Below are 72089 nucleotides of genomic sequence, written 5' to 3' on the forward strand. Positions count from 1 at the left end.
AGAACAATGGCCCATCTGGTTCCAGCTGCTATCTCTAATTGCAGGCCCTTGTAGTCATTTCAAAGCAAAGCAAGAAATGCTTCATAACTGATAAGCTGGACAAAGCGTATATAGCCTGCTGAACTGAATTCACTGATAGTTAAATGTCTTCTGAGATGCATATGGGTTTGTTTCTCTTCTGCAGCTTTACTCTTTCAACAAGAACTTTCACAGATTAGAAACTGGTTCAGATTTCTTTTCATGTGTTATATCTTTGCCTCTCGATTTTCTTTCAGTGCTCCCATTGTTTTTACACTATGAGAAAAGACAGATAAGAATCCTCCTCCTCCAGATATTTTGTACGGCTTTATAATTCATTTATGTAGTTCTCCCTAGCCAGACATCCGCTCAGCAAAGAAACAGCAGGAAAGCTGAAAGTCAAACCTGAGGAGAAATCCATTTCAAAGAGATGGATTTAGTACGCTTGAAACTCTACTAAAACACACCCTACAAAAGGACAGTTGGGAGGAAGGTTTCCAAAACCAATGTAGAGACACTGCTTATAGAGACACTGCTTATTAGGCACAGAAAACAAATTCTCCTTATAGACAAAACAAAACAAACAACAAACCACCTCAAAACAAACAGGTCAAGGAGAACTGCTTTTGCCTTAAGGTATGACCAGTGTGTGCTTGTAAAGACAAGGTAGGTCAACGTCATTAGCTGCAAATGGCTAAGAGTTCTGGACTGTCATGTTCTTACTTTAAGAAAGAGCCAGCGATTCAAAGTGACAAAGGGAATGTCATCTGCTCTGCAGTAAGTGTCCCTACACAACAAGATTTCTTGGTGGCTGTGAAGACATGACCAAGCTCAAATTTGCCTATACTGCAGAACTATTCTCGACAATGGCTACATTCAACTACTCCAAAAGTCCAGAGACTCCTAATAGAATCTAGAAATTACATTTAAACAAAGCTATCTGGATATTTGCAAAAGAATCAGCTACATTTGCTACATTTTGCACTTGCAGTTCTTTATTGTTATTAATTTAATACATTTATATTTGCCACATTGCGTCAGGTAAGGTCTAAAAGCTCCTGTTTCAAAAGAAATGAATTTATGGATTGCTAAAGCTGCAATTAATAGCTCAATTCGCATCTCCAGTAACTTTACTCTGTCAGTAACTCTGAAACAGTAATTATTTGAAATAACTGTGGCCAAACTTTGCATTCCTATCAACAGCGACAGCCTGATTACCTTCTGTCTTGTGATTTACATTGTTTTATAAACTAAGCAAAATGGAAGTACTATACTGCAGATGGAGCAGAAATTCTGGTTTGAGCTATCCCACGAGACTACACTTTGGCTACATAAATCTTGGCATAGTTTGTAGGAGTTATGCTTTCCTGGCAGCGCTTCATGTCAATGATCAGTATTTGGAAATCTGCTTAATAAGACTGAAGTACCACAACAGCAGGACAGTCAGATCTTCTCAGATCTGTCAGGACACAATGGTGATATTAGAGATACTTCATGAAGAAAAAAAGAAAGAAAAAAAAAAAGGAACATCTATTCAATCTTTGGACAAAATAAGTACTTCTGGCTCTTAACATTTTGTTCCACTTCCATAATGTATGACCTACATACATTACTAGAAAAAATATTTTTAAAAGGTACTTTATTTCCCCCAGAGCTTTACTGATAGTCTGACTACCCAGAAACTCATAGAACTAGGCCAGGGAACTATATTTGCTCTTGAATGAGAATTTGCCCACCAATTTACAGGTAAGAAAATAATTATGTTAATTGTATAAGCACTTAAAGATATTTACAGAACAGGTTTGTTAAATTGCAGCACAGGATCATCTGCAGCAAATGGCTTCATCATTGTGATGTACCACTGAAACCATTAGAATTTTGTTATCACATACTCACAGACTATTTGGGAGGAAAGAAAGGAGAAATGCTGTATTTCAGAGCAGAATTTTCCCTCCTGCCCACCTACAATTGCATTCCTGCACAGAATAAATCAGAACAATCTGTGATTAAAGAATGATAAAAAATGATAAACTCACCAGAATAAGAAAGGATTGAGATCACTGATGTAAAGCTCAGTGTTGCACGGATGGTAGATTGATAATAATTGCTTCCTAAGTAAAGATACTCTATTTTACTTCGATCTTTTTACCTCCTGTTCTGTTTATGGTAATACAAGCTTTACATCCAGTAACATCTTTGACCAACTGAAGTTATTTGGTAATTTTTTTCCTTCTGTTTTTAATTTCCATTGCCATCTTGGTAGAAATTGCACAGTGCTGAGGGGGACTCACATGATGTAAGAGACAAAACTTCCATGAACTCCTTTGAAGCCAGATTTTTACCAAGTTGGCCTAACATTCACTGACAGTCTGGCACTGAAACATCCCTCTTATCCCTTTGATACCCATGTTCTTCTGCCATTAGTATAATTAATGCAAACGGATGTGACATCAAGATCTAAAAGACAAGACACAATTTACCAGCAAAATTCTAGGGAGTTTCTAATGCAACTCGATTTCCCACATAGCTCTAGAGCAATACATGGGCATGATCCAACGCCCTTTGCAAACAAAAGAAAGTCTCCAGTAAATTCCAGGACTTTGGACCATGCCCTGTAAAATTACCAATATCATTAGTTTTAAGTATCTGTGTGGAGACAGAATAGAGAAAGAAAGCAGAGTGCTAATATCTATACTAATGAATGACCAAGCACAAGCCCACAGCAGTGTCAGGTCATCGCAACCTCCATACAGTTTCTGTATGAAGGTGTAGGTCAGTTTTCAGTGCCTTGGTGCAAAAGGAAGCATATGGCCCCAGGAACAGACAGAAAAACATTTGTGACACTTTAAGTGCAGTTAATTATTTGTAGGTGAATCATACTGCTATCAGCACTGCCTTGCTGCATTTGAAACTGAAACAGTCACAGCAGCAATGACTTCTTTCAGCATCACTGCAGTTCAGTTACCTGACTATGTATAGGAGAAGAGAAGCACAGAGCAGTTCTTCCCCATTGGGGCTGCCTTTCCATCATAGCCAAGGGGAGGCAGCTCTGGGCCAGCATGCTGTGCAGCCACTCTGTTGGTATGCAGCTCCTTTAGGTTTCATCCACTCACATTGTTTTTCCACCTCCTACCTTTTTCCTTTAAATACATTCAGCATTCACGAAAAGAAAAGGAGTATTATATGTGTGGAAAGATTTCACAAGGTAGGTAGCATCATTCTCACTTTACAGATGGTACAAATGAAGAAAATGAATGTGTGTGCTCACTGCACATCTCTTCAAGGGAGCAAGGGAAATAATGTGATTTCCAATGACCTTTGTGGGGTTCATATCTATCACCAGAGCATGTGAGAGAAGAAAACTGCTGCTCCTAACCAATGGTATTTACTTTTCCAGGAGAAGAGGCAGGAAGCAAGAAGGCTGGAGGAGGAAATATGCAACTTCCAGTCACCAGGAAGGAGAACTTGTGATTAAAGGGATGGCAGAGATTATTTCTTCCTTAAGTGTCACGTAGGGAAGAGAAGATCTTGTAACTGAAAATCTCAGCACTTTTTCTATTATTCGCTACTGTCTATGCAGATCCACTTGCCTGGTTTGGTCAAAGTATGCTTTGCTCATGTTTAGCAGCAAGATAGCCAGGTACTAAGAGGGCATCCTGTCTCTTTATCATTCTTCCTACCTCTTTTCACACTTTTTCTCTCATAATTTATCTAGCAAGTCTAAGAGTGCAAATGGTAAATCTGGTTATGAAATCATCCACCACACATGGGTATAACTGCTCAGCAGACAGCCCTTAGCCTTCACACAGAAGAATACGTGGTAAATTTATGGACCTTTTAGAGCAGTGAAAAATTTTCTACTACAAAAGTTACCAAAGCAAGGAAACAAAATCCTCTCATTATGAGAAAATGATTAATCTGGATACAAGTATGAATATGCTATTGAAGTCCATCTGCCATAGCAGACACAGCATATAATGGTGTAGCCCTTGACTGCAGCCAAGTGCTGTTGGTCTGCTGGGGCAATCCAGGAAGACACTGCAATGCGTCTGGGCAATAACACCAAGCAATGGAAATATCAAAGGCTGTATCTGTTGTCTGTATCTGTGAGATCTGTAGCATTAACAGCTTTTTAATACCTTAGACATGCTCTTGAGTTCTGGGCTGGAGATACATCCAAAACATCTTGGCCAGTTTTGTAAGTTATTTATACTCAGCAGGTTAACTAAATTCCAGGAAAGGAAAAGTATCCTCAATTAAGGATTTTTTTTTCATTAGACTTAGACCACATTTTTTCTTTAAGATAAATTGTTATTGAAAGCAATGGGGTTATTTTTTTGAATAAGGATTATTGGTAAGAACTGAAAAAGCTAACTTTCATTATCCATTTATGGCAAGCATAAGTTTGGGTAAGACAGACTTGAGAATACTCTGAACATCAAGAAAGATTAATCAAAAAGGACAGCAGAGAAATCCTTTAAAGATAACACAGAAGATGGAAAGCTTTACTACAGGAAGATGGAAGAAGAGACAGCTCACTTCTAACAGCATGGAAGCCAAAAAGGACGTGTGCCTTTTCCTGGAAGACCTGATCAGAATTTCACCCATTCAGCCTCACAAAAACATGCCAGGATTTTTCACGAAACTGACTTCAAAGCACTTATGGAATGTTGGAAATCTGAATTTTGTTTTTTCCACCTCTGATGCACCCTGGAAGATATGTGCAAAGATTCAGTCGCCTCCTCGGAGTTGAGTTTAATGAGGTAGCAGGATGTCTAGAAGTTATTACAGCAATGCTGATTTTCTCCTGTGGAGCTAGCTTCTATACTACTGCAGAATGAGATGTTTTCATTCAGCTAGTATGTACAGAAGAAATCCAGTAGCAGACAATCTTCAGCTTCTTAGGTATTATGCATTAATTATACCATGGCATAAGAGCTATCAGAGTTAGCTCTGTAACCACTCACTATTCCTTAGCTTAAGCACACTTCAAGCAAATACACCCATATGCAAGATCAATGTGACTTGAAGAGCAGTTCAGTCACTTCTGTAACACGTGCAATCCAAACTTATGAACCATCAGGCAGAAATTAGTTTCCCAAGTAACCTGACATGGCAGCTCTGTTGCGTGCTTCTAGAAATGGAAATGCTAGGCTGTAAAAATTAAAACTGCACAATGCAAGACTATCAGTTATGTCTGTACTGGTAAACTGTAGAATGTCAGTGCTAAGCAGAACTTCATCATTTAAATACTGTTAGAATGACCTTGGTATACCTTTTACAGAAGCCAGTTAGCACTCCTCCAAGCCATGATCTTGTCACAGGCAGTCAGCAGTCAGTTAGCATGCACCAAAGCAAAGTGCTTTGCAGGCTAAGAGGATTTAATTTTGTCAGTGTAGGTTGATCAAACCAGAAAAAGCCTTGGCACTGTACACAACGCACTAGCTCCAGCTCAGTTTTTATTTTGCCAGACATGAGATTACTGCATGCAGCCATTGCTTCTCCAGCATGCTCTAAAATAGGGCTTATTAGCACAGGAGCAGTGCTGAACGCGAGACTGGACCTTTCTTTCTGAAGTCTTGTGCCCAAAGTCCTTAGGAGCAACCTGTTGGCTCTCAACAGCCACACCAAATTTGGCAAGGTCTACACTGGGCCAAAGCTAACGAGACCAGTTGTGAACAAGCTGCTTCCATACAGAACTCTCTGCCCTCTCCTCAGCATCTGTGCCAAAAACATGTCTTATTAGCTCATTCAATAGGACCCAATTCGCAGGACCCAATCTCTGTGTGTGCTGGTACAAGTCTTAGAAGCTTCCTGCTGCCCAGGGCACCAGTGACTGCCTTGAAATACCTTAGTGATTCTGAGGGAGTCAGCCCTGGTTCACTAGTTTCAGTGCTGAAACATATTTAGCAGCAGTTCTGAACAGATGATGCTTTTGACCTGGTAAATCAAACAGATTAACATAAAATATGAATAGACTGTGAGTGCTTACATAGATGTGTATTCGTATATACATATATATGAAGATTCACAGCTCATATGTATAAAATTAAATATTAGTTATACAATAAAATAATAAAAATTCTTTTAAGTTATAAAAAGAACAACTTAAATACCCACCTCATACGGAACAAAAACATTTTGTGGCTTTCAGCATAAATTTGACAGCAGAAATGAAATTGCACAATAGAATTTCAGACCACAATCTGGTCTGGTATTTCACTGTCCAGAATTCTAATGAATGTAATATCTATATTACAATCCTCTTAACTTACGTAGTTCTTACCAGTCTTTCTTGCAGTCAGAGGAACACTACTCTGCTTGATAATGGCTAGGCCGATTCCAATGTATTTATACTTATCACTATGTTATTGATGCATCACAAATGAAGTACAGAAACATACTGGATGTTTGTCTACAGTAATAACATGTCGTTAAAAAACAGAACACCGCAATTTCTAAATAATTTTGTTGTTATTGTTAAAGAGGAGTGGGGGAAAAAAGCCACAGAAAGCAATTCCCCAAGATCCAACACCCTTTTTGATAAGTGTCACATGAACACCCCTGCAGAACAGTCACACATCTTGTCTGAGCCCAGTTAGTGCTCATTTTCATGACGTATTGTGTAAATGTTCCTGCTATTTACGATGATCTTGTCCTCCGCTTCCTCAGAACAGAACAATCATTAAAAAAGAAAAAAGAAACTTTGCTCCTTGGAAGACAGTAGGGACTACGGTTTATGATGAATCCACTTAGCTGAGCAGCATTATCCTTGAAGAGGAAAACAGTTCTGTAACTCAGTCTATTTGGTTGCATTTTTTTTGTTTCCCTTGGGTTTTGAAAGTCATTTGCTGCAACACACAGAGACAGGAGATAAACAGCTAACTCAGCCATTCTTCATGGTACTCTGCTTCTGCTTGGTGTCTCTGTCACATACTCTATTTACTTCTTGGGTTCAAAGTTTTCCTCTCTTTAATTTTCATTTACTTATTTATCTTTGAATCATGCATCACTTGGCTCACTCCTTGCACCTCCACAGCTTTTGTTGTTTTCAGTCTTTAATGATGTTCTTTTAGTTAAGAGCTCACCAAAGTGTAGATCATGCTGAGTGAAAAGAAAGACACAATATGAAAGTATCCTTTTGAAACATAAAGAGCGCTTTGATTTTTATAACCCTTTACTGTCCCCAAGGTCTGACTGTAATGGCCAGTGCCTTCCTTGGCATTCTGTCTCTCTAAACTATCTTAATTATGATGGATTCAAGATGGATATCAAAAAGAACTCAAGAAATAGCAAATTCATTAGTGATATCCTACTGTACCACAAGCTGTGTTTGAGCTTATTAAAATGTGCTCTCATGTCTGAATTTGAACAGTGAAGAAACAAAACCATTTTGCTTTCACACGTTTGATATTTACAACTTCAACCAGCAACCCTCAGTGTGGCAGGCAAGGTTTACCACGAAACTACATGTTTTCTTTCCTTCAGAGAAAAATCCATACAGTAGAAGAAAAATGAAATACAGACAACCAGCTAGCACCATTCCATACATATTAAGTACAACTCTAAAAAATGAGGAAATTGCAGTATATTACCACAGCCCCATTTTACTGCAATACTAGCTCTTGCAATAAAAGCACAGCAAAAGTGGATATAGTACTGTTTTATTAAGGACCAGGCAGCAGACCTTGGCTTATGGCCACATTTTAGAATGAAGGAAAGCAGGGCTCAGCACAACAGTTTAGTTCCAGCAGAAATGCTCAGACAAATGCTTGATATTCTACATGTAATGAAGTGTCCGCAGAGTTCAGCGCACGCTGCTGCAAGTAGGTATGCTTCCCTGAATCAAGATCAGAAGCAGTTCTGTAAGGCTAAGGAAGCATGCACATTCGTTCCAGTTATTCCTAAATGCAATTTCACATGTTAAATGAAAAGCAGCTACTATTTCCTCAATAAAATTACCAGACTTACCAGTAAAGATAGTAGAAGAAAGAAAGGAGATAGAAAGCTAGCTTACACCAGGCCTCTTTCTGACAGTAACTCAAGGTATCAGCATTCATGACTGCAGGTGGATCATAAGCGAGTTCTGAACTATCTGCTGGGCAGCGAAAATACCTGAAAGAGAAGGAGAACTCTAGAACAACTGTAACATGCCGTATTAGATACGTGCTGACACATACTGTCCTGATCATCACCTCGAAAGAAAACAGTCTTCCATCGTGTAGGAGAAATTTACTTCTCTCTATCAAGCCTTTATCGAGCCTTCTGGACATGGTTAAGTCAGAATGCTAGTCTAGATATATTGCAGAACCAAGCAATTCACGGATGTGAAATTTCTGTGCTCTATTAAATCGTTAGACTGCAACATTCCCCCTGCTTATATAGTTCTTTCTGGCTTACTCGCTAATAACTTGTATACTGTGTGTTACAATACGTGGTCTGTGATCACAGCATGGAAGAAGAATTACTGGGCTTTAACTGCATCCACACAACTAATTTCAGATATGATGAGAGGTGACAGTCTCAACCAGTTGATAGCTCAGTTTCTTCTACTCTGAAAAGGAAAAATTCAATACGGTATAACAAGAGAGTTGGCTGACTAGTGTTTTCTGCACATAGCACTGCTCAGAAATTCATTATCTAAATAATTTTTTTCAGAAAATGTTTTTCTTATTATTTTCACCAGAGACTGGGTATTTGAAAAAGCTATAATGAAAGATGTTTTTGGCAAAGGAACTTTAGTCTCAGTTACTTTGCAGCTTCATTGGAATGATAACACACAATTATCTTCCCATGGTTTTATGCAGAAATTTTTACAATGAACCCAAGAGCAGCAAACAACCCGAGTAATTATGACAATACATACGGAGAACCACAGAAACATATCCTAAGTTTGGCATCGTTATTTCATGTATGACCATTTCCACTTTGTATTTTTTGCTACTTTTCACACTTGAGTCGTTATCCTTTGAAAGACAGCATCGTAAAACACCATGATCTTTATTATACCCAACAAAAGAGCTCTCATGGCTTCATCTGATTAAACTTTGAGAACTATGCTGTCATTCTAACTTCTGGATAATATAAATCTACTACAAGATGTTGCATTATTACCAAGTTTTGCAGAAAATAGAGTTTAAAAGCTACTATTTTTTAATTCATAGCTGAGGCACAAGCAGTGCCTTCTTTGCAGAGTTGTTCTTCAAACTACTTCACAACAGAAGCTCCCTGCTACCATATGTATCTCTGTAACACAGAAAGAACCTGACAGACAAAAATTGTCTGTGCTTTTCCAAATACAGTAGGAATGCAAAACTAGTAGAAGACTGTAGACTGATAGACAGAAAAATGAATGCCTCATGGCTATCTTCAGAGGTGCCAGATCCTTTACTAGAATCCAGTGGAAGCTGTATTGCCAGCAGCTTCAGTCCAGAACACATTAAAGCTGCTACACAGCAGCTCCCACACAGTCAACTAAGGAAGCCCTTGGGTGAGCACAAACATGTAGCAGAGATCCAAAGCTGAAGACAGCTGGAGAATCCAGCTGCTTGGAGAGGTGAGGGAGTCACCATCCAAGGAGGTGTTCAAGTACCATGGAGATGTGGCACTGAGGGGTGTGATATGTGGCAAGGTGGGGGTGGGTTGGTGGTTGGACACAATCTTAGTGGTCTTTTCCAACCTTAATGATTCTGTGATATTAACTCCCTGACAGCTCCCAGCCTGTACAGCTCTTAGTGCTTCACCTTCAGACTCCAGGTCACTTCTAGTTCTCATTTGGGTGTGGTGATTCCATCTCACACTTGGAATATTCAAAGTGATTATTTAAACGTGGCTACCTAAATTAGACTATTTGAAGCCACATTTATGTATTACAGGTTTTCTTCCCCCATCCTGAACGTTCCACAAAATATACTTTCTCTCTCCAAACTTGTGTCTTAGCTGTCTTTGGGCCTTTTTCCTGTTGCTGAGCTGCATACAATCTGCATGGCTGATGAGCTGGCACATATGGCTAACAAGCAGTCAAAATATAAAAGATGGGCTTACCTCCAGAAGTGATAAAAAAGCAGAGGAACATTTAAGCCCAGCGTGAGCCATTCCTGAGCACACAAAAACATTATGCAGAAAAGGCTATGGATGGAGTACTCCGGCAACACCAGCTGAAAGGAACAGAAATAACAGATCAGTAAAACATCCCTGTGACTTCCGTCACTGGTTTTGCAGAAGGCAAACCTGCATCCATCCCCAGACATACCTCCAGAGAGGGATAGTAAAGCAGAGAGCAATGAGCACAAGGCATGGAGCCATCCTGGTTCTGATCCTGGCTGTACACTGTGGGCTTTTTTATAAGTTACATTCATCCTGAAGATATCAAATTCATTACTAAGTTAGCTTTTCGAGCTAAAAACCACTAAGAAGGAAAACTCACACCCCTGGTAAATCCATGGCTTCTCATGCTGCTTGTTGCAGACCAACATGATCCTTTCTATTAAAAGAGAGAGTGAGTGGGCAGCTAGCAGAAACAGAAGTTTATGTGATGTTGATTCAGAGTGATTACTTCTAAAGGCTCTTTTTCACCTCCCTTTCTTAGCTGGTCTTCTCTTGTTTTCTTATGCCTTTTCTCAGAAATTCAATTCTTATCTTTATTCAAGCAATAAAAGAATTTTATTCCAGTACCTTCTATTTCTCAAAGCCAGACAATTCCACACACAGATCATCTGTATCTCTTGCTGTGTCTCCAAATCACATCAAAGTTAAAAACAAACAAACAAAAAAACCATACAACACACATACAAAAAAAAAACCAAAAAAACATTTGAGGGACTTCTTCTGATGTCAGTTCGTCCTCACCAGTCAAATAGTTCAAGTGAGTCTTGTTTCTGAAAACAGCGAGAAGCCCACTACAGCTACTCCCAACTTCTACCTACTCCCATACAGTTGTGCTGCAACAAATTCCATAGTTTTAGGACTTCTTCCACTTCACAAGGAACGTATTTTTTCACTTTCATATCTCTAAGTCTATGCAGCCAGTCTAAGCATCCTCAAAAGCTTATCTTATGTGGATGACAACTCATGGTACAATTGCATAGCACAGATTCCAGATGGCAGTTATTTGTCACTGCTGGATTTTTTTTTTTTCTTTTCATTTTTAGAATGTGATTTAGAACATGACTATAACCTTTACCAAGAGAATGATTCATCCTCGCCATAAATTACAGACAAGAAAGGTCTTAATGATGAATGGCTTCCGACTAAGCATCACGGCACTTTCAAGTATATTACATTCATTATCACATATTTGATTTCTGCTTCTAACACAGTTCACAAAGTTAGCAAAAACACAATGCTTGATCAGTGGGCTGGCTGGTAATAGCTGAGAAGGAAACCCAAGGTGGAAATTTATAAAGGAGATTTAAAAAAAATAAATAATCATCTGTGAATCTAGAGAAGAAACATGGGAAGCAGTAGAGAACAGATTCACTCTCCAGTCACAGTTTCTAGTGTATACTAGATCTACCTCTGCTTTTAATAGAATAACAGATGGGTCATCTTGTCTCTTCATCTTTTTCTTGGAACAATATTTTTGCACCAGCATAAATAAATACAGGATCAATTCTGATCACAGTTTCCAAAGAAAATTCATGGAAAGAAGCAAACAAACACCAGCCTGTAAAGCAGCTGCAGTTAACATTCAAATGATTTAGCCAAGGGACTAAATCTAAAAGTAAATGAGGAAAGTAAAAACATAAGGGAGTAACAGAGACGCTTGTGAAGAAAAGTAAACTAGAAAAACAAAACGTAACACTGCCTCTGTTCCTGGCTGGAACAGTCACCTTGCAGTCCTCTGAAACCAATGGAGATTCCAGTGCACATCAGCAAATACAGGATTTGGTTCCTGGAGGGAAGAAAGCCAGTTCAGGAACCAGCAACTGTCAATCCTTGTCATTGCTGCCAAGCTAGTCCACTGCAATGGTAACTTCTGAGATACGGAGAGTTGTGCTGCAGGAGTTGTGCTAGGATCTTTAATTCATTTCTGGGACAGTGTATAAAGCTGTCAGATGGCAATCATTTTAGGATATAAACAGTATGCTTCTATTTTGAACCAGGAACACTCTGATTCAGATAATGAACTCTGCTTTCTGACACAGCTCAGGATGAAGTCTGGGGATGGTTACAGAACACAGAGCTGGAGGAGAAGCTGGCAAAGAAGCACAGCTCTTGAGAGCTGAAACGTGGTCACTTGGAGTTCCAAACTAATGAACAGCATTGCAAATATACTGTTAGAAATTCTGTTGGCTGATGTTTACCCATGGAAAAACCACAAAAAAGCCTGAAAAGGAAATCAAAGTTTCTAGATCAAAGCGATGCTAGTCATAAACATCTCTTGCTATAATGTAAGCATAGGAAAGAAACTACTATACCTTCGTATGTATGCTCTGATATGTACATTTAATATACGTATCAGCAAAAAATTCAAAATCTTTTTATCACAAGCCATTTGCATTTCAAACGTAAAATCTTTGCTAGAGATCAAATCATTATCATCCCATAATAAATATTCAGTACACTCTCATACAAGATAGTATACACATGCATACAGGTAGATAGTTTCATCCTTATAGTTCCAAAGCAAATAAGGCAGCCTTTGCTATGTGCAGACAGCAAGGTTTGGCTGAACTGAAGCTAACTAAGAACCTGCCAGCAGCTTCTCTCCACTTACTGGAGTACAAAGTCATCTGAAGATATCAGCTGCATCTCTCACAAAGCTCAGTCCTTTATTCAGTCACTTTTAATCAGTTTCCTCTTCCCTAATTGTGTTCTGTTGTTCTTTTACAAACAACAATCCCATCTTTTCCTGTCAGTAGTCTTCCTCCTTACTGTGCTTATTACACATTACTACCTTCTTCTCAAATGTAATTTTGCTCTTCCAGAACATTCTGTTGTTTTTAAACGGAATGACTCTCACAGCTGGGCTCACCAGTGAATATGCACAAGAAATACCTCTCTGAAACCCAAATTGGGAAGATAGAACATGGGAAGATAGAACACAGTGAACAGTGATCTCCCTTCATCAGTGCTATTAAATTCTCTTACTTAGAAAAAAAAATGTAACAAGTGAATCAAACTGCTTTCCCAGTCACTACTAAGTCACTAAAATGCCCAGAACTCATGCCTCTGTCACGTACCTTGTTTATGTCCAATACTCCTGAGTATTAGACAATAATAGTAATTCTTACAGAATCACTGTTTTTCTCCCCCATGAAGTCTCCTTGCACATAGCCCAGACCCCCTCCTTTAACCACCAATGTGCTACTCTACCCATAGGTAGGCAACTACCAGACACAGCAGTGCTACTTTAGCACAGCAGTGAACGCTGCTGCACCTGCTGCTGGCAAAGGATGGCTGCAGCTTGTTTCTAAGGTGCTCACTTTGCTGCTTTTTCCGTAATAGCCCTTACTAAAGCTGACACACAGGGAAAGAGTGGAGGGAGTCAGACCCACGGTGTTCAGGACACAAGAGTTATTTTAATTACACTTTGAAGTCCATCCTAGTAGAGCCTGCCAGAGCTAACCCAGCTTACTGAGGAGTATCAGCTGCTGAATTTAAGACATTAGGAGCTCCTTTGGAGCTGATTATTTAGCATCTCTGAAATCCTGCTAATTGAACAATGAAAAAAATCAGAAGTGTAGCATAAGCAAGTGAAAAAGAGAAAGGACAAGCACACAAAAAAAAACTGCAGCAGCATTTCAATTTATTCAAAGTCACGTAATTCAAACTGCTACAAGCATTCAGCAGTTTGCTATGTCGTATATAACTAGCTGAAAAGAAAATGGCTGGAAAATAGATTTCTGATCATCTAAAGAACACTTGCAGTTGAACCTAACAAATTCAAATCTATATATTTTATCAGGGGACAGCAACGTTGCATGCACACAATACTCACTGTTACGGATCAAATGCACAGCACAAATAAAAAAGGATTTAACAGCTGTGCTTTCAGCTCTCCCCTTTTCTGGACCACAATGACATGAAGCAGAGCAAAACACACGTTTGGGAAGGAAATGTCCTTAATTTTAATGCTCTACTGGAATCTGTTTAAACAGAACAGAATTCAATCCACAGCACAAACAGCAGACAGGGAAACGAGTAACACAAAGAACCTGATTACCATACTCACAAAGCACTCCATATCCCTCTGCAACACAATACAGAAAATCAGGTATTCTAATAGTGGATCTCCACTCTCTTTCCATTTCGGGTACTGAACACACCTCTATTTAGGCCCATCATTTTAATACTCATCGTCTCATTTCTATCTTCTGTGACATAGAGGTAATTATATTTTAAGTCTAACATTCTAATGGAGCCAGTTTATGACTGGCATATTTAAACTTTGTCATATTACAAATAATAACTTCAACAACAGTGGCAGAGGAAGATCACATCTTTATGGGTCATTTATCAAGAATATCAATAAGATTTCTGTTCTGCAGAGCCTACAAGAGGTCATAAAATAATAATATTAATAAAAAGCTTCTCCACTGAGCACAGCCTGCAGGGCATCAGCACTGTTCAAAAAGCACCTCATCCTTGGGTGGTACCTCATTAAGGCAGCAGTGCTGTGATCTGAGAAGTGATGATATCTTCATAACCTTTTTTATTTATTTATTTTCTAAATGTTAATTCAGAACCAGTAACAGAAGCTGAGTTTGCATCCCTGGAGCACGAACATCTAATTTTCCTCCACACTAATATGGAATAGGGTAACAAATACCCTCTTGCCCTACTTCTCTATTGTGTTTCAGACATAACCAGAGATGAGCAGAACTGGTAAAGGTGATCCCTGTCCTGCTATTCTAAAAAGTTTTTGGAAACTTCAGCATCTGAACGCAAGGTAGAACATTTAACTCCCACCAGAAACCATTCCCATTCATACAACAGATACAATGTGAAATAATTCCACTCTATTTTTAGGGATTGTGTTGTTTTTTGTAATTGCACAGAGGCTGTGTATGATCCAATCCTGACTGAAATCCACAATGAAAATTCTGCTAAACATAACAGCAACATTTGATTTAACCCCAGTTCCTTTAGTTTCATTAAAATGCAAATATATATTTTATTGCATACCAAATTAAAGCAAATACAGTCCATTAGCAAGTCAAATTTTGCCAATATCTTCAACACAGCTCTGAGGAGCAGATGCATAAATTACATTACCCCAAGCAACTGAGAATTCTCATCTCAGGAGCGCATTAGAGACAACAGTTATTCATACATATATTTTTTGCTGCATCTCCAGGCTTATTCACTGCTTCTTGCAGTGCTCTGAGAACAAGGCCGTATCCTCCAGAACAGTACTGGAGGCAAGCTGAATTGTAATGCAGAAGGTTGTCTTACAGGGTGATACTTTGCCATTTTGATTATTGAATAAACATTTAAAAGATGACATTAACAGCAAAATACAGTTGGTTAAACTGATATAGCTTTATATGTAAATATTTTTATGAGTAATAATATTATTTATAATAAATAATAAACATGTATGATCTCCCTTCTCTCAATTTCCATCAAGCATTGTACTGGCAAATCTTCTTTCCTCCCTGGAGTTAAAAATGGGGTAAAGACCAAACTGTGACTGACTCACAAACTTGAACATTTTAGGTTTGCAATAATTTCACAGCTTTTCTTATCTTTCACTGCTGCTTCAAACACCTGTGCAGACACAGCAAGATACAGCTTTCCATGAAGCAAACAGATGTCCTTAGGTAATAATTCCTAAAAATAACAATTATTATGTTCTAACTTTTGAAAATGCTGAACTCAGGAACTTGTGAATTCGACTAAAAATAGCAGTGGCACAATGCACATAATAAAAGTGCATAAAACAAACGAATGTTAGCAGTGAGTGGATTGCCTGACAGAAATTCTATACTTCCTCTAAGTTCTTAAGTGCTATACATTCTCCTTTCCCAATTATCACTCTGTATTCTAATCCTTTAAGATGCCATAATAAGCACATTAACCAAGGCTGCAGCAAATAAGTTTAGCTTATTCATCAGCCTACCTGAGAAAACACAAACAAAAAGCACAAATTTCAGCAGTGGTATTGTATGTTGACTGGTCTTCATAGAATAGAAAAAACAACCCAGAGGACAATTGTTTGATCTATAATCAAATAGACAGAATCTATTATCTCAGACAGGAACAAGTGACATCCTTTAGTGCTTTAAGTTTTCATAACTTCCTATCTCTGGTGGTTCCTTTAGAGTAACAGCCTGTTACTGTTTCCAAAATTAATTGAGAGAAAGTGCAACATGAATCTGTTGAGTTAACGGGAGTTTTCATTTAAATCAATGAGTTTTTTAGACTAAAGTCAACTTCTGAAAGAAATATTTATTGAAGGAAACTTGCCCTACAACATTTGTTGCACAGATATGGAGTCTGATTTACTATAACTCTGAGCAAAGACATCTGAAAGGAGGAAGATAATCCAGACGCACTATTACAAAATTGCCTGGGAAACCTTTTGATTTAGTTCTAGTACACATTTGTGCAGTGTTTTCTAAATTTGGTGGGTTTTCTTATTCCTCAAGATTTTAAGAAAAGATTAACATAAGCACATCTCCTTTGATTCAAAGAGAAATTAGAAATTTGCTTCACATATTCAGCAGATTATAAGAAGGTTGAGAACAGGTAATTAGAAATTGATTGAACAGAACCCAAAAGGCAGGATGCCTTACTGTTATTTACATTCAACTCTGATTTCTGCAGTCATTTTTTCGACATGTAATGCAATCTTCATTTGGGCCTGCTTTTAAATTCATTTTCAGACTTGGGAAATGTGTTTTGCTTTAAATCATAAGAGAGTACTGATGCTGTTCTAGGGCACAGGACTGTAAGAGAAACCCTCTTCAGGTCCCTTCAAATCTTTTTTTTTTTTTAATAATTATTACGTGGTATATACAAGTAAACCTCAAACCAAACAGTCTAGTAAAACAGAGAAAAGAAAGACCAAAAGACTGAGAATACCTTTAAGTAACTACAAGTCTAAGCACAGAGTTTCTATAAGCACATCAATTCCTTACTTGGAAATGAAGATAATCAGAAAACACAATTACTGAAAGGGAGTTATATGCAAAGAAATGACAAAAGGGATTGTGGTCAGTACTTCTATTGCAAAAGCAATTCCTTTTGAGTAATTATGAAACTGAGATATTCACAATAAAATAAAAAGTATGAGGAGATGCCCTGTCTCTAGCCAAGCAATACTTACGACACTGTCTTTGCATAAAGTAAAAGCACTGCCAGCTGTCTGGTCCCAATTCTATCATCATTTTTGCAAAATAACTACTGTAGTGTCAATAACAGATCCCGCATTTAAACTTCTAAAGAAAGCAAGATTACTGAACTCTTCCATATTCATGTATCAGGTCAGTTAATAGAAGGTTTAAACCTTAATAAAACTAGAGATGAAATGGAGATAGATCAAAAGGCATCCTTGCTTCTTGGAAACATGAACCACTCACCTCCCTCTGTGAGTCCTCTCTCAGTAGTGTCCAAACCCAAAGGGAAGAAAAGGATGATTTTCTGATGAGTAAAATATTATTAGCACAAGTGAAGTGCTACAAAGGCACCTGTTGAATTGTCTAATTAAAATCTGTATTTCTCTCCCTTGTTTTATTCGGTTTAACCTTTATGGTCTCTTTTGAATTTCACCAAGAACTCCCACAGAAATGTATACAAATTTGGCTGTAACTGCCAACAATACAATACGGAGTTTTTATCCAAATGGTGCTTAAATTAGGAGAACTTCAAATCCAAAACTATGTCCAGGGCCTATTCTACACAGCTTTATGTTTGAGTATCAACAATATTCTCATCTCAGAGCAATAAACAGACTTTGTTCCATGCTGTCAGTGTGAAAGAGAGACTCTGAAAGCACCCACAGAGGACTATCACATCTGGTTTTGTTGCTGCCTGACCTCAGAGACAAATGGTAAGCACAAATGTCAAACGTGAGGTCAAACCCTTCCTAAATCCAGAGATGTTCAGAAAGTTTTCTGATATAAACCAACTCTGTTTTGAACTATGTTTTTTCAAGTGAGATTATTAAAATAATTTTTAAAAATATGTAATATTTACTTATCTTTTCTGATAGGCAGCAATGCCTGCAATCTTCTATATTACACTCAGTCACAGAGAGACAAAGTTTTGAGGAAATACTGCAGGTATGCAGGTAGACTTTCTACACACACAATTCTACATTCATTCTTCAGAAGCTATCCACACCATCTCTTGATTAAGGTTTATGCTCTCAGGCACTTGGTAGGAAGAATCTCCTGAAAGATTTCCTACTGCCCAGATGATTAATCAAACTCAGCAGTTCCACTGTACTGAGGTTGTATGAAAAGAGACAGCTTTAGATACATCAAGAAATACAATATGCATTGAGAAGCCAGTAACAATGATGAACTCCTCAGTCTCTAATGAGTGGACAAAGTTCAGGTGCTCCATCACTGCAACCTTCACTGTTAATGGAGAAAGTGTCACATGGTGCCATTTTCTGTTCCCTTTGTGATCTTTGTTACAGCAGCAATTTATCAGAACTCTGGACAGACAGGCCTTTTTGTCCAGTGAGCAGCATGCCACTGCTATTTCCACATTCCAAAAATACCTTGTGACTAGATAATTCTGTTTTCCTCTCAGATAGCACAAGCACACGGACTTGAAAGATGACATGCTCACTGCTGGACAGGAGGTGCTGCATACGCATAATGCCACAACCTGGTGTGAATCAGCCCTGCAAAGACAGTGCAAGTATCTTTGGTTGAAGTGACTTAACTCTCTAACGTGGCTGTGATGAACTGCTTTTCATGATTTTTTTTCTTTCAAATCTAGCTAACTGAGAAATGAACACATCTTTTCTGAAGTTTTAAGTAGTATACAGTACAATAAAAGGCAAAGTTGCTCCTGTTTGCAACACATTTATTTTGCATCAAACTGGCCTACTGCTGTAGTCTCAGCCAGTGCAATTTTTCAAATCTGTAGAAAGTATGATTCTTCTTATACACAGATGGTTACACATCACTTAAAAAAAATTCCACCAAAATTGCTAAATTGACTTATATAGCCTTACATTAAGCACTTTAATGAACCGTGCAATAGGCTTAGAGACATACCCTGCTAATAACTATCAGCCTGACAACTAGCTAGAAGAATGTCAAATATCTATAAATCCTTAAATCCGTGATGAAGCAATGAACTGATACATCCAGAAATGCATGCTATAAATATAACACATTATCCCCAACTTGTCAGTGGCCATGAGGCAGAACAATGGAAGAAGTCATCAGTACAATAACAAACAAATCATAGAATCATTAAGGTTGGAAAATACACTAAGATCATCAAGTCCAACCACCAACCCATCTCTACCACGCCTTTCAGTTTCATCTCTACCTTTTCCTCTGTGCCACATCTCCACAGTTCTTGAACACCTGCAGGGTGACCCCCCACCTCCCTGGGCAGCCTGTACCAGTACATCACCACTCTTTCTGAGAAGAAATTTTCCTAATACCCAGCCTGAACCTCCTCATATGCAACTTGAGGTCATTTCCTCTGGTCCTATCACTGTTACCTAGGTGAAGATCCTGGTCTCCACCTCATCACAACCTCTTTTCAGGCAGCTTTAGAGCACGATACGGTCCCTCCTGAGCCTTCTCTTCTCCAGTTTGAACAATCCCAGTTCCCTCAATTAAACCCCATCAGACTTGTGCTCCAGACACTTCACCAACTTGGGCACGCTCCAAAGATTTCTGCAGTTAGATTTCTTGCTGAATTTGCTGTCCAATCACCCCTTGCCAAAATAAGCAATCAAACAAACAAACAAAATCAAACCAAATAAAATGAAGATAAAGGACTGAGCTCTATAAAATCTGTGTTTGCAGTTTCATGGATTTCATGCTTAATTTAACTTAGCTAAAATGCTTCCACTGTAGCAGGAAAATGAATAAAAGTCTTATACCTAATTTCCCTCACAAGTATTGCCAGTTTCATCATTCAGAAATCACTCTTCAGATTAATGGGGTTTAAAAACAAATACTGGCTAAAAATTTGAGGAAGGTCATTTACACTGTTCAGCAGTGTCTGGCACGAGCAAACTCAAGTCTGAAATACATTCACTGAGAATAAAGCAAGCTTAATCAACTCTACTCATTAGTAAAGATTTATCTGCTTAAATCAAATATTAAGATGCTGTTGCTTATAAGTATAACCCTAATCACAAGTTAATTTAAATTTCCCTAAAGGTAAAGCAATGACTTTACAACAGTTGATTAATGAAAGAGACCATGTTCTAATGTAGGAAATAATTGTCCTTAGAGCTAAAATAAGTAATTACAAGAGAAATCAACCATGTAGTTAGATCATTTGAAATACACCTGCAATTATAATTATACAATAATGCTGCCTTCATTAATCAAATATGTTTTAATAACCTCACAAAATACTGGAATGGTTTTATACTGAAGGAAGGGAGATTTAGATTAGCTGTCAGGGAGAAGTTTTTCATGGAAGGGGTGGTGAGATGCTGGCACAGGCTGCCCAGAGAGGTTGTGGATGCCCCAGCCCTGGACTTATTCAAGGCCAGGTTGGATGGGGCCCTGGACAATCTGAGGTAGTACTAGATCAAGTGGCTGACAGCCATGCCTGCAGCAGGGGGAACAGAACTAAATGATCTTTGAGGTTTCTTCTAACCCAAATCATTCTATTATTCAATGATTTAATCACAAAAATCATGGTGTAGTTACATGGCATGCCCCCATTATCTCATTAGCAGCACTAATGAACCCAAAAATCCTGTAGGGATAGTTATACTCAATGATTTTGAACGTATTTTCCAACTTGAAGAATTGTATGATTTTGTACTGCTAATGGTACTACTTCCACCAAGCCAACAAAGACCATTCACAACTAGTTGGTGCATCTCTACACAGCATTGTAATGCATCATGTAATCATATCCTTGGAGAAACAAAGGCAATTTATTTAAAAAAGAGAAAAAAAGAAAAACATAGATAGAGAATTCACAGCATTCAGCAATACCAGTATATATCCTGTGTGAACAACGTAACACTTGCATGACACAACAATGTCTGGACAATTAAATATTCTACAATTTACATCACACAATCGCATCAACACAAATCAATAGTTAAAGCCTTCCAAACACATAACTGAATGAAATGAGGTATCTGCATTCTCCTCACTTTGTGCTGGCTTCAGAAAGGAAGTCCTTCCTATCCCACACTTCGGAACAGAAGAGATGTAACCATGGCTCTGCAAGGTTCATAGCTTTTTTACACAAAATCTTTCTCCAGTGACTGGGAAACATGGACAGACCTAATTCTAGCACCATAAAAGCATGGATGCATCTCTACATGTGTGTATACATGCCAGCACCATATAAACCTTCTTCACATGCTCCCTAAGTTTTTGCTGTGATATAAAAACATTTTCCCCAAAGCAAATGTCTGAAAATGTCTGGCTGCTGAAGGATTCCATCCTTCATACCATTTTGGAATGTACAGCTAAATTATAACATCTGATGACATATCATGTACCTGGTTTGTTAATAATCTTCTCCAAGTATTCTGGAGATTAAACTGAAAATCCATCCTTAAAAACATTCTGCTCATTAGAACCATTCATATAGCATAGTATATGCCTACTCAATCGTTTCCAAAAAACAGGCTACAATGAAACAACAGTTTTACACTCTGCCTATCATCTCTTGAAAACAGATTTACAATAGATCTTTGTCATTAAGTTCTAATGTCATAAATAGTAATATGGCACTATATTCAAAGCCATTTGAAATAATTTTCTGACTTAATGACACTGGGAAATGGATATGTTGCTGCTTCGTAGAAGGAGAAACAGACCTACAGCCTCACAAAGTCATAATGATGGATATATTTAGTGCTTGCTGATAGCATTCTCACTGCTGTTTTCCTGTATCTATACAACTGATACTTCACTGTTTTTGCCAGAATTTTTCTCCAGCCGTGAATCCTTTCTGCTACACAGACTAAAGCTATTTTTAGTGACTCAGTTTTAACGACTCTGTAGTTAGTCCACCTTCTTCTTGCATATCATCTCTCAATTAAAACAAGTGCATCCCTAAAGAACTCTGAATAGGTTGAATTAACAAAATGTTTAAGTGAAGCAGAAGCAAGCCAATCCCCTATGAATACAGAGTCTGTAATTAGCCAAAATGCTCAATCTTGCTGTTCACATGAAGACTGAGGCTCAATAAAAATTAAACACTCATGAAGACCAAGCACTCTTATGGGGCTTACATATATATTAATACATTATCACTCACCAGTTGCTTTATGTTTTATTTTTCTTAAACTGGGACAGAACTTGAAAATGGCTTGGTGCCAATTTGACAGAAATGGAAAGCTACTGGTGGTAAGTATTGTTTCTTCTTGTCACAGCCCTACTGCCTTACCCTTGCTAAGTAAATACTTGAGTGTGGCTCTTATAAACCACATGCTCATAAACGTGACAAGCAGGAATGACTCAAGTTCTCTCTGACCTGAGAATGACAATTCATAGATTGAGTGTGGTCACAGTTAGATCTCTGGATCATCCCAAGCAAATAAACCTTAGCACTGGTTTTCCCCATACCTCTAAGGATGAGGCCATCAGCTTATTAAAAAAAACTCCTCGATTTAATTCTTACTTTGATTAGGGGATGCAGTCAGTGGTCCATATTTCAAGTGTTATCATTTTTAAGCAAAAATACTGAATAATTTAAGTGGCTCCATTACTATCTCGGTGAATTTATAGAAACTTGAATATAGGGAGTAAAGTGTTTAAGAACAATGATTATTTTGAGTTTATTAGTACAAGGTCAGGAGAACAATGAATGTTTATGAAAGACTCTTTCAAGTTACAGAGGAAAGGTGCAACCTATGACCATATCAATCCTACAGTTTATGAACTCATTCAGTTTCCTCAGAAACTGAGGCATCAGTATCTGCTTGGCTGAGTTAAAATAAATGCCGTATCAACTTTTCTATTCAATCAATTCAAAAACTTAATTATTAAATATATAGCTAATAAAATGTTTAATTCATCAAACAGCAAGCCCTAATCAAAAACTGTATTACAACACTATGATCAGATGATAGCACTATTAACATCTCAAGCTGCAACTGCAAAATGATCCACTACCTTCCAAAAGCACATTCCAAAATGAATGGGCAGATGTTCTGAAATTTCTTATCCAGAAATCCTCTACTTATGTTAACTTTATGTAATTTGTCTCCATCTATTCTTACAAGGTCATCATGAATTTTACTTCTGTAGAACTCAGCCTTTCAGTAGAGAGTGAGGATCATTAAAAAAAGAAAATGAAGGCAGATTATCACTCAGTGGCTTTAATTCTCATCCAATTAATAAATCTTGGGCTAGTTTATGCTCACCTTTCGCAGGAGGAAGCAAATACGTTCAATATTTCTCAGCCGCTCTCTCTGTTAAGGAAAAGTAGGGAAAGAGGTGGAAGATTAGCTGGTGCTATAAATTAAAGATATTACCAGTATAGTGAGTCAAAATCATAATTACTGGCTGTAGAGATGTAACATTATTCATCTGAACCAACTGTATTCACTTCTGATGTACTGCCTGCAAGTCAAACAATCTGCTCATTTCCAAGTCCCAATGTTATTTTTTTCATCTGTTACTGAGTGTAGCAATAAAAACAGGGGTTTCAAGTCTGTGAGTCAGAAGCTCAAGTCAGTGTTTGTGATTCTAACCTTTGGTGCCAATCTACACCACAGAGACCTGGCCTTGCATTTTCAGGTACTCGATTTTGGCCTCAAGACATTTCTGAATGAGTAAAACAAATGCAAAGCTCACATGGTAGCTCTTCTGCTTTCCCTAATAGAGTACCTGAGCAACACGTGATATTAGAATTTAACTTCTGCAAAACCAGCATCTCTAGCAATTCCCAGTGACTTTATGGGGGCAAGTTCTGCTGTCAGTTATGGTGATACAAATCTGAGGCATGCTTAATTGGAATCAGCTAAATCACTTTGGATTACAGTTTTCACAGGAAAAAAAAAAAAAGCTTTCTGCTGCTGCTACAATCTGGGTTGCGTTTTGGATCATTAGGTAAAACTGAGTTTACAGTCTCATGGTGACATTTAAACTTTCACATAACAAATACAACAGAATGTGTTATTTACTCTTCAAGCACAGGAGAACAGTCCTGCTCTGGGACAAACACATCCAGGAAATGCACTTCTTATCAAACGCCCTCAAAGATTTTGACTGATTTTTACAGACAGTATTGGAAAAGGTCATCAAGCCATGCTGGAAAGCAGAGAAAGCAAATGTTTTTTAAAAGGAAAAATGGTACCACAGAATCAAAAGAAAGTTTTAGCATCACATTAGGTGTCTTTTAGGTTTCAAATTTCCAAATTATTTTCCTACCTCTTTCAGCAAATAGGAAAGCTATCAGGATAAAGAACCACCATCTGGTTTCCCAAGTCTAGTCCAACACATCAATTCACCAAACTAGAACTGACTTCACAACAGGCCCTGTGTTCCCCTCCACACTCATACTTCGACGTATGGCTCCGTGTATCTCCTCCTGTTTAGTAGCTGTTGCTTAGCACACCACTGGTTGTACTCACTGCGTGGGCTGGGTTGCACTGATCTATTGGGCTTTTGAAGTCCGTCCGTAGCTCATCAAAGGCGATTATCTGAAAAATATTTTTTTTTTCAAACGCTGTAACGAATGTTCAAATAAATGCTTCTTTTTCTATTAGCAGCTAGATAGAAGCATGGCCTCATTGCCTCCCTTTCTTCCACTTCCTGAGAAAATATGGGAACCTAGCTTCCTAATACACTCCTTTCAGATCTAATTCATTAAAATGAGATGTGGGGGTACTCCCACAGACGAAATCTGGAATCCATTAATCTTTCTGTCATACTGTAAAACCACATCTGCAGCTTTTCCAGCATGTTTTCCATGTTTCAGCCCTTAGATCAGCTAGACTTCATTCTCAAATGTTCAAAAGATGTTAAACTACTTTCCAAACAAATACATTTTTAGACCTGATGGAAAAAGTCACTAACTGCCTAATACACAGAGATGCATCAGATACAATGCACCAGGTTTAATGCATATACAACAGACTCTTCTTATCAGTTGTTGAACTTACTTCAGATATTAATTCTGAATTAGAGTTATCTTTATTATTATTAAGCCACTATTCATTATCAAGCACACTCTAAAGAAAAGCATGCCCTGCCTCAGTTGCAGCAGGTTTTGGAACACTTACCTCGACATCATTAATGGAGGGAAAGCTTTTGCACAGGTCCTTTAGTTTCATGCATCAGCTGATGGATCAGCTGGTAATTACTGCCTGCTTTTACAGCACAGCATAAAAGTGCCCATAAAATAATAATATGTGATAATGTTTTCTTGGAAATGAAACAGCTGTAATCGTCCTCAGCACGTTTCATTCAAAGATCTCAAAGAGTGTTCTTAATTTTATGGCTGTATTTTATTAATACCTCTGCTGACTACAATCGAGGAACAGAGGCTCCTTGTGACAGGCAACACAATAAAACAGTGATTCCTTTTTAGGCGATTTACAGCCCAGGAAAGTATTTGTATCTACTGAGGTGAGGTAGCAGTCAGGTAATTGGTATCTGATTGCACCAGTCGTTCCGTGACATGTTCAAACAGTAACTGAGGGGGGATCAGCACAGACCTGCTGTATAGTTAACGCACATTTATTTTACAGATATGACATGCAGCAACAAGAAGTCTGAAAATGAGCTGTCCATGACTACCATCACAATTTGCTGAGAGGTCTAAGGATAAAACCCAGTTACATCTAACCAGCACCCTAATGCTGCATTCATCATGCTGGAGCACATTTAAAATCAAAAGTGGGGCATTTTGTAGGAATTCTAGAGAATTCAATTTATTCCACTGTGACAAGTCAAAATGCCAGAATAAACCAAAAGAAATATAAAGCATGATTATAAGTGAAGCATTTCTCCCCATTAACGTAATAACTCTGTAAGTCAAGATTCAGATCAGCAACAAGATGTTTAGGTGAAAGTGCCATAACAGAGACTGTGAGAGGGTCATAATACAGCTGTGAGGAATAAGGCTCATTATAATTCTATACTTAATATTTCTTGAGCAGCTCTTCATTTACTCAAGCTGGGCAAACTGTTGGGAAGGTAATGACCGTGCAGCTCAGACACTTGCTTGTTTGTAATTGGGTACTGACATGGGCACCGGTTGCATCCCACAGGGGGAGAAGGTAAGGGGTACTTCTGTTCACAGCTCTGCCACAGATCTACTCTGGGATCCTGTGCATCTCCCCTGAATTATCTTTGCCTCACTGCACCGGTACTTACAGATGTCATTTTAAGATAGAAAAGCATCAGGAGATTTGAATGACAACTCTTTTCAACGTACCATGGAAACGGGTGTTGCAAATACAGAGATGAGCTCAAAATTTCCTTGAAACGAGGAAATAAACAAACCCTGAGTGAATTTGCTGTGCTGTTCCTTTTGGTAGTCAGTAACAGCAAGGAGTTTGACAAAATAATGAAATGGCAGTCAGCACAGAACCAGTTCACAGCTCCCTGTTCACTGCAGGGAGCTGGCCTTTAGGGGTCCCTTCCAACTCAAAAGTTGAGTATGATTCTTCACTGAAAGGGAAGACTGATCCGAGACAACAACGTGGAGAACTGAAACACTAGAATAATGAGGTGGACCCTATTCCACAAGGAGTCCAAAAAAGGCTTCAAAGCTTCACTGAATGCAGAGGTTTGGTGATAATGCTGGAACACGTTTAGATGCAGAAGAAGGAGGTAATTTTGAAAGACAGAACCATTAAGGCAGGGCTCTCTTGAGCAGGCCTTACCTAATGCAGAAGTCTTGGAGGAATACTAAATGACAGTTTGTAAAAGAAATTTACTTCAAATATGCTACATTTTTAGATTTCCTGCTCTCCCTCTCTCTCCTTTCCTTCTTCTCTCTCCAGCAGCATCTTCAGCTCCACAGACAAACCCCTGCTCTTTATTTGCTGGCAAGCAATTCATTTTTCATTATGCCTCCATAATATCTAAATGCACTGAAATGAATCAGAAACTATTAAGCATAAGGTTTTCTCCAAATCAATAATTCCAAATACAACAATCTATCAGGCAGGCCACTTGGGATTATGCCTGCAAATCATGACAATTTTAAGATATGTTTCTATTACACCTGCCAGAAGTAGACTGAGAATTTGTATGATGCACACAGAATCAGAGGAAAGTTTCTTCAGCAAAAGTTTCAGTCTCACTCTGGAAAGAGGCAGACAAATAACCCCCCCCTAATTCTTAATGTTTTATTTTCATAATAGTTTATATTTTGTTAAATCCAGAGGAATGGAGATCCAGTGATTACGTGAAGATACCTTCTTTCATTCATGAAAATAGTGTATTCCTATTTGTCATTCACAATGAAAAGCTTAAAAGTGCAGTGTTAGGCAGGTTCACAACTAGAAGGGATGTAAAGAAGCTCCCTTTTTCCTTTTTTCTTTTTTTTTTTTTTGTTTGGTCAGTTGGGTTTTTGGATTGCTCTCAAGTCATCCAATTCTAAAGCCACAGATAGGAAATAATGGAAGAAACTGTAGTTTCTTAAGATTGGTGGCTGCACACAATACAGTGTGTAACTGCAAAAAAAACCAAACCATGTTGCATTACAGGTGGGCTGTGCTGCTGAGTGATTTGCATAATCAATTAGTAAATATCTTCCTCTTCCAATTATAACTAACCTTGCGTAGAAGTGCAGTGCTCTAGGGTATTGTGTGGTTGGAGTTGCCATTTAACCCTGCAGAAAAACAAATAATTAACTACTTGCCATTATTAAGTATTTCACGGGAAGTATGGAGTTCTGGCCATACTCCAAAAAAACCAATCTGCTGCCCAATTATTCATACATTTCAGCTTGATGCGGTATAGCTACCTGCTTTCCATATAGAGCCCATCAGAGATGCTTATTGCTATGGAACAGCATTTGAGCGTGTTTGAGCTCCACTTCACTTCAGAAATTGCCACATTTATCAGTACCACGACAGAGCAGATCATTCAAGGGCAAGCAATGGAATACATCCCAGTCAAGGATTTCCATCATTTAGCCTCTGTAAAATGAACATGTTTTAGAAACTGTTCCATGTCTTTTAGTCATCCAATCTCATTTGATCCAGTGTGGCAATTCAGACATACACACATGTGGACATCAGTGACACCATCTCTGCAAAGGCTGGGCAACCAATACACTGTTCCAAAGGAAAACAACCAACTTCCAGTCACAGTGCCTAACAGAGAGCCACATGGTTGGCATTTTGGAAGCATACACCAGGGACTAATCTTAAACAGAAGAGAAAATTACCTATTTTAGTAAACATTACATTGAACATGGCTTGATAGGATAAGGATCGTTTCATTATTTTCATGTTTAGCAAAGACTTCAATCATTACTGCAAATGGGGCTATGGATGCTGACTCACCCTCTGACTTGGAAAATTTTCCCTGATTCCACACTGCAAAACACTGCAGGAAGTTTGCCCTACCGCTGCCCTATCTGCACTTTTTTTTCTATTGATAGAAATATGCTTGTGGGTGTTACCAGTCTAATAAAACTAAAGGTTTATAAAATTAACGATTGCATTCTCCTGCGATTCACATCATCTGCAAGTCTCAAAGATCCAAGTGTAAGTCAGAAAGGAGTTTGCCCAGTTTAAACATGCACTGAACAGATGAGATGGGGATGACATTGTAGGCTTCAATACACCTACAGTTGCATTCAGATTTACAAAACGTGCATTAATTATCTGCACTCTCTGTGCTCATCTCTCTCAACAACAACAGCTTTGAAGTACCAAGTACTCAAATAGACAAAACCTGAATTTTGTCTTCTTACACTTATCCACACAAACTGAAAGTTTCACCTATTAATGGCAGGAATTAATTATAACCTCTCAATTTTAGGGAAGGCTTTTTGTTTTTAAACCACTGAGCTCTTAAAGAAACACTTTTCAATGAAGAATGAGATGTTTTCGGGTGGTGGGTGGGGTTACTGTGCATTTGAATTCAGTGACAACAAAGACGTTGGATATTATTGCTCATTGGTATCTTAGAAAAATTATAATACATGTAAAACAGATCTTAGTGACAACCACACTAAGCACATAACAGAACAGCAACACTTAACATATGTTTCTTTGCCACCACCCTGCCAATCCCGTCCTGCAGAAACTGTTGTTAATGGCTCATCTAATTTGTCTCCCCCTCTGCTCTCATGCACAGCTCCCACAGCACCTACACAGGCAGCTCCTGGCTGTATGCAAGTCAGCATATGGGCAGCAGGTAGACAGGCTTAAGAGCACTCTGTGCTTACATTCATTTAATGCCTGCCCATCAGCTGCTGGATAGATATCTTTACTATGTTTGGGAAATATTGTTGAACATTAACCATGTTTGAACTACATTGATGCAAGCTGGGTGAGTTCCTTTGATGGATTTTGTTGACCAGAAGCTGTGAGTCAAAATGTGTGAGAGAGCATCAGTCAGTGAAGAACACAGAAGGAGCTGAAAGGGAAGATGCATCACTTGGTATGATGGAGCACGGGGAGCTTGCAGAGAGATGAAAAACAGCACTGATGTGGACAAAGTGACAGACTGAGAGAACACTTCCTGCCACCCAATTGTTACTGTAATGCAAAATGAAACTGAACAAGAAATTTTGCTCTGAGGTTGGTGAACATTTGTTCAAGGATGGTTTGTCCTCTCCTTCCATCTGAAGAGATCAGGTTCAGGCTATCAAGCAATGTAAATACAACAAGGAAAACTCTTCATAGGGCTTCCTCTGAGCCAATGCCTCCCATGTCATCTCCTCAGAGAACGCTCATTTGAGCTTAGCAGCAGCTGGTCACAGTACTTTCAAGATTCTTGCAACACTCCATAAATCAGAAGAGATGTAAACTGTACTACAAGGATTAATTCTATAGTCTACAGTATGGCCTAGGGATATCCAGTAATGCAGCTGTCAGATTTAAACTGCTTTTTGAGTACTGCCTTCCTCCCCCTCACCAGGGCCACTCTGTGTACCTCAGCACTCACAGCACCATCAATGAGTGAAACCAGCTCTGACTTAACTTGGCAATCTTATTTTAAAAAGCAAACAAACAAAAACCATGAAGAGCTGATATTAGGCTAGGAGAGAAAAATAAATCTAATATCTCTGGAAAAACAACCAACTCCTCTTTTCTGACATGATATTGAAGTACAGCTGAGAGCAATTCAGCCTATATTGTTCACTAACTCAGGAAAAGGGTGGAATGCAGGTTGCACTGTCACAGGAGATATTTTCTTCACTTCCAGTGCTTGCATGTTACCATTCATTATTTGTTTTTAACCAACCACTACCTAACATCAGATGGCCTGGGGTTGTTAAGGTCTGAAAACTGAGAGCTAGCTGCTCAGAGGACACAGTGTTCAGCTCTCATTTCATGTTGCATTGGAACAAATCAGCATCTTCATACCACTTCTTGTTTGCTGCTCAGATGCACAGCCCAGATTTCATGTTTCTGTGCAACAGCAGGGTCAGCATCTAACTCACTTTAGAGCGCATGAAGCTGGGCACATATGCAGCAAAACAGTAATACCCAGACTCTACTCTCTCAAGTCACTTTCTGCCTTCAGAAGTGAGGACAACATAGGCTGCTGCTGCTCAAGTTAATTCAGGAAAAATGGAATAGGCTAACCAATACTGTGCACCTATGCCACCCCTAAGCTGATAAACAGCCTTTGTCTTTCTAAATCTTGGGATTAACTTTCACACTTTCCAGAAAATCTCCAGATTTGTACAACTCTCTGCTTTACATTTCTTAAAAAGGAAATTTGTGTTCTTATTTCATACATCATAAATTCATCATTTATTGTGTTACTCATGCACTTAACACTAGTGATCTGTACTCAGTATGGCAGCTGTGCTTAAGGAGCAGGGTTTTTTTGGCAGCCCTCAGAACTGCTTCATGCTCAGGTTCACACGTTCAGTTTGTGATCCATAGGAAGTGCACAGAACTATTAATCAAGGTTACAACCATACCTATAGTAAGCTCACTATTTCAGCAAGGCAGACACTGAAGCACAGTGACTAAAATGCTGGAGGTATGCAGCATTACAAGCATACAAAACTATTCTCACACATGCCCCCCAAGAGCTATCTTTTTTCAGCATTAAAAGATCTGCAGTAAAGCAAGAGTTCTTCACAAAGCAAACTACTTTGTTTATTGGAGGTCAAAAATAAGTTACTGCACAGCTTTGTAATATTTACACACTTGAAGGCTGGGGAGCTGCTTTGCAACTAGAAACATCATGGGAACACAGGATCATTGGGGTTGGAAAAGACCTCTAAGATCACCTAGTCCAACCACCAACCCATCCCCACAATGCCCAGTAGTACTCAACCTGAGCTTGCTCTGGTGCAACTGAGAGCCATTACCTTAAGTGTAATGGAAACAGTCTAGAGAAGAAACAGCATGACTCAAGGATGTAACACAGCAGTAAGTAAAACATAAGCTACAGTGACCATGAAAAAGCACACAACCATCCAGAGAAATGTTTTTGGCCTCTTCTAGCCTCCTGTTCCATAAATAAAGAGCATCTACCAGTGACCCTGCACACTAATCTCATTAAACAGTGCAAACAAGATCCTCATTTTTGGTAGGAAGTGTGCATACATCAGAGTTTTCAAAATGCTGTATTTTCTCCTGGTCAGAACTATTTCTGTCATTTTCAATGAACTAATACTCAAAGAATATCCAGATGTACCACAAAACCGTTGTTCCCAAACCACGTTTTTACCTTTTGACTTTAGACAACTAGATTGTGAGGCATAGTTCACAGGAGTATTATATCACTGTATTTGTTTTAATAAAACACACTGCTTATAGAGAGTGAAACATCTCATCTTACCTTCTAGATCAAAGTGCCTCTTGTTTGTACTATAATGAAACAGTAATGATAGTAAATGTTATTATTTTATCACCATTTAATTCTCAAAACAGAATCCGTGAAGAAGTAATGCAGGGGACATCTTGGGCTGCCAAGTATAGCCCCTTATTTCTGCCAACCCAAGTGATCCAAGTGATGACTAAGCCAAGCTTATTTTGAAAAGGAGGCATACAGTTTCCCCTCTTACTGTTCCATTTGGAAGACCATTCCATTTGGAAGCATTTCCAAAGCTGCTGTGAAACCGTGAACCTGTTCCTAAATGAAATTTGATCACAGATAACACCGTGTATGCCATTGCAAAGCACTACTTCATTACAATGGCTATTTAATAAAATGAGAAAGTTTTATTTTGCAGGAACTTGCAGTTGGAGCAATTCCAAAGTCATTTGTCTTCAGTTCAGCAGAAGACTCCATCCCAGTGCCTGCTAGCTGACATTCATACAAACCTACACATACACACCCAAATCCTGTGCATTGCAGCCCTTGCACAAGAATAAGAATTAATAACAGAGCTAAATGAAAAAGAGATACAGTCCCAGATCAAGTTTTTCCTTAAAAGCATGGGTTAACTCTTGGATATCTGGCACATTTTATCTTGACACCTGCCAACAGAAGCTAAATCTAATCAATACCTTCTTTTGAAAAACTAAAAACATTTTTCTTGCCAAATTTCTGTAGGAGTCTTCATACACAAGTTACACGCCTAATTATCTCAGCATTTATTAACTCTTCACTTCTAAGCCAGTTGATAAGAAGGAAGGTCCTTCTGAAGAAGAGAGAAGTGCTGTGAGATGTGCAGTAGTGCAATAATGGGCAGCAGAAAAATACAAAACGGTGAAATAAATTTCCTTTTTCAGGCTTCATATGGCCATCCAGCATTCTGTGGGGAGAGGACATCATACTTTCCCATCTCCAATTTTGGCAGGGACTGACGACTCCAAAAAGAATCAGTGGCTGAACGCCAAGGAAAAAAGAACTCCCTAACATGGAAGCGCAGCAGGAATTTAATCTGAAGATGATGTGGCAGTCAGGGAAATCCTATGAGCCAAGCTGTGGCCAAAGAGATAAGAAAACCTGCTTGCTGCTACCCATATGATTGCACGTTCACGGCTTTAGTTTGATTGGGAACCATTTGAGTGGAGAGAGCTGGCACAGCCCTGCTCACTGTCCCTGCAATCAAAGCCACACTGCAGGAATTTACATACGGCAGGTGCAGGGACTGTCTGAAAAGTCAGCAAAGCTTTTGAATTAGTAATGGAATTCAGTCAATCATCCAGAAATTAGAAAGAGTTTCATACTGGCAGATAACACCATTGCTATTTATGGACTTCAATATCTCCTATAGAAGGATAAAGATACCCAAAGACACGCTGAAGTGTGATTCTGTAGACAGCAGTTCAGACTCAGGAGAACAGTGTTTAGAAAGCCCTACAGTCCAAACGCCTACACTGTTTGTACTGCAGGGTTTGTATTTCAGACCAGGAATGAATGAATGAAGCTAATGAGTATTGCCCACCTGGCCCACATTGTGAGCTTTCAGAATATAGCTGCCAGTGCCACGCACAGATGATGCATTTACTTGTGTATTTTTGTAGTAGACAATTCTACAGCATATATGCAGGTTTAAACCTTTGTGCCCTGAAAAAGTTCTAGGTAACCATTACAGAAAACAAAAAATATCATTAAGCTTAAATATTACTAATGCTGTAATTTTAGGTGATATATTATCCTAATAGGTGAAATACTCAACCCCAACTTTCATGCTGGTACTAAACAAACCTTTAATCCTTTCACATCAATTACAGCCTCCCTTCCCTCCCCATCTACTTGGATGTTTTTAACCTCTTATCTCTGAAACTGTGCTCTGATATTTGTAACAGCACTTCTTCATGAGCCACATGGATATTTCAGTCAATGTCTCAGTATTACCTCCTATGACATAGTTCTCTGCCTTCTTCCATAGGATCTCAGCCACAAACCCACTTAGTATTTCAGATGGCCATATTGGGATGAATTTGCATCTTCATTTTATTTCAAGTGAGCCTTATATCTCTCTGGAAGTTGGAATTACATAGCCAATGAAGCAAGGATAGGACATAAAGCAGAAAAATGTGGAGTGATCTTTGCATCATTAAGCATAATTATGGTGGAGAGCACCCTCCTGGCTTTCCACTTTTATGAACTCCTCTAACAGAGAGTGACAGACAGCAGTTTCTTAAAGTGATTATTCAGAATTGCAGGAATGGATGGGTAACTACCCTCCAAAGCCAAGTTAATCTTTTTTTCTCCCCACATTATTGTATCCTTTTGTTAAACATCTTTTAAAATATTCATATGTATGTTTTTTCTTTTCATCATATCTACCCACATAATGCAGGAGCTTTCTAGATTATATATCTGAAATGCTGGTTTTGATCAGTCTTAAGACTACAGTCAAACAGAGCTTAGACAGGAAAGTGAGATGAAATGTATTTATCAATAAAAGTAAAGAATAACAATTATGTTTTGCATTTAAAAAACTTACTTCATGACAATGAAGACTTTAACAAACGTATCACTCCTGTGTTTTATACCAGGGGAAAAACAAAACTCAGGAGTTAAACAAATAGCAGAAATGGTTGCAGATGAAAGAGAGCCCCCTGAATTTCTGCACCAAGCCTAAACGTTTGGGGAAACAAAGAATACAAGAATACTGTCAGCAGACAAATAGCATATGAGAAGCAAAACTATGTGTTTCTGTCTGATTATTATACTGTCGTTCGTCCCTGGAGCAGAGCATTGCCTTAAGCTGTGCCTTTCTGGATTAAGATTGCAAATGGTTTTTAAACTACTCAAGGGTAGAAAATTGTTCTATCTGTCAGATTTCACAGTAATAATTGTATGGCATTTCTCTGCTCTACTTAACTTGATTTCTTATGCTGCTACTATTAAACAACTCTCTACATTGCTAATGCAAACAAAGCGCTTGTGGCTCCATCCAGGGCTGCACAAACGTACAGCTGAGCAACTGGCTTTTGATTTTTAGTTCTGTGCGTGAGGTGGTACTACATCTAATCCAATACAGTTCAAACTTTTGAGCCTCTAACTGGAAGTTTAAGATAGCTTACCAGTCATTAAAATCTTACTGTAACTTCTCAACAGACCCTAAGCTCTTTCCACTAGAAATTCTGATCTGCAAAATAAAATGCATGCAGTGACTATTTCACAAATATAATTGAACAGGATTTCCTATCTACCTATGGAATTGTAGAGGCATAACTATCTATACTATTCTAGTTAAATAATGATAAAAATCCAAAGAAGGTGGCTCTCCTGCCCAGAACATGTAGCCACACCAATGCAGACTGCTATGCCTGCACGCATCAATGTATTCCCCCGCAGAAACAATAACTACACAGACAGACAAAAGCAGCAGTGTTGCTTGAGCTGCACCAAGTCAGATTTCTGAGCATGTGGAGAGGTGCAGGAGAAACTGCTAAGAATAACCATTTGGCAGATACCTAGAAGTCCATGTATGCGCACAAGAATGAAAAACTCTATTCACCCTGTGAAAGAGGCAGAGATTTATCTTCAGGAACACAACCATACTGTGCAGAGTTTCAAGTATTTTGAATCGAAAGTTACTATCTCAGTGTGTTACTGGTTGCTATTATTATAGCAACATCACAGACAATATGAAAAACCAACCTGATTTCTGCATGTAAAAAATTCACTTCTTGTTTTGACAAAAGCACAGAAAAAAACATCAACAGTTGCAAAATTCTGTTGAGAGCATGATGTTCCCAGAAAGCTGATCTGACAAGCATCTATTGACAGCTTTCTATAACTGTTACGAAAGGGGTGTTTTAAAGTCACCTCATCCAATTGCGAGGAGAAACAATTTTAATGGGCAACAAGGGGATTCTGGACACCAATTTCACTTTTTCTCCTCAATCATTGAAATATATTCCCCAGTTATCCAGAAGCTGAGATGTGCTGACCTTTTCAGTCAGGAAGGAAGAAGTTGTTCCACCTTTTCCTCCAGGTATGGAGTTCAGAGATGACCTACAATTGTGCCACAGTTTCACACCCACTCCCTAGCTTTCAGTCCAGACCAGCTGAAATCCAGCCAGGAAAAAAAAATCAGTTTTGCAGAGATAAATTGCAGTTCATAACAAGAAGGAAAACAAGCAAGCAGGCTGTACAGGAAACATGATCCTAACACAGTTGTACAGAGCCTGTTTCTGAAGAGGCTAATAGTTCTGCTCCCTGCAGCTAGAACACATTTCAGAACAGACTTCCAATGGAGGAGGAGTTTAAGGTAGGTGTGCTGCTTCATTACAGCGAGACAGTTCAGAAATCAGCAGCATTATGTAAATGAAGAACAACCCTTGACATGCTTTAAGGGACAGAATGTATTGATAACATCAAGCAAAAATAAAACACCAACATCTTCACTTAGCAGCAAAAGATGATGGCTATACCACATTGCTCTAAGCAGACGTAAAGGTTAAATGTACCTAAAGACACGTACCTAAAGATGCATTAAGTGCATTTACATTCAGCATTGCTGAGGAAATTCTTCTGCCAGCATAGACTTAAAAATCATGTCTCCTATCTCTCACAAGAGCACCTGAACTCATTTCTTGAAACATTTTTTGGAAATCAGGTCAATTCCACTGCCGTTATCTTGTTACAGTGCATAAAGACATTTCATTGAAGGGCTTATTGAGGCAAAAGACCTACCCTCACTTTTTTAGACTAGAAGTGTATGAAATGAGACTGTTGCACCCAGCAGGTCACCCACTCTGGAGACTCTGTGAGTCCATGGTGAAGGTGACATCAGGGCCTATCATCGGGATTTGACAATCAAGCACAAAGAGCCGCACATCTGAGCACCTTTGTAGGCTCTCAGAAAAATAGTTTGTGCAGCAAAGGGAGCTGAACACACATCTCCCACACCTGCTGTACTTTCAGTGTAAGCACACTGCCAATAATCTGCTCTGCATATGTCCTCCTCTTGCTACATGCAATGGAGCATTTCACATGGATTCATGAAAAGCAGGCTTTTCCATTTAAGCAACAAAATCAAAACCTTTTAAACGCTGGACTATCTAACCACTTCTGATTCTTCAGCTCAGCACAGCAGTGACAACAAGCTGACATGCCCTATCAGCAGTGCTGTCCCTTGTTAGCAAGGCACTAAGTTGATGTGACAGACAAGTCTGTTCAGAAAAACCATCTGTAACAGTGTGGATTCCCAGTCGCGGCCGCACATTCATCAAGGTAACAGAGGGCAACTAGCAAAGGTCATACAGACTCGAGCCTCACTTTCTTCTATTCTGGAAAAGGGGCAAACAAAGACCAGATCTGCAAATAAATTGTTAAAAAATATATATATAAAGTATCATCCATAATCTCAGTTTCCTCAGCGGGCCAAGGGCAAATTACAGGTGCTCGGATTCAAGCTTTCAAGCTGAGGTGCTGACATGATTCGTTGCTCTGATTCAGATAATGGACAGCACAGCTGAAATGGCTTGCCATCCTCCCAAACAACACTGGTGAAAAAAAAAAATGATGCAATTTTGTATCCAAGCCCAGGAGAGACTGGAGAACTCTACTTTCAACAAAAGGAGAGCGCTGCTCTGTTCTTGCTTCTCTTTAGACTAAATGTCACACCAAGAAAGTGCAGTGAGAAATGAAACAGAGAAGAGGTATTGCTCATTATCTCTATGTCACCAACTCATGACTAGAGATTTGTACATCATCTACGTGTACAGGTTACATTCTTTACTATCCAGCTTTTCCCATGTCAGGAACAGGCTAGGTTTGGGCTTGTGAAAAGCCTGACACACAAGGGTAAACTTAGAGGGTGTTGGCATGGTCACATTGGACTGACTGTGGTTTCCAGCCAGGATTAACCCACTTAACAAAAGAAAGTACTCTTCTCTACCTGATTTTCCTTAAAATTACAAATTATTTCTCATCTAGCTCACCTTAAATGTAATGTGCTCGCATGCGATGTTACCACTTGCTTTTTCCTGTCTCATCAGACCTCCAGTGTGGGAGATGTGGAAGCAAAGAGAAACCGACTTTAGAGCCACAAAGCTCTGTGTTCATAAATTATTCTCAGAGCTCTCTGTTCATAAATTATTCTCAGAAAAATGTACTTCAGTTCTTTCTATTAGTTAACAAAATAACACAAATCTAGGAACAAACAGGATGCATCTGCAGAATAATTTCAGACAAAGGGTAGTAAATAAATGAGGAAATACATCAAAATAAATACAATTATAAAAAATATTTGCTTCCAAGGAGGAGGTAAGAGAATGAAATCAGAAGACAAGACATTTTTTCCAGTATCTGTAAACAAAAGTCATCAATGAAAGTCTGGTCAATTGACTATTGCTATATCTAACATTGCTGTATCTAATATCTAAGTTTCCAATCTTATCATCACACCACAACTTATTCTACTTCTTAGTTTTCAAAGAGTCCTACATAGTGTTACAAGTCCTTATTGTGACATTTTTAATTTGTCACATGCACTCTTTCTTTCCAGTCAGTTCTCTCCTCAATAGTGTCAATTCACAGTGTAAAAATTGATGTTTAGGAGAGATATCTTCCCCCACTCCTTATGTTGAGTTCTCTTCCATTTCATCACAGGTTTCCCATTGCTGCTGTCACCTCTTTTTCCTCTCTTGCATTCCCCATTCCTACCAGCAGTGATTTATCCATGTTCACTAAACCCCAGAAAACACATAAGTGCACCTGGGTTCTGCCACTAATAAATTTGTCCAAGCACGTCACATTTTACAGCATACCCTCACAGAAGACTCATTACACAGTCCATCCAAAAATGCCCACTATCTGAATTCAACTATAGTTTTTCTGCATTCAGCCAATCTTTTCAAGCAAGAATTTACTTTTTCAATCTTCTTTTTAAACCTCTACTCATAATATACCTTTTATGTCTAATATGATCTTCATATCTTTCTCCCCAGAGTTCTGCTTCCCTTAGCCCAACTTCTCCTCTTTCCATGAAGCTTTTCTTACCCATTACCCACTGAGCAGTGTGGTAATAGCAATGCTGTCTAAGAAAAGAGCCTGCCATGGGGTGGCAGGCCAAAATACTGTTCTGTGTTTCTTGCCTCCCACCTGCACAGCTGGAGCCCAGCTGGACCAAGAGGCAAGGCAATAGAGCAGGAGGTTCTCCTGCAGGTGGCATCAGGCAAGGATGACAATCCTCAGAATCTCTCCTGATGTTCTTATCTATGAAGAACTTGAAGGAAGAAACCCCAAGGTTTCACACACCCACCCACCAGCAAGACAGCTGTGTTTGCAGAGATAAGGTAAGGTGAAGCAATACATCAGCAGTGCAGCTGTGTTTGCAGAAGGTAAGGGAAAGGCACACAACAGCCAGTAAGAAGGATCAGAGTAAGATAATCGAACAGCAGCACTTTTTTCATGCCTCCACTGTCTACCTACATTCCTATGAAACTGATTGTTTTAATTACAAGAGCATGATTAAGGATTAAGACAGATTTCAGCACAGCTCCAAACAGACCTGCCATTCAAGTGATCAGCAAATCAATTTCCTAAAGGATGTAATAGTGTTTAAGCAATACTGCAAGCAGATCAACTGTGAAGCACACACAGTCAAATCAGTCTTCATGGAGACTTCGTTATGCTGGCTTATAAATGCCCATTTCTGTGGTGATACAAATAACTGTTTAGCACAAACTCTTAACATGATAAAATAATAACACTGCAGAAGATTGACTAAACAATCAAGCGCTTGAAACAGTGACTCACAGCATAAAGATGGCTGGCATTTAAATGCATTGAAAAATCAAATGACATTTCTTCAAAAAGAAGAAAAAAGTAGTGCTTCTGTCAACAATGCCTGACATTTGCACAGAAACTGTTATCGGAGAATTGCAAAGACTTTAACTTACTAATTCTCACCATTTTACTGCAGATCTTCTTTGCATTTTAAACTCCATTACCCCAGTAATGTGCTTAGTTTAGACTATGCTACAAAATATAAATCTGATAGCTAGGATATGACAGAACTCCCAAAAGCTTAGAAATACAGACGGACCCCAAACTGACCCAGAGGTATTTCACAACCTTCTGCACAGGTGAGGAGCTGCAGGCAGTGCTCTATAGGACAGCTCCACAAAGGCACTCATTTTTTTCTACCTATTCTTTTTATCAAAACATTAGGTGTGAGTTCAGCAATCCTGCACTATCTTGAATAGAAAACCTACTTCCACTGTGAAAGTTTTGTGATTTTTTTCAGTGCCTCTTAAAATAACTTTTCACAGTAACATCTCTAAAATAAATTCTTTCTTTATACGGTAATATTTTTCCAAAGGAAAGCAGATAAAATTAGATGGACCCTTGTCCTGCTGCCACAAGGTGCTTTGATGTTCCTCAGAGTTTTCAAGGGCACACAGCGTGACACTAAGCAAGAGGGAGATGCTGTGTCCCAGCATAAAAAAATCTGTACCCAAACTGGGATAATATGGAAAGGATGGACAGACCACAAGGTGAAAAACTGACTGTATCACTAGGATGAAAGACAGCGTTCACTGGTTTGGAGACTGCCTGATAACCAGTTTAGAGTGGAGTTCCTCAGAAATCAGTACTGGTGTAAGACTTGTTTGACATCTTCATTGATGACTTGGAAGATGAGATGGAGCAAGTTTGCAGGTGATATCAGGAGGTACCACTGCCATTAAACACAGCTATTGGAGAGGGGATCCAGTTACTGGGTTTCTTTTAACAGGAATAGGATATTCCGATGGTGTAAATTACCCATGAAACACGGGAACCATCCTGCTAATAAAACTGCATCTTGCTTGTTGCATGGCATCATAGCCATGAACCGAGCATTCCTAAAAATTTTCAACACTCCTCTGCCTTTCCTTCATGAACTTTCCTTCCTCTGTCCTGAGACTTCAGGTGACTATCTCTTTGCAGAATGAAAATAACAATACTTGTTTCATATCAGATAGCTACCTGGTTTCCAGAGAAAGTTGGTATCTTTCCAAAAGCACAAACCTGCAAGAGGTAAGTCCTCAGTATCTTTAGCTTTTGATATTCTGAGACCATTGGATTGCCTGGTGGATTCACCTCTAGCTGTCAGTAGCAGAAACAGTTATAAATAAACCCCATGCTGGAGACAGAGAGGAAGAGGAATGGGTCAAACAGATGTCTCTACATTCTCAAGCTGAGCATCCCTCTCTTCCTGAAAAACAGTTTGATAGAAGGACACTTATCCTGAGAGGGACAAAGGAAGCAGGCATATCAATGAAGCCAGAAGCCTGAGCATTGGGTTTTAAGGTGATTTAACATTATGTATATTTGTATATTCATCCACCAGATAAGAGCTATAAACTCATGCCTCAGACTCAATCAGAGAGTTGTACTCACAGACTAATGCAATATGACAGCTGTGTTGCCTTGCTTATTAACACGCAGAGCAGCTGAAATAAAGCACTACAAATATGCTGTTTACCAGCTTTGAGATAACATCCTTTTAGTAAGTAGATTTTCCAGCTAATCTTATGATTAAAAAAAAAGATGTGACAACTAAATATCATTGAAACAGTTCTCTGCATGTTTCTGAAGGACACATGAGACTCCACAGAATAATTTATTGTACGTAGATAATGGAGTCACTGTGAGTTGTGATACAACCAGTGGCAATCATTTACAGTTTAAAACCTTTCTCCAAATAAATCTCATAATGACAGTTCAAGCATGGAGAGAGAGCCAATTAAATCTTTCTACAGCTTTTAAGTCTGTGGTGAAGACAGACTTCTATCATTTTTAAATTATTTTAAAATTATTATTTAAGCATAGCAAGGTAGCTGCACTGAAATGTATTTATTTTTCAATATATAAAATATATTGTGTTAAGCTGCCTATGTTGCCTAGGCTGATATCTGTCTGTCAGCATTAATGTGACAAACTTCCAAGAGAAGAGTTGTAAGGGAACTGTCAGGCTATGTTATAGCCAGCCCAGTCTGGCTGTGCTCAGTCTTCAGAAAGAGTGGAAATATCAGACATTTCTTAAGCTGTCATGACTACGAAACCTTTAGGGACAATGTGCTCAGCCACTCAGAGAAGAAAAAAATATCTTCAAGAAATATGGATAACATAACAGTGTTTATGTTCCTACTCCTCAAACATTCATCTGATTCTATTTTTAATTACATGATTATCCAATATTCTCAGAAAATTCAGTTAATGACTCATTAAAGTACAGGACTGAACTTCAGTAGCTGAAAGAATATTCAAGCTCAACTGATTCTGTAAGGAAACTACTTTCATTTCAAGGCAGGCTCTTAAAGGAGGTTAAATTGAGGTGGCCAGCAGCCTTTACTGAAGAGAAATCCACATCCAACAATGAGGCACTGATGCACAAAAAACTGATAGAGTAGCAGGCAGTTTGAGATCGAAGTGCTTGTTCAACTCAACTTGCTATCAACCCAAGCTTTAAATGATTCTCTTGAGGACTTTCTACTTACCTTCAAAACTAAGATTATTTATCAAGAATTAGGGTAGGAATTTTCTGAGGAAACCTAGTGAGACAGAAACTGAATATTCACCAAATTCCATGTACATATCTCATGGAGAGGTTTCAAATATTTTAACTTAAACTACTGCAAATTGAGTACTAATAAATAATAATAAAACACAATCCACATCAGCAGGAGAAGGCAGAGTATAACAACAGAATTGGTAACATCTTCTAAGTACATAGCAGCTCCAGTTGGAAAGCAATGTTTTAGGGATATTTGTAAAAAAAAAAAATTAAAATAACAGTACTTTGAGTTCAGTTCTATTACCCACACTCAGTATGTGTGTCCTGTCAGGGGAGGTTCAAGTTGGATATTAAGAAACATTTCTTCTCAGAAAGAGCAGTGAGGCACTGGCACAGCTGCCCAGGGAGGTGGTGGTGTTACTGTTCCTTGGAGGTGTTCGAGAACAGCAGAGATGTGGCACTGAAGGACATGGTCAGCAGGCTGTAGCAGTGAGCAGAGAACTTTCGAGTAGTTGCTCGTAGTAACTAGATAAGAAGTAGTGATGTAAGTGCTTGCGTATGATAAGAGGGGCGTAGACGAAGGTGTACAAGGCTATATAAACTGTTGTCACGAGTTAATAAACGCCATTTTACCACCCACCACATTGGTGTGCACCGAGGTAGATGGACAGACCGAGATGTCCCTAACGATTGCGAACACCTTGATGAAGCTGGAGCGGGCTTCCGGCTTCATATGGTGACCCCCGACGTGATCGTTAGGGAAAAGTGGTCGGCCACAGGCGGCGTGGCAGGATCCTGCTCTCATCCACCTCCCTTGGGGAAGGAGGTGATGACCCTAGAAGAGGGGGCTGCGGCTTAAGGAGAGTGGAAGCTGGGTAGCGTCGGAAGGTACGGCCGTTAGCCTGTCCGAGGACCCAGGAGACCATCGGAAGAGGAGCCTGGTGGTCATTTGATCCGTCGGGGAGATTGCGCCCGGCGATGGAAGCCGTCATAAAGGTGATTTCGTCCGCGTGTAAGACCTATTGCGGGAAGAATACTCCTTCTAAGAAGGAAATAGGTACAGTGTTATCACTGCTATTAAAGGAGGGGCTGCTTACATCTCCCTCAGATTTATATTCCCCGGGGTCGTGGGATGCTATCACCGCAGCGCTATCTCAGCGGGCGATGGTACTCGGGAAGTCAGGGGAGTTGAAAACCTGGGGATTGGTCTGGGGGGCGCTGAAGGCAGCGCGAGAGGAGCAGGTTACATCTGAGCAAGCGAAGTTTTGGCTGGGCTTGGGGGGAGGAAAGGTCTCTCCCGCAGATTCCACAGGGAAACCGGTCGCGGAGCCTCAGAACGGCGGAGAGGAGAAGATTTCAGCTGCGCAGCAAGACACGAAGATGGCGCCGGGAGAGGCGATCGCGCCAAAAACAACATCTTGTTATCACTGTGGGACAGGCGCAGGCTGCAGCTGCGCCACAGCTGCCCCCTCGGCCCCCCCTCCTTACGGGGGGAGCGGCTTGTATCCTTCTTTGGAGGGGTTGGGAGGGCCGAGCGCGGAGGGCGTAGCCACGTCACCGGCGGGGAGGGACGATCCGCCCCGAGGGGTGGAGCGAAAGGTGGAGCCGGGGTGCTCCGACTCGGCCCCCGGGCCAGCTCTGACTGACTGGGCTAAAGTTAAAGAGAAAGCGAAAGAAAAGGGCCTAGCGAATCCAGCCGCGTTTATAGTTAGCCCTGCAAACACGGGCGCTTTCTCTATCACATCGGGTTATTGCGGAATCGGATTGGCCCTCTACATGGCCTACAGGGGCGGCACAGATGATAGCGGGAGTGGGAGGAACAACGCCCACTCAGAGGTCCGCCCAGATGGTTGAGATCATCGTAATCAGCAGGGATGTTTCCCTGGAAAGGCCTGTTCTGCTACAGCAGAACAGGGGCAGCACGCATAACAATTTATAGTGGGGGCCACGATCTGTCAATTGTCAGTGCAGTATGCGATCCCACTGCGCTGGAGACAGGAAGTGCGACCTGTCTGGGTGGATCAGTGGTCCTTACCGACGGAATAGCTTGTAGCGCTTCACGCATTAGTACAGCAAGAGCTTCGCTTAGGTCATATAGAACTCTCTCTTAGTCAATAGAACACTCCTGTATTTGTGATAAGAAGCGGTCAGGATCCTATCGCTTGCTGCACGACTTGTGCGCAGTTAACACTCAGTTAGTGCCTTTTGGTGTAGTTCAGCAGGGTGCGCCCGTACTATCCGCTGTGCCTGCAGGCTGGGGGGTTGTTGTTATCGATTTGAAGGATTGCTTTTTCTCCATACCCCTGGCTGAGCAAGACAGGGAGGCTTTTGCCTTTACGGTTCCTGTCTGTAACAAACAAGGCCCGGCTAGCTCAGTCGGTAGAGCATGGGACTCTTAATCCCAGGGTCGTGAGTTCGAGCCCCACGTTGGGCACCAGTGTTCAGATGCTCGAGGTCAGGACTGTTGTGATGGTGATTGTTTATTGGCCCTTCCTTCCCTGTAACATAGTCACAGATTTTGCTTTTGCAGCTAAGCTCGTTTTGAAAATAGGCCAAGAAGACATTCCTAGTACGGAAGCAGCGCTTATCTTAGAAGATGCTTTGTGCACCCGAGTAGAGCCTATAGCAATTTTACATGTAAGAAGTGATTCGGATGTACCAGGATTCTTTTCAGAGGGCAACGCAGCCGCAGATGCGGCTGCAGGGTCCCGTGTCCTGACGATCCGGAAGGCCAGAGACCTCCACTCCACGCTTCACATAGGCGCCCGGACACTCGCTCGAGCCTGTGGTATTTCTATTACAGCTGCAAGGGATGTGGTGCAAGCCTGCCCTCACTGTAATTCAGCTCCTGCTATTGGGGCGGGGGTCAACCCCCGCGGTTTAGGGCTGCTGCAAATATGGCAGACGGGCTTTACGTGGGAGCCGCGAATGTCACCTTGGTCGTGGTTGGCAGTTACTGTTGACGCAGCCTCCACGATGATCGTGGCTACCCAACACGGAAAAGCTAATTCTACCTCGACCCAGGCCCACTGGGCTGTAGCTATTGCGGTCCTTGGCTTGCAGATCTGATGAAAGAGAACAGTAACGAGGGACTCTGAGTTTTGCAGGTATGGCTCCTGTGAACGCTGAAGAAGAAGGAGACAGCCCAGGAACCCTGAAAGAAGGCCAGGAGAAGCATGGAGGAAGCTCAACTGTTGCTGCCAACGAGAAAACGCGTTTCTAACAGGGGCATGAATGTGAGGACATTGCAGGGATGTGTTGCTTCAATCTCAGCGACCACAGTGTATCCATCCATAAAGCGCTGAGAGCCCTGCGCGACCATACGGAGAAGATCGGCGTGGAGACGGACACCATCGGAGGCTGGTTGAGAAGTGTGTTTGGAGACATCGGAGAATGGGGTGTGCACTTATTGAAGGGACTGCTTTTAGGACTTGTAGTTATCCTGCTTTTGGTAGTATGTGTACCATGCTTTCTACAAATTATGTTAGGTTGTATTCAAAGGATGATTGACCGCACAGTCAATTATCGCGTAGAGTATAGTAAAATGCAAAAGGCTTGTAGGCAGTCAGAGAACGTAGTGATATAAGGGTAGCGCGGGATTATTTTGCGATTCGGGATGTAACGGGGCAAAGCTTAACTGAGAGGACGATGGCATGTATAGGCGCAAAGCGGGGTTTCGGTTGTACGCGGTTAGGGTCCTCTCAGGATAAAGTAGTTGCGCTTGTGCATAGGGTAGTTATGCTTGTGCATAGGGGGGGGGAGATGTAGCAGTGAGCAGAGAACTTTCGAGTAGTTGCTCGTAGTAACTAGATAAGAAGTAGTGATGTAAGTGCTTGCGTATGATAAGAGGGGCGTAGACGAAGGTGTACAAGGCTATATAAACTGTTGTCACGAGTTAATAAACGCCATTTTACCACCCACCACATTGGTGTGCACCGAGGTAGATGGACAGACCGAGATGTCCCTAACGATTGCGAACACCTTGATGAAGCTGGAGCGGGCTTCCGGCTTCAGCAGGCATGGTGGGGTAGGTTGGTAGTTGAACACAATGATCTTTGAGGTCTTTTCCAACCTTAGTGATTCTACGGTGAAGTAACTATCATTGATTGCAGCACACACTGCTCTTGCCCTCATGCAGTTGTTCTATTACATTGAAGTATATTCCATAAGCCTGGGTGATTTGGTACAACTGCTCAGGCAAGCCCTATTCATTATTCCATTGGCATAATAATCCTAAACTTTTCTGGCAGTCCTTAATACTACTGGTTACAAGCAATCACACATTCTCAGATACGCGCTGGTATGAGCTTGAAAATAGATGGTCCATCTCATGAATTATTTTTTTAACCTATCATACTTATGATTTTTTTCCTTTGTGGTATTATATAGTAGAACACTTTGAAAAGTTCTTTTATAAAGCTTTCTTTGAAATAACAAATCCCAAAGCACACAATTTCATCTTAAAATATGGTAGAAAGGGAAGGAATGTCTTACAGTCAGATTAGCCAAATAATTGCACTGAGGGAGTTTGGAAAAACATATCACATATTAAGGGACAACAAATAAGCCACAATTTGATCACTTCCAGTCAACTTCAATTCAGACATAACTGAAATCAATGGAGCTATACAGAAAAAATGTGATCTGTCAGACCTGGCTGGGAGTTCAGAAAGACCTGACATGGCTCAGCTAAACCTTGGTTCAGAGCAGTTCAGAATGGAGTATAACTGATTAGGTAATTACAGTGTGTTTTAATGAAGAACTACAAAAAGCTAGGGACATAAACCTTGTGCATAGTTTAAATTCTGTTCACATCAACAAATTAGTGTTTTCTTCCTCGACAGACAACAGCTACCACTCAAAGGTAGGAAACAATGTTATTATGTGTACCAAAAGCCTAAAGGAGTGTCTGCAATTCATTTTCAACTCCTTCCAATACTCTGACCAGCTTCACTCTGGCTGTCCTGAAGAGCACAGGAAAGAAAAAGAGATACTTCAATTCAGAAGAAAGGCATCAGAAGAGTATAGTTTCCAGAAATGAACATCCTCATTTTACACTGTTTTGGTTTCACAGTTTTTATTGGATTTACTACATTGATATGAATGTTCTTATATAAGTCATCTGACTAGCAAGCAAGAAGAAAGGAAAAAAAATTCTGTTCGAGTCACTATTATTTCATTCCAAAGAACTGCCCAAACTTCAGTCAGATTTGGGCTGGAACAACACAAAGTCAAATGCTTCCATTTGCTTTAGTCCTTTAAAGTAATCTACAAGATACATACTCAGATTGTCTTAGAACCTTGGAAATCATTCAATGTGATGAGATGCTCTGACTAATCAACAATTTATTTTTTAGGAACCATGCATTAAAAAAATAATAATTAAAAAGCATTTTATCAGGTAGCAGAAAATGCTACCTTCATAAACTTGTATTTGAAATATAGCAACTGTTCATTACAAGTATACTACAGTAAAAAAAAAAAGATGGGTTGCAGTGAAGGAGCAGGAGCTTTGTTTCTCAGTAAGATGTTCACAATGAGATGTTCAAGGTAAAAGAAATTCCTATAACACTAAATTTAAGCTATACATCAGACTACATTTCAGAAGAAGTAAGAAATTGAGTTATAACAGTTCTTAGAGAAAAGACAATAAAAATTCCTGTGTTTTGTATGTAGAGGTCATGTTTAAAAGTTTGTTCCAGCAATGTGTTCAGTCTGTTCTATGACCTTCACAAGCCATGCATTTCAATAGAACTATCTATTTATAACCGTACCAATTCTTGCTCAATTACAGCATTGTTTCCAGGTCATTTTCAAATTCAATCCCTCAGTAATTTTTCAACAAGCACATTAAAAATGAGTCTATTGACAAAAGCTTTCCTTTCTTAGTTGCTTCTTCTGAACCTCTAGAAACAACAGATTGCTCTCCACAGTCTTACAGATTGAAAGTTGATTTCACCAAGAGTGAATTCAAAGTAACTACACTGATTTATGGGAGAATCATAGAATCGTTTGAGTTGGAAGGGACCCTTAAAGGCAATCTGGTCCAACTGTCCTGCAGTGAACAGGGACACCTACAGCAGATCAGGTGCCCAGAGCCCCATCCAGGCTGACCTTGGATGTCTCCAGGAATGGAGCATCCATCATGTCTCTGGGCAAGGCAACCTGTGCCAGTGCCTCAGCACCCTGACTGTAAAAGCCTTCTTCCTTATATCCAATTAAATCTCCCATCTTTTAGTTTGAAACCATTTCCCCTTGTCCTGTCACAATAGGCTCTGCTAAAAATCCATCCCCTTCTTTCTTATAGCACTCCTTTAGACATGATTTGCCCCTTTTGCTAGATAGACTGTGCATCTTCAGGCAACAACTTCAGTCTGGAAAGAAGACAACTGCTGGAACACGATAACAGACTTCAAACACATGAAAATTATTAAAATGTATTCGTAATTATGGAGGGGTTTAGTTTATAGCAAGTGATTGAGTGCAGAAAACACTTTTAAATATCAGTAAGTTTGAAGAATCTATAAACTCACACTTTTGGAAACCTTATGGTTTGAGGAAGCTGAGAGAAGAGCACACGAGTGAGTGATCAATTGTACTCCTTTCCTCGCGGAGAGCAGGCTGACTGCTAGAGATCCTTTCTAGCCTTGCAGCACTTAGCATCACTGTCACATTTTCTGTCATTTCGTTAATAAGAAAAGCCTCGTAACTGCACCATTAACAGCTCAGAGCAATTAGATCTCAAAGATCACCCCGCGGAGAGAATTCTATTTCTACCTCTACCACGCTTACACAAAACTCAGCCAGCGGCTTTACTCTAGTTTGAATAAGAAGAAATTCCGTCTCTCCCTCGCTGTCAGCAAAGCGAGGGGTTTTGAATCCTACAAACACCACCGCTTCCAAGCGAAACGGACGGCCCCGCGGTACTCACATGCCAGATGGCGAAGAAGATGAGCGCGGCGCAAAGGACGAGAGACAGCATGTAGCAGAAAGCAGCGAAGGTGAAAGCCATGGCGAGGGGAGCCCCGAGCCCCCAGCGGGGAGACGGGCATCCGCGCCTCCAAGACCGACAGAGGCGGAGTTGCTCGCCTTCAGACACAACCAGGGAGGGGAGAAAAAGCCGCCCGGCCCCTGTGGAGCCCTCCACCTGCTGCTGGGAGGGGGAACGGGAGCGGCCCGACCCCCCTCGCGCTCTGCCCTCCCCCGTGAGGGCGGTGGAGCCTCCAGCGGGGGGGTGGGCTCGGCACGGGTCCCCCCACCGGCGGGGCGGGGTCTTCTGTCGCCACCGCGTGTTTGTAACCGAAATCCTGTCACGACAGCGTGAGGGTGGGCTGGTAGTGAGGCTGACTTGATCGTGAATAAAGAATGACTTGTCCAAACTTGAAGTACTTTATTCTTTTCGTTCTTATGTTTTCTTTGAGCAGCCTGTGCCACAGCTAGATTTACATCATGCTAAGAGAGATGGTGGAGTCACCATCTATGGAGGTGTTTAGGAACTGTGCAGGTGGGGCCTCACAAGAGCAGAGTAGAGGGGGACAATCCTCCCTGTCCCTGCTGGCCACCCCTCTTTTGATGGAGCCCAGGATACCATTTGCCTTCCGAGCCACAAGGGCACACTGCTGGCTCATATTAAGTTTTCATCTATCAAGACCCCCAGGTCCTTCTCCACAGGGCTGCTCTCAAGGACTTCCAGTCTGTATGGATGCCTGGGATTCCTCTGGACCAAGTGCAAAACTCTGCACTTTGCCGTGTTGAACCTCATCAGGTTCACCCAGGCCCACTTTTCAAGCCTGTCAAGGTCCCTCTGAATGGCATCCCTTCCTTCAACCGTGTCAACCACACCACTCAGCTTGGTGCCATCAGCAAACTTGCTGAGGGTGCACTCGATTCCATCATCAATGTCATTGGTAAAGATGTTAAAAGAGCACATATCAGCAGTTAGAGTAAAGAAAGAAAAACCCGTCGGAGTAACACATTTTGGGAAACCACAGTTTGGGAACCTGACTTCCAAGTATTCACAATATCCAAATTGCTGAAGTATATACTTAAAACCAGGAAAAGCAAGCCGCTTCCTTCTTAGCCCATCAATGCCAGCACCCATGGTGCCTCCAGACACCACTCTATCATTTCTGCAGGGATTTTGCTTTAGACTTGCCATCAGGAGTTCTCATATAGAACCATATCAGCTGATAGCACAGCAGCTTTGCAAACAAGTAAAATCAGTACAAAATACCACAGGAACACCAGAGGACTCATTTAAAAATACTCTGAGAACCATGGAGAAAAGCTATGTATCTGCACTTTCCTCACCAACTTAATTACAGCTCGTACTATTTTTTTCAGTCCTTTTATGGATGAAGGCAAGTTCAGTAGCAGAACTATTCAGTGGTCACCTGCCATGATTAGTATTATCTTCTCAAATTTTTGTTTAAAACTCTTATTTTTAATATGCACTTTTATCATGAGGAAAGAGTGACTTGAACAGTGTCAGGGCCAATAATAAATAAACTAAACAAGAACAAACAGAGAGAAATAGCTTCTGTAACTGAGCTGCTTCAGAAAGTACAGGCAGGTTGATGATTTAATTAAGAAGGACAGAACATGCCAATAGTAGTGATCTTTGCTGTCATACAAAGATGCAGTGCATTCATTCTAATTTTTTAACCTTTCAAATTGTTTTTTTTATCTGAAATCCTGCTGAGCATACTTGGGAAAGTAAATGGTTTATTCATAACCACACATTTTGAAAAGAGCTGTTAATGAGCTAAATAACAGGTATTTGGATTCTGTTTTTGTTTTATCATACCTACTTTAATATCTGGATATACATCACCTGTGTTAAGACTCAGAGAACATCTGAGACTTCCAGGAAAGACAAACCAAAACATTTCCTTCTGGAGCACTTATGAGTATACATACATATGCACATTTATGCATATAAATATACTTTTATCATTAAAGATATTGAAACAATCATTAAATATCAATTTGGACTCTAAGGTAAATATTTTCCTGTTTTCCACTGCCTCTCATCTTCTTTTAGATTTCAACTATCTATTTGGAGCTGTTTGAAAAACACAGGCAAAATATGCTTCTCATTTTGCAAGGAAACAGACCCACAGCCAAATACTTCCAATATCACACAATCTTTTCTGGTATTCATTTAAAAGCATGCATCTCCCAACAGACTTATTCCTAGTAATTTTTAGTGACTGTCTCATTGCAGAAATCCCCAGTACATAGTTAAAAGGGAAATCCATCAAGTTGCTTTTAGTTTTTGTCCTACCATCTTCTTCTCACCATACACCAGGAGTGTATCTTTAGCATCCTGAGATACTTCAGTGTTGGAAAATGTGGAAGAATTTAGTCTTCACTCAGTACCTCTCTGAAATTGGTCTAGGCTATACTGTAGTCATTAAAAATGTCTTCCTTATCTCCATCTCATCAAAAGCTCATTACAGCTTTCTGTGGCACAAGGACATCACAGGGGGAAGCTGTACCATTGTCATTTCTGAACTAAATTACTGCAAATTACTCAAACTGTGTCAAAAGGTGAAAATAACACAGGCATGCTCAGTCTTTCTCACTGGCTTAAGCCCTGAGAGCACAGCAGGAGCATCAAGCTGTATTTTGGTGCCTCATTCACTTCTAAGGTCTTAGTCTTAACCTTCAAATAAGCTGATGGATCTGATCCCAGCTGCATGAGAAATTACAGCCCAGCACCCAGCTGTGCTCCTTTGGTGTAATGGATACCAAAGAGGTCTGAATGGATGGTATAAGAGCTGATGATGCTGCATCACCAGCTGATGTTATCTGGAATAAGCATAGCAGATGCACAGAATATCATCACTTTTGGGGAAAAAAATAAGAAAAAAAGATTCTCAAAACTATTATTTTCACACTTCCCAAAATAAACAAAATGACATCCATATGTCCAGACACACCTGGGTTTCACTTGGGCTAATGGAAATAGAAGTCCCAGAGGTCCTGCAGCAATCCAGTAGGAAATGCCCCAATCCTTGGCCTCTGGTGGTCAGCAGCTCACTTCAGCAGCTGCAGTCTCAGATTTAGCACCTCATCTTCCATCCATTGTCTTCAAAATTTCACTAATACTCACACTCCCTCTGGTTGGAATATTCACACCTGACTTCCAAATCAGACATCTGTTCTCACTCTCCTGCATACATCTGTACCATGGGAATGCAGTAGCAATAATCGCTCAGAAGCTTGAAGATGGATTTCAGACCAAGCAGAAAGTAAGGGACTAAATTTATGTTCAGATTGATAAAAAGAAAAAAAAGTTCATATTCTCTCCTCTCATTCTTTAATGAGTTGCTGTTTTCTTTCACAAGTATTTGTGAGAGGGGGTCACACAAGTTTCATACATAAGCTGGTTTTGTAGAGCTCTATGCTATAATACACAAACAGATGATGACTTCCATGTCAGATGCCATTTTATTTCACACTGCCCCTCCGCTGCCATCTGTTACACAGCAACAAAATGTAACAGGATATTGGTGGAAAGGTTTGACCTCTACTGCCATATCACCAACTTCTTCCTCTGAAGTCATGGGCCAACATAATAAAATAGGAGGCATTACTTTCAGAGCAGCCCTTGTAGTTTTAAATTTAATATATTACTGAATGCATATTGAAGTAACAGGCATTTATTAATTATAAAAGAGATTTGTCTCATTAGATTGAGTACATTTTAAAAACACAACTGACTATCTTTGATTAATACTAAATAATTAATAATGTTTACATAAAATTTGCTCTCCTTGGGCCTCACTGTTAATATCCTGCAGAGATTCATAGAAGCATTTTGTACTATTATGCATTATTATTTCAGGTTATCTGCAGATTTCAGATGAAATGATTGCATTATTTCTGGTCTGTTCATTTTTGAAAGGTTATCTTCGCAATCATAAAAGTAAGTGACATCTACTTAATGAAGTCTTCTTTTCAGACACCAGGCATATAACAACTCAAACACAATGACAATAATCTCATCCTACTGCCAGGAGAATAAGTTTTCTATTCCAGACCTTTGGAATTTCAAAGATTCCTGTCAGATCATGATCTCCATGCTTACTCAATAAAATCCATAGAAGTCTTTCTACATAACAAAAAAGGACTTCAGAATGATTAAAATTATCCAAAGACCATTCCTGGCAACAGCAGAAGTCACATTCCTCACACAAAAGTTACCTCCTTCCAGATGTGAATTCCTTCTAACATATGGAGTAAGCAGCAGCCTCCCATAAGAATTTTTCAGCACAGAAAATATAATTTTTTTTTGTGAATCATTTGCTGATCTGTCAAAAAATTTCAAATTACATAGGAAGCCCATCACACAAATGGAAGCCCACTGAGGAACAAAATGTAATAGCTCCACATGAAACACCCAAAACAGGCTTACTTACATTTGATGCTGTCTATATGCTTCTAACCAATACCTGAAATCTTTACTCATGGAGTTCTTGCTACGCTTTATTAATTCTGTTCAGGTTTAATACAATTTACACTTAGGTTGGGGAGAGAGGGTTCTCCAACTTTAACACTTGTGACTGTATTTCTTCAGAGCTGAAAATGGAATAATACATTTTCTGATAAAGTGAACTCCAAGAAACCCTTCACCACTCCCTGAAGATGCTACCTCCTTACTGTACTACTAAGACAATTTGAATAATATATAGGGGGTTGATTTTTTTTTCCCCCACACACTGAAATTCTAGGCCAAATTATTTTGTTTTTATTGTATTTCATTTTTCTCCCCATCCCATAACCTGAAATATTCAGCCAATCTACAAGACATGCTTGTTGCTACCACCTATTGCAGACCCTATAGGATTCAGTTTCATGACTTCATCACTATAAACAGAGAAATCAGAACAAGGATTGCCCCTGGATGGCCCTCCCTGAAGGCATTCAAAGGCCAGGCTGGATGGGGCTGTGAGCAACCTGGTCTAACCTATAGCAGGGGTTGGAATGAGGTGGTCTTAAAGGTCCCTTCCTACACAAACCATTCTGTGATTCCATGATTCTAACAAAATCAAACACATGATGTACTTCAACAATTGCCTTTCGCCTTTCTCAGACTCAGATTACATTCTATATAATCAATGAATATATAGAACTTACAATTAAGAAATATCTAAGAGAGCTCAGCTAAGCAGGTTATTACATCAAAAAAAAAAAAAAAAATAGAGAGAGGGCTTACCCTTGTCCTGGGAGTCACTACAAAACTCCAAAAGAGTGGATCTCCAGAAGAGATCCTTCCCCACTGGTAGTCAGCTCTTAAATGGGTCTAGGAGAGGTGCAGCCAGGCTCCACCCCTTCCTGCAGCACAGGTGAATTGCTTTCACCTGTGCTCCCAGGACTGACTCATTGCTCGCCTCAGGTGATCAATCAGAGGTTCAGGCCGTGATTCAGCAGTTCCCATACACATTCTTTTACATCAAATGATATGTTCTTCTTCTTTATCTTCTTATAATGAGACTGCTATTGCTCTATTGCATTATTGGCCCCTCTGTCTGGAAAACAAGAATCCGTATTGCAAACCAAGGCCTGGTGTCTTTTTTCTAAAAAATTTTCAGTGTTTCAGCAAAATGACATATGTGTTCTAACTGAATTCATGGACTTATTCATTCTCAATTTGCATGCATTGATAAGCAGCTTCAGCATGGTCTGCATAAATAACAGTGTTGACTAATGAATGCATCAATATTAAATTGTGGCTGTAGTTATTTTTTTTTTCTAAGTGTGTTCACTGTTGACACATGAGAGGTGGGCGCATCCACAATATGAAAGGGAAGTGAGGCTGTACAGACATGAGCAGCACACACTGCGGAGGCAATACAACAAACAGGCTGCCATCACCTCAGGACCTTTGTAGCCCCTTATCGTTGTCCACTGCATCCCCTAAGTTAGTATCAGCTTTTACACATCTCATTTTACAGAACAACAAAAATCAGTGGTACCAAGAGCTGTACTATTAGCGTATCCACAATAACACTCTTACTGAAATACTGAGTTTAGTTAAAGATTCTCCAAATGAATCCCCTAAGCTTTTGCAACTTTGAAACATATTCATCAAGTTATAGAAGAGAGAAAAATAAAAGCCCATAAATGGGGATTTTTTTAAAACTGGGGGAGTTATACTAATGATGTAGCACTGTATCTCTTGGAATTTCAAATCAGTTCAGCCAGAGTCCCTTATAAAAATTGTTTTAGTATTTAACAACAACAGCTGAATAATTGATGCTGTAAATTGGAAAAATACCAGAAGAAAAGGTTGGAGGTGGCAACGGAGGAGTGGGAACATACAGTAAGAAGTCTCATGAGAATGGCAGTGCTGAAAGATCATTACAATTCTAAAAATAAATCTTCAATACATTAAGACAAAGTGGTTCTTTGTGATTTATCCATCTCTTAGGAGAAAAGAACAGAAAATACTGGAAATCTTGGTTGGAAGCTCTCGTACATTTTATGCCACAAACTTATGCTCTTCATTTGGGTTCTCTTCTTTTTCGTTCTGTTGTCTTGAAGAATACTTGCCTAGAACACAAGGTCAAATAATTGAATTTGGGTCCAGATCTTCACCAAAAAATTCAGGATGTTTTCTAAAACACACAATTTAACTCCAGGAATTACTACAAGAAAGTGATTGTGATGTAGCCAATAAAGAAAAATCTTTTCGGCTTATTTGTGGAAAATATAAAATCTGTGTCATTCGGAGTTGCTTTTTGCCAAGTTCTACACATTTTGTATAATTAATCAGAAGGGACAAGATACGCTTTCTTCTGTTAAACCAACCATCAGTTTTATTTCATAGACAAAAATGTCTGAGCAGCAACAGGTGTCAACTCTTGTTACCCACTCTCTCCAAATGGAGCTATCTTGTGTTATTTCTTAAAGACTTGACGTGTTGCTCAGAACTCTGAAGTAGTTGTTCACTGGAAGATCAATGAAACACAAGCCTTAGAGATTGCTAGAGAAACAGAAGTTCTAAACGTGAACTTCACTAATAATTACCTGGATGACTCACATCAACTTCATAAAGTTAAACAGCCTTCAAGAAACTAAAATGACTCACAAGCACTGGGCAAAATAATATAAAAGAAAAAGAAAAAAATAAAATATCTGTTCTCAGTTCAATGCACTTAGTTCTTCTACAGAGAAACTAAGATTTCTGCTTGAACCAGTAATAACAGCATTAACGTAACTGCCCTGACACCAGCCAGACAAGCAATTAAGAATAGTAGATGCTGCTATCACTGTTTCTTGCTGACCAAGTTACAGAAATAGTTGACCTAAAAATTAATGTGAAATAGCACATAATAGGAATGAACCTTTTTCCCCTCGAACAGATGATGTAAGAATTTCCTTTCATTGCAATTCAAGCAACACTAAAGATCAAACTAGCTTTCAAATTGTTAACTAGTAAAACACGTTCTTTTTGCAAATATCTAGGTGGGGAGTTGTTTTCTGAAACATTCATTTTAATGACTTTAATTCTGTATCCATTGAAACAATCACCACAAACAATGTTATTCTGCTAAGCAAAGCTAATGAAGTTGGCAGATTTGGGCATGAAACAAAAGCGAAGATGACATTTTTAGCAGTACTGGCATTTACAACTTGTGTTGATGATCTATCAGTTAATGCTGTCACTAACATGTTTATGTGGATGCTGCCTTCTGAAAGGTATGCCAAGCAGCCATTTATCCTAACTTAGATTTTGGTGCTATTCCACATGACATTTTTGAAAGTAGGTTAAGAAAGATGGGTTTGGTTGATGTTCTTATGTGAGTATAGTGATATGTTGGGCAAACAGATGTTCTTACAATTCATGATTCACTGTCAAAATAGAAGGATTTTGCACTTGGGATTCTATCTCAGGTCTAGCACTATTCAAAACTCCCATTAATATTTTGGATAACACAATGGCGAGTATTATTAAATATCATTCAGCAAGCTACTGCAGAGGATCTCTTAACTGCCTGTGAAAGGGAGGAGGCAAATTCAGAATCAGTGATGAGTTAAAGACTCAGTGTGAAAGGTGTAAGCCACTCAACAAAGGCAAATGAGAAGTACTGCACTTAGGTAGGAATAAATACACAATATTATGAGCTGGAACAATTAGACAGCAGCCCTTAAAAAGTAGCTGAGTATTTTATCACAACCTGAGTATGTGTCAGTAGCTTCAGTCTGGCATGAAAACAGAAATCATACTGGGGGAAGTAAGCCAAGATGTGAAGTAACACCATTTTGGGACATTACGCTTGCAGAAACCTTGTGAATCAGTTGAGTACAAGGCAGGGGATACTAGGGTCATAAACGCACAACCTCTGAGGTAAGGCTGAAAGCACTGAGTTTATTCCACCTAAAGAAAACTCTGAAGACATGCATGACAGCTGTATTCAAATGCATAAAGGAGTACAGAGTGTGAAAATAAAATATTCTGCGTTCATTGCAGATAAAATTAAATGCAACTGTATGGGAACTGCTGAGTCACAGCCTGAACCTCTGATTGATCACCTGAGGCGAGCAATGAGTCAGCCAGGGAAGCACAGGTGAAAGCAATTCACCTGTGCTGCAGGAAGGGGTGGAGCCTGGCTCCACCTCTCCTAGACCCATTTAAGAGCTGACTACCAGTGGGGAAGGATCTCTTCTGGAGATCCACTCCTGGAGTTTCCTGAGCAAGCCCATGATGCAGGTAAGCGTCCTATCTATTCTCTTTGTCTTGCTATGCCTAACTCTCTTGTTGATTTCATTATTATAACATCTTAATATTATTTGATTATACAATATTCCTTTATACAACTTTCCTTGATTATACACTCTCTTAATATTCTTTGATTATACAGTGTCCTTCTCAAATGGAATAAAATAGGAAGGGTAATTGATATTGTCTATCTGGACTCCTGCAAGGCCTTTGACTTGATCCCACACTACATCGTTTTCTCTTCCAACCTGAGACATTCTCTGATTCAGTGAAATGTAATAGTCTCAAATTACAAAAAAAAAAATAAATTTAGAAGTTAAGAGTTTTTTACTTGTAAAGGCAATGAAATAATGGAATAGATTTCCTTGCGGAAGCAAGTTCCATGAATTGGAATATTTCAAAAGCAGCTTACACAAAGTTATGTCAAGCATTTTGATATACCTTCCAATCTTCTTACCTATGGTTTAATAATATTTTCAAGAGATAGAATGTTCCAATTTGTATTAATTAAATAACTAAGGGGAAAAACTACTAGCTCATTTCACATAATCTTCACTGTAGCTACATCAAACCAAAGAGGCATCAGTGTCATTAACAAATGAAACACGTAGTAACCACTTTGCAGTAGAAATGACACTCAAGTTGAATAGCAGATCATAAGACTTATATGAAACAACTTTTGGAAAAATACATTAGCCTCTTCAAGTTGTATGTTTTGTTTTTCCTCAAGTCAAGGAAGCAACACAATAGATGGGTGTAAGGACATAATATTACAGTATTGTCTAGGCTTCAAACTAGAACGTGATCAGGAGAAAAGAGCCTCTGTTTTTGCATCTCCAAAGAAATGTAGGAATAGTAGGAGAACATATAACTTCACTTAAACCGTGTTTAAGATCACTGCAACTTCTGAAATTATGCTTAGTGACATCTCTTTAATACCCAGTTGTGATGATAAGTAAAAAAAGAAAGATATGCAGGATCTGTATGTGGCACAGTCTACTTAAACCGGAAAACTTTGAGCAGTGTAATTACTTTGTCCTATTCCCTCCATTTCCTTAATAATGGTTTATATGGAAGATACATTTCCAATAACTTTCATGTGTACTGCTGAATGGTCAAAGGCTGAATGGTTAGCTAATTTTAACTTCAGTTAAAATAACAAACTTGAGACTCATTATCTTACCTAACGCACTCTAAATGATTTCTTACCTTTTATTCAAGGCTCTTCAAAAGGTTTATTGTAATTTAGGAAAGCACAAAGAGAAAATCTGTCTATTTTTAAGATCCAATATTCAGACTGCTGCTTCTGGTATTATATCTGTTATGTAGGGTAGCTAAATTCAGAGAGAAGATTAAACCCCACTACCAACCAGAACCCTCTGGATCAATATGTATGAAGGGTCAAATTTAATTCGCATAAGCAGAAAGAAAAATGCTAATTTCTCCTGGAATTTTAAGTGCCATGCAGGAGCAGGGAAGGCAGTGGAGTAAACAAACAGTAGGGGATGGCACAGCCATAAAATATAACATTATGGCAGGCAACCACACTTCACAACCATGTTTAGAAATACTGTGTGGTACTCTAAAGCTCACAAGCTGTGTTAGCTCATTGCCTACTGAGAAAATAAGCTCAACTGACTGATTTCTCTTATTTATCTCTAGATTTTATTCTAGATACAGGAGTTTTCATGACTAAGAATAATTGAGAACAGATTGAACTGTAAGTCTTCAAGGACTGTAAGAGTATGCAACAGAAGCCCAGATATGGCCATTATGCTCAGAGGAATCTGGCTCCAGCTTTGCTCTGCTTACTTTAATTTTTATTACAGCATTTTCTGACTGCTTGGCATTATGTTATGAATGGACTAGAGAGGGAGAAGTGGGAGAAATACAGAAGATCAGCTGTAACAGGAATAGAGTAGAATTAGGATGAGGACTAACCTGCACATGCACAGAACAGCTGAGTAAGTGTCAGCAGGTGGAACACAGAGCATGAAAGTCTTGTTGAGCAGATAATGAGTTGTTGATATGCACAGGTACAGCTGCTATTGTTCAAGTTTTGGTCATCTGACAACAAGCAGATATTTTGCTGCTGTCTGAAGCAATAGCAGTTTCTTGTAAGAGCACCTTGTTCTGCAAGGTTTAGCACAGGCATGTCCAATCCATGGTCTGGCACAACTTGTAGTGCAGCCTGCCCCTGCCCTGCACCACTGTGGCAGCCCAGCCTGGCCCCTCAGCACCAACTGAATATTGGTTCACTATCTGGGCTGAAACAGAGCAAACTCAAGTTATAGTAAATAATTTTAAGCATTTTGATATATAGTCTAAATACAGTCCACTGAACAGTGAAAAATATACATCTGTGCATTTGTTTGTTCTAAAAGAATTAGAAAGTAGGTTTCAAGAAAAAACAATCTCTTTGTATATTTGAACTTCCATTTTCATTCAACATAAATGCATTTTTTAAATGAGATGTATCCCTCACTTCACAATCACACCTTATTCATGTCATTGCTTTTGTCAGTGTGCACTTCTGTGAGCAACTGTTGTCAAGGAAGAAGCACAGGAAAAGTAAAATTTCATAAATCTCTATTCTCCTTTACAACTCACTACAAATTGCTCCTACTGCTATTGAACCAGACTGATGCTCAAAAACAAGATCAAACATCTCACTTTTTATGGGATTTTTTGATCTCTTTTTGAAACCTGCATTACTAAAAATATTAAAAATAATTTAAAATAAGTTTTATTATACAGATTGTCTACAAGGGCTGCTCCAAAAGTAATGCCTCATATTTTATTATGTTGGCCCACAGCAGCAGAGGTGGATGTTAGTGGCATGGCAGTAGAGGTTAAATCTTCCCATCCATGTTCCATTACATTTTGTTGCTGTGTGACAGATGGCAGCAGAGGGACAGTCTGACAGAATGGCATCTGGCATGCAAGTGTGTATGATGAAATTGTGTGGAGTTGAATCTCCATGCTGAAAAAAATAGCACTCATTAACATTTATTGTTGCTTGCTGAACACTTATGGAGACCAAACAGTGAATGTGACCACAGTGAGACAGTGGGTGGTTTCAGCAGTGGCAGCAGCGACAGTGGGTCACTTCCACTGGTGCAGGTTTTGATGAGTGTGGCATGCAGGCTCTTGTTCATCACTGGTGAGAATGCATAGCTAATGATGGTGACCATGTTGAAAAATACTGTTTTGTAGATGAGAATTTGCTCTATCAAGCAAGGTTACTGTACTCTTTGTATCTGCTGTGGTTTCCATGGAAATAAATAGGAGGCATTACATTCAGAGTAATCTACATACATGTGGCCCAAGACAATTCCTCTTCACTCAGTGCAGCCCTGTCAAGCCAAAAGGTTGGACACATAGGTTAGCAGATATGGCACAAACTGGGAGAAATAAACTGCTTGCTTAGGTATGCACCTAACTAGCTGAATTTCCTCTTCAAGTAAGTAAATGGTTTTATGAGTATTTCAATTAAAAAAATTTCTCAGTTTGCCAAACTGATGTTACTTGTCCATGCCTATTTTCAAATAATGATTCAATCCTGAAATACTTCCAGCATACAAAGAATATATGTGTAGTATGTATGCAAAAAATAGATCAACTTTTCTGAGTATGCCCATAGATATCCAAGGAGTGTGATCCACTCACACAAAGAAGGATTTTGAATTTCATCAATATCTCATAGTATACATTTCAATCAAATTCTCAAACCTGTGGGAATGCATTTGCTTTTCATTAGTGTTTTTAGAGGATTTTTTTCCCAAAAATTAAGTTGTAAGAAATGCCACCACAAGTGCCCTCTTGAATTTAGTATCAGTAGGAGCATCTTCTTGGGTGTGATCTCGAGCCTACAGCGCTGAAGTAGGGTAAAGAAACAGGTGACAGTAATGGGGTGACAGCTGACAGGTAGAAGGTCTGCTAGTGGCCAAGATTTCCACATTCAGCTTTCTTTCACTGCTGTAGCTCCTGAGATGCTGAGAGGGGTCTTAAAAAAAAAAAAGTCTGTGTTACAAAGAAGTTCTAAGCGTAAAACAGTATGCACAGTAATTTCAATGTTATTAGCAGTTAGTGAATGCTGTCATTTAAATGGAATTATGCAGATTTGGTGCCCCCTGCTGTCTCTTCTTCTGTTGTCAGAGGGACCGACGAAAAATATTGTTAATGAACTACACAAAAGGCCCCCAAAGGGCAAATCAAGAAAGCCAGGCATAAAGACACATTGAAGCTAGAACAGGAGTCCACGTGCTGTTTGGGTGAAGTTTCCAAGAGTTATGAAGAGCACCACAGGAAACAGCACGGAGACTGTGAGCTTCAGCTGCAGTAGTGTATTAAAGTAGATGTCATGACCTAGAATGGACTGCCCACTGATATCACTGGGCCTAACCTTCCCTCCTGCTGCTCACTGCCAGTCCACTTGTGTTGTTAGAACCAGCAACCATCTGGTGGCACGCAGGTCTTGTTTTTAATTGAGTCTGGAAGTTAAACTAATCTTTTTTTCTCCTGGTCTGGTGTTCTGCTGGATCAGTTTATTGTGTGATGTAAGAAGGGGGAGGAACGTACCTGTTGGCAGCAATACAGTCATAGATTGGCTTTGGCTAATCATGAAACTTCTGCCCTAAATCAAATAAAGGTGTGAGGTGCCAACAGGTGCAATGATTTGTCCAAAGTAATACAGCACATTTCTAGTGGAGCTGGCTGAAATCCCATAGTGATCAATAGCTTAGATTTTAAATCTCTAGCATTTTATATTTCTCCATTAGTTTCTTCCCTCTTTTCCTGTACTTCTGGAACAGTGCTCTACTTAAGAGATGAAGCAAAGTTACAGTGCCTCATTAGAGACTCTGCAGAGAAACAGACAAAGCTTTCTGAGGAAGAATGTCCACTTCTGTGATTTTCTATTTTCAGTCAACCACAGGTTAACAATCAATAACTGTCTGCTTATTCTCAAAGATTTCTCTTTAAACAAGATTGTTCAGTAAAGTCACAGCAATTAATCATTCAGTGTATTACTTACTGCCTTTGGTATCTGTGCTTGAAAAGGAAAAAGGAAAAAAAGGGTGTAAAAATAGCTTAGAGAAGGGACAGTCCTGCCTTGCTGACATAGACGTTTCAGTGCCTGTATTCCCTGGCAGCTTCCACTCTGGCACTATTTGCAGTTCACAAGATCCTTTCTTGATTAATAATGATTGTTCCAAAGTTCTGTCAAAAACATGTCTAGTGTTTTCTCAGTTGTGTTTTGTAAGCTCACATGTGAGTGTTACAACTCTCCTCAAAGTTTCCTGAATCAAACACTGTGCTGCTCCAGCCAAGTTTGTGCACAGCTTTGAACTAATATTCACTCTTAATCATGGCACAGTGACTAAGACTTGTTTTGAACAAAAGGTGAGGTGCCTTTTGGCAAAATAGTGGCATGGAAAACATTGGTGATAGGATGGCACAACCTTGTGCTTCAGGTGGATGTGTGGCAGAGAGCACATCACAATTTTACACTTGAATTGTGTTGGAAAGATTTCAGGCTGACATTACCACTACAAGTCATGGCATGTTCTGGAAGGGCAGAACAAGATGAAATTTCTGTGATTTGCAGGCTATGAGAGGGTTTGGAGCTTCAAGAAAAAAAGAATTTATCCATCATCTCTGACATTTGCTTATATATACCAGTCCTAAAAATACATTTTCAACTTTTGAACTCCTGTGACTTTGAGATGGTACGATCTCTATTACGTCTGCAATAGCAATATTTAAACAAAAATACTGTTAAAAATTTTCCTCACTCCTAGCACCCAGAAATCTCATTTTGCATTTTACACATAATATTTTTACAAATCAATATTCAAAACAGCAGAAGGCATGAGTTTGACCTGGAAATTGTTAAGTGTTGCATCCTGGTACAAAATCAGCTTGTACTTGCTGTTTACTCCATGAACTCTCTGCAGGGGCTGAGTCCAACATTTATGTCTGTCTCCTCGGCCTGTTGTGTAAGCCAGCAGCCTGTCCTTTTTTCACCCCTTTTCAGAGCGGAACATCCACGTGCAGCCATGTCAGGCATTGTGCAAGAAGCAGTTTAAGAGGGTGGACCCACTTGTTTTGATCTCCTGACAGAGAGCTGTTGCTCACCCTGCTCTCAGCTTCAGGGCTGCTCCCGCAGCCACCTTTCAGCTTTCTTTTCTCAGTCCTAAGCTCTCTTCTTTCACCTTTTTTATCCCCTCTCTGGAAGACACAATAAATGAACGTGTGCATCCAGCAGACATCAGTTGCAGCACGCTGGTCTGTCACAGAAGGGCTGTGTGGAAGAGGAACACATGAGGAGTTTTGAGGCAGATGGACGTAGTATCACTAGGCCTCAGGGCACCGGCTTATCAGCAGAGGTGCAGCTTTATTGGAAGAAAGTGTATTTTATGATATTTTTGTGTGCAACTGAAACATTTGGTTTCAGTGAGACAAGAGGGAGGTGTCATCAGCCATCGGCTTACTACATCATTAGGAAGAATTGCCAGGAGATTCTCCTGGGCATTGCCAGAACTGGTGTGCAGAAAGGGTTAAATATATCACCACTCACTGTCTTCCAAACACATTAAGTAAGGAAAATATCACACACATCAGGCTTCATGCTTTTCTCAGCATACTTTTTTTCCTATAACTCAAGTACTGGAAGACACATCTTCCAGCTAGCACATAATCTGCATCTTCTTCTGTCCAAAAATGTTAATTTGCACATTGTAAGTTGCAGAACTGGAGGAAAAACAAAAACAACCACTTTTTAATATAATCAAAAGATCTTACCCTTACTACACATGTTGGAAATCCTGCCTGGAATGGCAAAGTGCCTGGGGCTTTGCTTATGCCAGCTAGCAAAAAGTGCTGTAAATAGAGTAGAAGACAAACTGTTTTCTAACATGACTTGTCCAGTCTATGAGGATTAAAATAATTTTTTTTAATGTGAAAAAGCAACAGCAACAAACAAGCAGAAAATAAAACAAACAAATTAAAAAAAAAAAAAATAATAGTCTAAGTCAAACTGAACTACCTATAATACAAATGGAACTAGAACTTATAATTTAATATGATATAATATATATCATATATATCATATAATGGAACAAGGCTTACCTACAGCCCAGAGCCAGCATTCAAGATATTTGAATACAGAATTAACAGAGGGGGTGTGCTAAGCAAAACCAAATTTTGTTAGCAAATATCCCTACTTTAGGATTAATTTAAAGAACAAAAGATCCATTCATCATCTGCTTCTGGAGACTAAACCAGAATTGCACCAACTGCATATATATATTATACATCAGTAGGATCAGCATATATACTTGTTAGAACAGTGTTATGTCACATTCCTTTATTTTATCAGCATCTGGAAGGCAAAATCACTGCCTTTTATTCATAGTGCAGTTAAGAACACCAGGTGATAATCTCAGTCTATATAGTACACACTGCATTTTTGAGAAGCATTATTTCATTTTCCTGGAGTGCTCTCTTCAACTGTTGCTGCCTGTGGTGTGTCTAGACTGTAAGCTTTTGAAAGAAGGGAGTAATTTTTCTTTGTGTGCTTGTAAACATAGATCAGTGAGTTCAGAAACTAGGGCTGCTAAGTGTTACAGAAATCCAAGTAATGACATGCAAAAAGTCTCTATTTTTCATTTTAAGCTCCAATATGTGGTGTCATTTTTTTTTGTCTCGGATTTAGCATTTAACCATTCTGGTTACAGTTAAGCATTTTATTTTGTCTGAACCCATTAAATGTGAAACATTTGTGGTCATCACTGATGAAAAAATGGTGCGAAAAATTTAATACTGCCAGACTATCTTGCCACTCCCTTTTTGGTCACAATTTCCCTGAACATAAACTGGGTAGGGTAGAGATGAATAATTGGTGGGAGCTCAGATGTCATCCAAATTCTGGTTGTAGACAGGACACATGCACTCCAGGAGGTGAAAAACACTTCTGAGGCACACGCTGTAGACTTAGCTAATGCAGCCAAGAAGAGGGCCCTAGGCAATAACTGACTTTCCAGCTGTCTAATCTTCAGTTGTATAACTGGGTACCTTCTGATGTTGCTCCTCTTGCTATGTAAATTCTTCCTGCCTGCAAGGAGAAGCTTCCAAACAACAGATATAACAATATATGTAGGAAGCATGTGACGGTTCATTCACTGTAATTAGATATTACGAATTTTCATGGTATTACTTTATTTAAAACGTGTCACTAAGAGTTAATGTTTTACATTCAGCGATCCAGAAACAATAGAATTGAATATCTCACTTACTGGATACGTGGGACTCAATCTGTATCCAGTGCTCTGCAATAAGACACGGCACATAAAGTAATATTATGGTTTGGAGCATAAATATGTATTACTACACTGAATAAATGGCATAAATTATTGGAATTGAATACCTCCTAGACTAATATTAATTACAACTCATACATTTATGAACATGCTGACTGAAGTATTTATCAACCATTCACACAAGTAATTTGCTCTAGGTCACACAATGAGTCAGTGGCTAACAAAGGAGGGGGAACAAAGTCCCATTTTCTTCCTGGGTTCTGCAGTAGTTTCTTGCCAATAAGAATTAAAAGCCATTTAATATTTTATAAAACAACCTTTTAAAAGTCATCTAGTGTGTTTTATCTGTGGTGTAACTTAAGCCTCACAAGATTTTAAAAAGCTTTGTAGGAGTAAATGCAAATATCTATATGCTAAATACAGTAAAGCTAAAACTAAATGGATGAAAATCTTACTACTCCTGAAATGGTTTATTTTCACTGTATGTACACATTTCTGAGGAAGAGCACTACTCTTGAAAGCAAAAACGTATCATGCAAGCCTTAGTATTGTGTAGCCTTTGGGTTCGCTGCAGTCATTCTGTACTACATTTTTATGGTTCTTTCAATGACCACTGGGTGTCACAGTTATCAACAGTAAACTCTGCACTTGGAAGACTTCTCCAGTATAAGACTCAAAATAGAGTCTTATGATAAGAGATGATACCAATTACTGCACCCATAATATACCCATTCCAAGACTAGAAGATGGTCTCCTCAGTAAAATCAAAAGTCCATTGCAGTTAATATGGTGTTCTTCCTGAAAATACAGCAAAATGGAAATTTGTCTTCTGAATTTAGTCTAGCAATATGATCCTATCACATAGCATATTTGTGAAGTATTTCCTCTGAAGTATTTCCAGTGGAATGCGAGAATTCCAGCTTTCATGGGCTTGAGGAGTGATTTCCATTTCAAAAATTCATTGATAAGAGAGTCATTTTTCCTCTCTATTTTTAAGAGGTCCATTCTCTGAAAGAAAGTATACATAACAGTACAGTCTTGTGGTTCAGGTCCCAACTCTCAGAATTATTCAACAAGTGAAAGAATGTGAGTTCTCTCTCTCCTTTTTTTTTTTTTACTTTAAAAGTAAGTTTGTGGTCTCCAACAGAAGAGAAAATATGACTCCAATGTGATCAGTTCTTATTCAAGGTTGCAAACCACAACTTCAAATCAGGTGGATTGCTTCATGTCTTTGTTCATCTGTCAGCTCCAAAGGGACAAACCAGAGTCATCCCCACCAAGGACCCTGCTGGATGAGGAGTGTATGAGCTGGGTTGGTTTCACTCACCAGTCTGTAGACTTTATACTTGAAGTGCTGGAGAGCTGCTTCCTACATCCAAAGAGTAGGCAGCAGTGTGGGCAACATAAAAAGTAAATTATTTGCAAATATTTAGACTAATGTACTTCATAATTTAAACTGTGTGAGCTTCAGTGCAGGTCCCACACTCTCTCAGTTAATACCATCAAGAAGGGCTCATGTGGCTGTGGACACTTGGGAGCAGATATGGTGGATGGCCAAAGAGTGCCAGGACAAGCAGGTCTGGAGGCACCAATGTCTATAGGAGGCTTGGGAAGTGCCAGTAGTGTGTGTGCTGAGGGGTATGTTTGGAGTGGGTGATCAGTCACAGACTCATGTTTGGGATCAGTTTAGATGACAGAGTTTACAGGATCTTTACTAAGATAAGATGCCAAGAAGGAAGAACAAAGAAAGAAGGAGGAAGGTTTTTCCTGAAATATACTGGAGTTCAACATTTGAGGGATAAAAGAAGGAGCTCGGGAATAATTCCAACTCTTCCATCTCTTACCCACTAGCTGGGCAACTTGCAGTTGCTGCAATGTTTCAAGTTTTCTCATTTCCTAATTTTTTTTACCTATCTCTTATTTCAGAAATTGAGAGAACTCAAAAAGAAAGAAGATAATTAATTTAATTCCTGAAAATCAGGCCCAGCAGAAGCAGCTGGCTGCAGTTCAGGTGACAGGTTCAAGACTGAGGCACAGGCAGGTGAGACTGAAATGCCAAACAAACACCATCATAAGAGATGAGTAGCACATAGCAGGCATCAGCCTCTCTCTTTTGCAGTGTGTTTGGGGGCTTAGATTAAGCAAATCTTCCTGCCCTGCCCAGTATTTCCAATTGGTAGCTCTGTACTGCTCTATCTTAGATCCTCAATCCCTGATTGCTAAAACAACTGTCTCAGTAAGAAATATATTTTTTCTTATTTTTTCCTTGAGCTTATTTTCATCTGAGCCCAAACATACACAAAAAGGCCCACACTATATTCAGTTAGAAGAACGAAAGCTTTAGTTAACGCATAAAAGATGGATTCAGAGAGGAAGAAAATTAAGCCGTTCTTCTTGCCCAGTAGAGCACGATAAGATGTAATGGGTGTAAACTGCAGGTGGGAGTTTTAGATTAGAAGTTAGAAATGGCTTTTTAAGAGTAGACATTGTGGAGGACTTGAATAGATTGCTTGGAGGGTTTCTGAAGGATTTAAAAAACAGGTTGGATAAACATTTATCAAGAATCATACTGATATATTTGCAAGCAAGGATCGTCCAGTCCTGTCTTCCAGTGATTTTATGATTCAAGGAAGGCTGATGGCTTATCTTCTGCCAGAGATCAGTCTTGAACTAATCTCACAATCTTAAAACATTCCCAGCAAAATAAATAATTTTTTTTTTTAAATCAAGAATATATATTTTTTCATTAACATAATCCCAATTCTTTCTCTCTTAATCAAAAAAGCCCTCCTACCCTCCAACATACTCAGCTGCAAAGCTGAATACAGCAATTAAAATACCGAAAGCTTTGTACTAGCAGCACTGATAACTCTGCAGCAATAAAGTAGCAAGTGATCTTAAGTCTATATTTCTATTTTCTGAGTTCTAGCCACTTATACTCTTCTGTCTTTCTCCCCACCCCGACACAATGCCTGATTTTCTAAATTACTGCAGCTATTATGCACGCTTTCATTAACATAGCAGGTGCAGTTATTTAGACCATTAATGTCCTCACAGTAGTGTAAGTCAGAAGAGACCCCACTGCAAATTAACAATTCAGATACAAGAGGTGAATGTTGTTTTAAAATACAGCTGGAAATCCTCGACTGTACCCAAATAGGATTCAGTCCAGTGTCCTTGTCTGAAAGCTGCTCCCTTCCTACCACTCACTTGAATTGGAGGAGGAAAACATTACAGATATTTTTACTTTTATTTTTTTTAAGAAAGAGGCTCCTCTCTTCCAGTTGAAGTTAAAAGCTGTCAGCAAGCACCAGCAACACATTTGGAGATTTTGGACTGACTCCTCTTAACTATGAACTTCTTTTTCCCTTTCTATGGTATCATTTCAGTAAAGCCAATTACCAAAAGCTTCTCTGATTCATACTTATTCTTTCTACCATTTCACTTCACACCACAGTGCCATTATTTCTCTTCCTTTTTCCCCCTTCCATCCTATCTCAATTATATCTTCATTTCCCACGGTTTGAAAGATGGATGCCAATGTTGTACTAAAAATCTACAAAAACAGGGTTCATCTTGCCCAGTCCTTTAGTGATTACTGGCAAATGGATACTGAAGTATTGTGTTTATGTACTGTAAGTATTGTGTTGCTGGATTGTGGTTACTGCTAAATACTTTACAGTGGAAATGGAACAAAAACTTCCTGAAGAATTAAAAAATAAAATAAAATAAAAAAGAAGTGAGATGCAAAAAGGACAGTGTGATACATCATATTGGGAATGGCTCTTGTGCTGTTTACAACCACACAGGTCAAACCACACTGACAACTACTGAATACAGCACTGGCCACAGTGCCGGGTCAGGCTGCACCTGTTTGTCATTTGTGTCATGCATGCTCCATATTCCGAATAACTTTGGTTTAGCTACCTGACAGATTACTCACATAAACCTATAGTTAAATGCAGGATATGGCAGCACAGCTCAGCACCACACTCCCACCAAGCTAACTCCAAAACAAAATGCTGGATAGGTGTGTCACCAAGGCACTCCACCCCTCTGATGAGTTCAGCCAGCACCGGGAAGGCAGGAGAGGGCCAGAGCCCTGCTCCTCCCACTGCTCACACTGACTGCCCCAGCCAACAGGCCAGAGGAGCTGGAGTGAGGAGTATGCCAAATGTTAGACCCTCTCACTTTTAAGATGCTAACTAATAGCTTTTTGATGTCTGTGTAGGACATATAGACGTAAAGATCTGCCTCTTTTAACTGAGGAATGCTCTCTTGTTTCAATGGACCTTCTGTGACTTAATTTCACTAAGAGTTAAAAATAAAAAATGCACTGAAGCCAGAAGAATTACACAGGTGCAAGCCAGACTTTCAGAGCAAAAACAACTTAAATAACAAAGTAAACAAATAACAGACCCACTATATCATATATTTGAATTTATTAACATAGAAACCTACACAAAGTATCATTTAGAGTAATCACCTTGGGCCACACCCAGTGGCTCTCATTCTGATTTTACTTATTCTTCTTCACATAAGATTTCCATAGTGGAAGGAAAGCAGGATTAAGCCAAATGAGTCCATGAAATCATTACCTTCTCACCACAAAAACAAATCAGACACGTGTAAGAATAAAAAGCCAGTTTTGCAAGATACCATAATGCCAAGTCAGGTCAGTCAGGTTACAATAATAATTTCTAATTAACACTCTGCTGAGTTTCAGTGTTATTTATTTGCATGTCAGTGTCACTCAGAACAATACAGTGCTCTTCCCTGCCTTTGAAAATCTCTAAAACAAGTGACTGAAAAATTTGCACCCTTATCTGTGCAAAGCAAAATCCAATCTAAATACAAATAAAATGTACGGTTGAACTTGAAAACCTCCTTAGAAATGAGAAGACTGATACAAGTCTGCTGATCAAGAGGAGAAAACATAGATCAGCATAGGTGAAATACCACTGAAGATGTGATTTCTATGTCTTACTTTGATTAAATTTATGCAAGCAGCAAAATTTCCCCCTTTACCATGCCTTGCTTCCAAAAATGCTCCCTTTTGAAATGTGGAATAGTGCTGTTTTCTAAAGACTACCATGGCCCAATACAAAATTCTGCAGGTCAAGCCTGCTGGAAGGCTTCAATAAAAAATGAAATATTTTAATTATGCTTGGAAACTGCCTGATAGTCAAATAGCCACCTATGTAACATTATTCAAGAGGTCTTGTTTCAAAGGCAAAGTATGAAAGTAGTTCTGCTGACACCCTGAATTTGCCTCAACTTACTGTATTCAAAATATTTGTAGCTGAAAAAATTCAGGTCATATTTCCATAGTTTCATACATTAAGAAATTTATCATTTAAATTAATGTTTACAGGTGT

The 72089-nt window shown here is 39.4% G+C and overlaps 1 protein-coding gene and 1 non-coding gene across 6 annotated transcripts; one reads left to right on the forward strand and one right to left on the reverse strand.

The window, feature by feature from the left end:
* Nucleotides 1–5998: 5998 nt before the first annotated feature.
* CNIH3 (cornichon family AMPA receptor auxiliary protein 3) lies at nt 5999–49858 on the reverse strand. 5 transcript variants are annotated; one of them, XM_090134994.1, is made up of 6 exons: nt 49592–49852; nt 24725–24793; nt 23513–23560; nt 10063–10175; nt 8036–8133; nt 5999–7122 (listed from the first exon to the last, which is right to left on the reverse strand). In XM_090134994.1, exons 1-6 carry the CDS (start codon nt 49670–49672, stop codon nt 7118–7120), a joined length of 414 nt encoding a protein of 137 aa, XP_089991120.1. In that variant the 5' UTR covers nt 49673–49852; the 3' UTR covers nt 5999–7117. The 5 variants fall into 5 exon arrangements, with proteins under 5 accessions (XP_089991120.1, XP_031452293.1, XP_089991117.1 ...); XM_031596433.2 differs by having other exon boundaries at nt 6000–7122; nt 7990–8133; nt 49592–49853; XM_090134991.1 differs by lacking the exon at nt 5999–7122 and adding an exon at nt 7422–7858 and having other exon boundaries at nt 7990–8133; nt 49592–49858.
* On the forward strand, nt 45022–45094 carry TRNAK-CUU (transfer RNA lysine (anticodon CUU)). The gene has a single exon. It is a non-coding gene; the product is annotated as a tRNA-Lys (tRNA).
* Nucleotides 49859–72089: the final 22231 nt, after the last annotated feature.

Source organism: Phasianus colchicus, chromosome 2 (genome assembly GCF_987193195.1).
Source record: "Phasianus colchicus chromosome 2, bPhaCol1.hap1.1, whole genome shotgun sequence".
Taxonomy (NCBI): domain Eukaryota; kingdom Metazoa; phylum Chordata; class Aves; order Galliformes; family Phasianidae; genus Phasianus; species Phasianus colchicus.

Bases quoted from the DNA above. Each gene is read 5' to 3' on its own strand.
- CNIH3 (XM_090134991.1), bottom strand. From the start codon at position 49,672: ATGGCTTTCACCTTCGCTGCTTTCTGCTACATGCTGTCTCTCGTCCTT. The intron at 8,134-10,062 runs GTAAGCCCATCT...CTTCTCTTTCAG, and splicing joins CTTTTTTATCACTTCTGGAG to GTATTTTCGCTGCCCAGCAG. The intron at 7,859-7,989 runs GTAAGTCTGGTA...ATCTTGATTCAG, and splicing joins TTCTTCTACTATCTTTACTG to GGAAGCATACCTACTTGCAG.